The following is a 72,089-nucleotide window of genomic DNA, read 5'->3' on the forward strand; positions in this document are numbered from 1 at the left end:
AGGGAAAATGGAGCCGGGGAGAGAGAGTGGAGTTGGTTGGGAATGAGGGGGTAGTGGTGAGGGAGGGTGGTGAGAGAGGGTTAAGGACTGGGGAGAGAGGAGAGAGGGGACTGTGTTGGGGCGAGAGTGGGGAGAGCGTGGGGAAAGAGGGGATAGTGGGTGGAATGAGAGGGCAGAGTGGGAGAGGGTAAGAGAAAGGAAGAGGTGGGAGGAGCGCACTGATAGGGTGGATGGGAGGGCGAGGGGATGGAGAGAGGGGAAAGAGAGAGCGGAGAGAAGAGAGAGAGGACGGGGAAGGAGTTGAAAGAAGGGGAGACGGATGCAATGGGGAAAGGAGAGAGGGGGTGAGAGGTGCGAGCAGAGCGGGGTGGAGGGTGAGGAGAGTGGGAGAGAGGCTAGAGGGAGGAGAGGGTGGGGAGGGTGGAGAGAGAGGAAGCGAGAGGGAGAGAGCGAGAGTAGGGAGTGAGTGGAAGGTGAAGGAGAGAGGGGAGATAGGAGAGAGGGAAGAGGAGAGGGTGTGAGAGGGAGTGAGTGTGTATAAGAGGGGAGCAGAGTGAAAGAGAGAAGGAGAGGAGAGGAGACCAATGGGAGAGATGGGAGAGAGCAGAGAATGAAGGGAGAATGAGGGGAGAGAGGTGAGAATGAGGGGAGAATGAGGGGAGAATTAAGGGAGAATGAGGGGAGAGAAGGGAGAATGAGGGAAGAACGAGGGGAGAGTAAGGGAGGTAAGGGGAGCGACGGGAGAGAGGGATAGAGAGGGGACAGAGGGCATAGGAGAGAGAAGGGGAGGGAGGGAAAGCGAGGTTTCGAAGCAAAAGAGTGGGGAAAGAGGGAGGGAGAGAAATGGATAGGTACAGAGTGTGAGGAGCCTCACCTCACCCTGATTTGATAATGGATGCTGCTTTTCCTCCTGTAAAGGCAGAGGTTGATAGATTGCTGATTGGTCCGGCATGAAGGGATACGGGGAGAAAGCAGCAAAATGTGGCTACGGAAAAATGGATCAACCAGAATAAAATAGTGGAGCATGCTCGATGGATCAAATGGCCTAATTTTTGATCCTATATCTTATGGTCTGATGGTCTGAAAGGAACCTTTCATTCACTGGTAGCAAGAACAATGAACTGATTATTGACTTTGGAGGAGGAATCTGGTGGTTCATGAGGCAATCCTCATCGTGGCTCAAATTTGAAGATGGTCCGCAAATTTAAATTCCCCAATGTTATCATTTCAGAGGATCTGTCCAGGTCCCGGGATGTCAGTGCAATTACAAGAAAACAGGAACTGTCTCTCCTTGCTCAGAAACGTTCATGGATTCAGAATGACATCTCTAATCTTGACAAACATCGACAGATGTGTGGTGGGGAGCATGTCCAGTGGTTGCATCATGGCCTGGTATGGAAATACCAAAGCCCTTGAAAGGAAACTCCTACTAGATATAATTGATACGGCCCGGTACATCACGGGTAAAACTCTCCTCACAACTGAGCACATCTCGATGGAGTGCTGTCGCAGGAAAGCAGCATCCATTATCAAGGACCCCCACCACCCAGGCCATGATCTCTTCTCAATGCTGCCATCAGGAAGAAGGTACCTGAGCCTCAGGAGCCTCAACACCAGGTTCAGGAACAGTTATTACTCCTCAACCAACAGGGCCCTCAACAAGAGGGGATAAATTTACTCAGATTAACTTGCCCCATCACTGAACTGTTCCCACAACAAATGGACAGCATCAACAACTCTTCATTTCATGTTCTTTATATTTATTTCTTGTTTTTTTTTAATTTTTTTTTGTATTTGAACTTCGTTGTCTTTTGCACATAGTTGTTTGTTTGACCTGTTGGGTGCTATCTTTCATTTCTCTTATTATGGTGCTTCGATTTGCTGGGTATGGCCACAAAATAATCAGATCTCAGGATTATACATGGTGACATGAGTATACTTTGATAATAAATTTACTTTACACATTTTAAATTCTACATTTAATTTGTAAGTATCCCTCTCAAACACAGGAGCGGGTTGTGAGCTCACTCTGCTGATAATTATTTGGTTCTGATCTGAATGGTCGTCCAACACTGTGACCCCGCGTTCGAGGCACCCCAGTTACTGGAAACATTCCTGAATTGAACTGGTAAGCCTCTAATACTCTGTCTCTCTGCACACACACACACACACACACACACACACGCACGCGATTCAAAACGGCGACAATCATTTCAGTGCCCAAAAAGACCAGGGTGACCTGCCTCAACGACTCATCGACCAGTGACGCTCACTACTGTGATGAAGTGTTTTGAGGGGTTGGTCATGGCTGGAATCAACTCCTGCCTGTGCATGGACTCACTGCAATTTGCCAATCGCCACAATCTGTCAACAACAGATGTAATCTCACTGGCTCTCCCATCGGCCTTAGATCACCAGATTAAAAGCAATACACAGTTAGGCTGTTAATTGCAGCTGAGCGTTCAACACAATTATACCCTCGATAGTAATCAACAAGCTCCAGAGAGTGTGTGGGCCTCTGTACCTCCTTCTGCAACTGGATCCTCACCAGGAGACCACAGTCTGTGTAGATCAGAAATAACATCTCCTCCTTGCTGACAATCAACACTGACACACCTCAACGATGCGTGCTCAGCCCACTGCTCTGCTCTCTCTACACCCACGTCTGTGTGGCCAGGCTCATCTATAAACTTGCCGATGACACAACTATTGTTGGTGGAATTTCAGATGGTGACGAGGAGGAGGACAGGAGTGAGATCGATCAGCAAGTTGAGTGGTGTCGCAGTAACAACCTTGCACTCAACATCATTAAGACAAAGGAATTGATTGTGGATTCAGGAAGGGGAAGTCGAGGGAACACACACCAGTCCTCATCGTGGGATCAGAAGTGAAAAGGGTGAGCAGTTTCCATTTCCTGCCTGTCAACATCTCTGAGGAACTATCCTGGGCCCAACATATTGATGCAGTTACAATGAAGGCACAACATCGGTTATATTTCATTCAGAGATTGAGGGGAATCGGTCTGTCACTAAAGACATTTGCACATTTCTACAGATGTACTGTGGAGAGCATTCTAACTGGTTGCATCACTGTCTGGTGTGGAGAGGCCACTGCACAGGATCGGAAAATGCAGCAGAAAGTTGTAAACTCAGCCAGCTCCTTCATGGACACTGGACTCCACAGCATCCAGGACACAGTCAATAGATGATGCCACAAAAAGGTGGCATCCATCATTAAGGACCCCATCACCCAGGACAGGCCGTCTTCTCATTGACAACATCAAGGAGGATGTACAGGACCCTGGAGACACACTCACCGGTTCAGGAACAGCTTCTTCCCTCCGGCATCAGATTTCTGAATGGACAATGAACTCATGAACACTTCCTCAGTAATTTCCTTCTCTTTTTACACTACATTTTAAATATAATTTTATACATACTTATTGTAATATATTGTTTTTATTACTATGTATTTCAATGTACTGTTGTCACAAATCAACAAATTTCACCACATATGCCGGTGATATTAAACCTGATTCTGATACACAAACCCACACAGCTGGGCTCAGACACACAACACTCCCACATTCCTCCCTTTGTGACTCCCTGCTTGCTCCGTGGCCCCCGGTATGAAGCTCAAACTGTTACAACACCTGCCCTTTAAATTCATGGCTGATGGTGTGTTGTATCTGTTCACTGTTTGAGATGAATATTAAATGAAGAGCATTGAATGGGAAGGAAGGTTTGAATACAAGAATAAAGATCTCCTCTGAAGGTATATGGGGTCCTGGTGAGAGCGTACATGGAACATTGTGCACAGGTCTGGTCACCCTCCCAGAGTCAGCCTGTGGGATGAAGGAAATGAAGAGAAGATTCCCCAGATTGATTTGGGGGGTGAGGTAGTGTCCTCAGAGAGATTACATTGACTGGGCCTGTCTCAAAATTAGAGAAATAAAAGGTGGTCTAACTGAGAGAGACAGAGTCTCACGGATTATTGATAGGGTAGAGGCAGGAATGATGTGTCCTCTGGCTGCGCTGAGGAACCAGGGGTCACAAAATCTGAGGTCAGCTCAGCGGGACTGAGATGAGGAGAAATTTCTTCACCCAGAGTGCAGTGAATCTATGGAATTTTCCCCACGAGGTTTCTAAATTCAAAGAGCAAATTTAGGGGCCCTGCGATGCTGGGAACGTTGCAGGAAAGTGGCGCTGAGGTCAAAGGTCAGGCATGTTCTAAGTGAAAGGTAGAACAGGCGCAAGGGGCCGAATGGTCTGCTCCTGTTTCTTGTTTTCTAAACTCCGAGTTTACATTTGTGTCTCGTTCTCCTTTGGCCTTCAGCCAGTCGGATTGCACAGCGGAGCGCTGAGAGCACCGGAGATCCATCGGCAGCCGCTGCGGGGCAGCTCCCGTCTCCCAGCAGCAGGGGTCGGGTCCGGGAGGCAGCTCCGGACAACAGGCCCCGATCCACGGCGGGAACGGCCGGGCACCCTCTGTGTGGCTGAAACATCTCACTGAATCCCCGCCAGTCTCTTCACCTCTGCCATCGGAAGGGTTCAAGGCCCCGGCCGGTGTTGCAGCCTTTACCCGAGGTGCAGCTCCCAATCTCCGGCCTCTCCCCAGTCCGCTCCGAGCGCTCACTGTCCCGCCCACTGACTCTCCTCAGCCAATAGGAGCAACAGTCTCCCAGCGCTGCTCGCTGATTGACTGTGAGTGTGTCTGAGGGCGGGCTGCTGCTGGGAGACGGAGATGTCAGTCACAGTTTGTTCTCAGAATCAGTGGAAGTTCCCCGAAGCTCAAAGTTAAAAGTAAATTTAATTATCAGAGTACATATAAATCACCACATATAACCCCGAGATTCACTTCCTGCGGACATACTCAGAAAATCTATACAATAGTAACTATAACAGGATCAGTGAAAGATCAACCAGAGTGCAGAAGACAACAAACTGTGCAAATGCAAATATAAATCAATAGCAATAAATAACGAGACATGAAATAACCGCAGCGGCTGCTGATGGATCTCTGGAGCTCTCACCGCTCCCCTGTGCAATCCGACAGGCAGAAGGCCAAGGGACAACAAGGCACAAAGGTAAACTCGTGTTTTAGAAAATAAGAAATAGAAGCATTCGTGGCTATTCGGCCCTTTGCGACTGTTCTGCCTTTCACTGAGAACATGCCTGACATCTGACCTCAGCGCCACTTTCGTACAACGTTCCCATCACCGCTGACCCCCTAAATATGTCTAATCAATTTAGAAACCTTGTGGAGAAAATTCCAAAGATTCACTGCACTCTGGATGGCGAAATTTCTCCCCATCTCAGTCCTGCTGAGGTGAGCTCGGATTTTGAGTCTGTGACCCCTGGTTCCACACCCCAGCTGGATGAAACATCATTCCTGCCACCACCCTGTCGATATCCTGTGAGACTGTGGGTGTCTCTTATCCCTCTCATTCTGAGACAGGCCCAATGCGATCTGTCTCAGACAAACCACCTCTAATGTCACTAATTTTGATCCAAGCCCAGTACGATGATTGGTTGCGGGAGCATCCCAATGAACGGCAAGTGAGTGTTGTTCAAGAGCCTGATGGTTGTGGAATAGGAACTGTTTCCTGAAGCTGGTGGTGAGAGTCCTGAGGCTCTTGTACCTTCTACCTGATTTCAGCAGCGAGAAAAGAGCCTGGTCTGGGTGGTGAGCATCTCTGATGATGGATGCTGCTCTACTCCGACAGTGTTTCATGCAGATGTGCTCAATGGCTGGGAGGGATTTACCGTGATGTACCGGGCCGAATCCTTGTGTAGGCTCATCAGGAGGGCGATAAACTCGTTTGATCATCGTGCCAAATCTTACCTAGATGGCGGTGAGATGAGCTCTCCCACTCTGATCCTTGCTGCATGCCCGGAGATCACTCCCACAGCGCGCTACCCCGAGATTACTGCAGTGCAGACGAGACGGTCACTCACCTCTTTGTGGACTGTGGGCTGGCGAAGATATGTGGAGAAAGATGCAAGGGCCTGTGCCACAGCAGCTGCGTGACAGAAGGGTCACAGATCTTCGGGCTGTTCCCTGGGCGCACAGGAAAACGGACAGCAAGTGCTGCAGGAAGATCATGAACTTGGAGAAAGACGCCCGAAACTTGTTGGTCTGCCATGACATCGAGATGTCCGGAGAGCAGGGGTCCACAGCCTGGGGGTCCAAGGTTAATGGAATTGGTCTTTGGCATAAAAGAGTTGGGGAATCTCTGTCGTAGAGGAATGCTGCCGACTGGCATATTCCAGGCTGCAGGGACACCATTGAAACTATAGAGATCCTCTAGTACCGGACCGGGAGGGGCCGGGTTGGCTGAGGAAGCCTCTCAGTTATTGTCGGAGTGACCCCCCGGCGTTGCAGCCTTTACCGGAGGTAACTCCCGATCTCTGGCCTCTCAGCGGATCAACTCGCTCTCGGTTCCAAACTTCGGTCCGCTCCGAACGCACAGCGTCCCGCCCACTGACACCCCTCAGCCAATGGGAGCAACATTCTCCCAGCGGTACTCGCTGATTGGCTGTGAGTGTGTCTGAGGACGAGCTGCTGCAGTGAGCTGTAGCTGTCAGTCTCAATTTGTACTCAGAATCAAAGGAAGCTCCCCGAAATACAAAGTTCAAAGTACATTTTATTATCAGAGTACATATAAGTCACCCCATACAACCCCGAGTAGCATTTTCCTGCCGACATACTCAGAAAATCTATACAATAGTAACTAGACCAGGATCAGTGAAAGATCAACTAGAGTGCAGAGGTCAACAAACTGCAAATGCAAATATAACTCAATAACAATAAATAAAGAGAACATGAAATAACCTGATTGATTTCTGGAGCTCTCACCGCTCTCACATGGAATCCGAAGGGCTTAAGGCAAACGGAAACAGGGAGCAAAGGTAAACTCGTGTTTTAGAAAATAATGAATAGGAGCAGGCGTGGCTATTCGGCCCCTTGCGCTTGTTTTGCCATTCACTCGGAAAATGCCTGCTCTTTCACCTCGGCACCACTTTCCGTCAACGTTCCCATCACCGCTGAGCCCTCAGATATGTCTAATCAATTTAGAAACCTTGTGGAGAAAATTCAAAAGATTCATTGCACTCTGGGTGAGGAAATTTCTCCCCATCTCAGTCCTGCTGAGGTGAACTCGGATTTTGAATCTGTGACCCCTGGTTCCACACCCCAGCGGGATGAAACATCAGTACTGCCACCACTCTGTCGATATCCTGTGAGATTGTATCTGTCTCTTGTCCCTCTAATTCTGAGACAGGCCCAATGCGATCTGTCTCAGACAAACCACCTCTAATGTCACTAATTTTGATCCAAGCCCAGTACGATGATTGGTTGGGGGAGCATCCCAATGAACGGTATTTGAGTACGGTTATCCTGTGTTGTTCAACAGTCTGATGGTTGATGGATCGGAACTGTTTCCTGAACATAGTGGTGTGAGTCCTGAGGCTCTTGTACCTTCTCCTGATTTCAGCAGCAAGAAAAGAGCCTGGTCTGGGTGGTGAGCATCTCTGATGATGGATTCTGCTCTACTCCGAAAGCGTTTCATGTAGATGTGCTCAATGGCTGGGAGGGCTTTACCGTGATGTTCCGGGCCTTATCCAATACCTTCTGTAGGCTCATCAGGAGGGCGATAAAAATATTTTATCATCGTGACAAATCATACCTGGAAGGCGGTGAGAGGGCCTTCCCAACCTGTTCCTTGCTGCATGGCCGGAGATCACTCCCACGGCGCGCTGCCCCGAGATTACTGCAGTGCAGATGAGACGGTCACTCACCTCTTTGTGGACTGTGGGATGGCGAAGGTATGTGGAGAAAGATGCAAGGGCCTGTGCCACAGCAGCTGTGTGACAGAAGGGTCACTGATCTTCGGGTAAAGGGAATGCACGGTTTATCCTTGTGTATATTTTATGGTGAATAAAGTTTATTTCGATCAATTTCTGGGCTCTGTTCAGATGTGTGGAAACTTGCCTTCCATTGGAGTCGGGACAAAAATGGGTAAAGTCAGGAATTTTCTTCAGGGCTTCACAAAACAAAATAACGTGGAATGTCCAGTCTTGTGCTTTATTTCTGCAAGGTACTTCCAGGGGAAAGGACTTCCAATCGCAGGGTTGAGGCCTTTGGAGATTCACTTGACGTTTCTGTCGCTCTGGGATTTTACAGGATGAGGTTGCTAGTGCCCCATAACCAGCCATCCTCCTTTTGCAGCCGGGCTTGGGTAGTCCACTGCCGAGTTTGTTTGTTTTTTTTGTTTGTTTTTTGTTTTACTTCCGACCTGCTTAACGTGTTTCCGATCCACACAGGTGTGGAAGTCACCACGATTATTGCCCACTGACACAGTCAGCGACATGATGTTCATCCCCCGAGTCTGCAGCGCGTGTAGTGGACAATCGTGGTACTGCAGGGGATCAGCAGCTCCCCGAAAGTGAAAGCATTCTGAAACAGGAAGTGCCGGGAATTAAGATGGCTTCGGAAGGACCGGCCGAGAGTTTAACCGAGGAGGTAATTTGTGCCATCTGCCTGGATTTCTTCACAGATCCGGTGTCACTGGAGTGTGGACACAACTTCTGTCGCTCTTGTATCGCACGGTGTTGGGAAAGGGAGGAGAGAAACGCCTGCCCAGAATGTAGAGAGGAGATTGCTGACCGCACTCTTAGGGTCAGTCGGGCCTTAGCAAATCTGACTGAAAAAATTCGAAATCTAAACCTGAATCCGAAAGGGAAGGAAAGTAAACTTCACTGCGAGGAGCATGAGGAAGAACTGAAGCTGTTTTGTGAAACCGACAAGACACTGATCTGTCTGATCTGTGCAGTTGCGCAGGAACACAGAGAGCACCGCTTCCTGCCGATTAAAGAAGCTGTTAAAATCTACAAGGTAAAACTAACCCGGATTTTATATTCACCCCATCCTTCCTTGTCCTGTCCTACTTAGCACACGAGCCTCCGTCACTAACATATTATTCTCCGCAACTTTCGCCATCTCCGGCAGGATTCTACCAGCAAGCACAGCTTCCCCCCCCCCCCACAGCCCATCCCACCCACTCCCCACAGCTCCCCGCTCTCTGTGGGGATCGCTCTCTACGTAACTCATTATCCACTCGCTCCTCCCCACGGATCTATCCCCTGGCTTTGACTCCTGAAAGCGGGACAAGTGCTACACCTGACTCCTACACCTCCTCCCTCGTCACCATTCTGGACTCCAAACACCCCCAATTCCTCCCGTTTCTTCTATGTTCGATTGTCCTGTAGTATCAGATTCCTTCTTCTTCAGCTCTTTACCTGCTCCACATGTTCCCTCTCAGCTCCTTACTTCATCACCTTCCCCACGTTCCCCCTCACGTTGTCTCACCCGTCACCTGTCAGCTGGTTCTCATCCCCAACCTTTTTATTCCGGCTTCTGCCCCACTCCTTCCCAGTCCCAATGAAAAGTCTGATCCCGAAACACCGACTGTTTATTTCCCCTGCATAGATGCTGCCCGACTCACTGAGTTTCTCCGGCATTTTGTGCGAGAATCGGGATTGATCACCTGTTTCTTTTGATCCATCTTTGTTTCTATTTCCTCCGCTCTCTGACTTCCAGGATCAGCTGAAATCTTCCTTAGACTCTCTCACAAAAAAGAAATCAGACTTCCAGGAAAAGGAACAGCAACAGAAAGAGAAGATTTCCGGAGTTCGGGTGAGGCTTCCTGAGCGGAATTTCTGATATTACAGTATAGTTTTGCTCCCTGTAATGCGGAACAGCAGAGTATTGCAGCTCCAGTGGCCTGGGTTCGATCCTGACCTCTGGTGCTTCTGTGTGGAGTTTGCATGCTCTCCCTGTGACCAGGACAGTTTCAGACACAACCCAATGACATGCTGGTTGAATGGTTAAATACAGTTAACCCTCTGAAGGTGGGGTATGCTGTATGTGAATCAGGTGGGAGTTGATGAGTCAATGAGGGAGAATAGGTTTCAGGAAAATGTGAGTGACTTGGGTTGACGGGAATGCTCTGAGAACTATCAAGGACGTTAATGGACCGAATGGTCTCCTTAATGTCATCAGGAAATACAGACAGCAATACAGTAAATTAATCTTCAGCTTTCATTCGACAGGAACAGTCACACAGCGTTCAGACCCACATCACATCCCAATTTGCTGAACTGCGTCAGATTATCACTGAGAAAGAGCAGAGTTTACTCAGGGATCTCAGGGAGGAAGAGGCGAGGATTCTAAATCCAATGGAGAAAAATCTTTGAGAGATACAAGAGAATATCAGGCTTATTCATGAGGAGATCACTAAGTTAAAAGAACAGGTGGATCAAAAAGACAGTGTGATATTTCTCAAGGTGAGGGATTATATTTCAATTTGTTTCTGCCAAAGGGCACTAAATGAACAGTGGTATATTTGAAACAAACACAGCACCATGGCTGATTCTAGCAAACCAATTGCCGCTGCTGGCGACCTCGCACAGATTGATATTCTTGTATGACGCTCCCTCCAATCACTCCAATAATGACGTTCCAAAATTTCGAAGATATGTATTCGATCCTTTAGCAGTAACAGACAATCTTGAAGCGATGAAACTTCAGCGTAATTAATCATAAATTAAGCTTCAGCAAACCGGTCAACAAAAGATATGACATACATCTGTCCCCAGCTCAAAACTGTCGCAGAACAAAACACAAATACGTAACTTATTCCCTTTCCTTTTACCATGTCCCCACCCATGTGACTAGTCACCATAATAAACACGCAACACAGAATACAATGCAGACAGGAAACAGATTTGTTGCTCCTGGACACACCATTTACAAATGGCTGTAAAGTGTTTCTCAACAGATAACTGATGCAACTATTCAGGGTTCTTGTTGTCCCAAAACTGAACTTCCACAACTTCTGTACATCCCAGAACAGAATGCAATCCTCTCTGAAATAACTTACTATGAGTTGCTGTCTATGTCCTTAATCACCTGATAAATATCCTCTAAAACTCACATCAACACCCAGTTCCAGTCACAGGCTGTTGGTGTGTCTGGTGCGGTGGGTGTGAGGGTCTCTCTGTCAATCACTGAGATCAAAGAATTTGACCCACACATCAGATTTATCCTCAATATCCGGTTTCCATCAGATTAGGGAAACTTTCACTGTTTCTTTACTTTCTCAGATAAATTTCACACGGCATTATACCCCATTCTTCATCATAAACAGGCTATTTGGTCCATCTTCTCCTAACAATTTCCCTGCTTCACAATCCTCCTCCCACCCACTCACCACACCCAGCAACAGCGCCCGAACTCCATGGTCCCTCACGTGTTTATCCAGTTTTCCCATTGCATTCAATCTCTGCCGTTCCGCTTCAATCATTCCTGTGGCAGTGAGTTCCACATCCTCCTCACTAAATTTCTTCTGAGAATTATTAAAATCCATCTGGAATTTCATTTCCCCATAAATAGAGGTACTTTCCCTACCTGCACACAACCAAATCCATCACTGATCTTAAATTCTTCCATTTTTATCATTCTGACGTCTTATCCAGATGAAAATGCACAACCTGTCCTGTCTTTCTTGTAAGTTTCATCCTCTCAGTAATGATCTAATTTTCAGAAACATTCTTTGTAATTTACCCTCTGGTTCTGTATTGTTTTTCTGAGGTAGTGACTGTGGGAGTGGGGATTTTCAACACCTTGTTATGATTTGTATGAAATTCAGTTAGTGAACAGTAAGTCCAAGTCTAAACAGATTTGTGGTTTTATTTATTTCAGAAGGAAGCTCGATGGAACAGGAGGTAAGACCTGCTCTTCACTGAAACACTGGATGGATTTGTAAAATAGCTCAGAATAGCAGTTTATAACCATGTGTTTAATATTTACAGGATCAATGACAATATTCAGGTATTGTCAGTGACAGATGAGACCCTACCGTTTGAAAAATTCGTTCACCCCTATTTGTTGAACACAGTGCTGAGAGAAGTACTTGATGCCATTAATCAAGGTAAAACTTACAAAAAATTATTTCTCCTTGTTTATGAAACATAATTAAGTTATAATTTGAGGCAGAGATTGTTGATAATAATGGGCTGAAGGGGAGCTGTAGTTTATTCCACATCAACTCCACCGACTGGGAGGGGTCACTGTCACATGGTCAGCTGGAGATGTCAGACCCCTGAACACACCAGCACAGGGTCACAATACACCAATACACGGGACTGGCAGATGAACGACTGCGTCTTAATCCCAGGCCACTAACACGCCAAGGCATGAGTTTGAATCCGACCACAGGAGCTGGGAAATTAATACTGACTTAAGGATATTCTAGGAAATAAAAGCGGTTGTTAGTGTGGTCAGCGGGCTTGTCAGAAAAATACACAAGTTCTTCATGTGCCTGTGAGTGCAGACTCTGACTGACGCAGGTCTTCCCCCTTCTCAATCAGCAACTCTTACTGTTGTTCGAGGCAGAAGAGGGGTGTGGTAGTAATTGGGGACTCAATCGTCAGGGGAGCAGACAGGAGAATCCGTGGACATGACCGAGACACCCAAATGGTATGCTGCCTCCTAGATGCCAGGGTCAGGGATACCTCGGATTGTGTCTGCAAGATTTTAGAGAGGGAGGGAAAAGAGCCAGGTATCTTGGTATATTTTGGGACCAATGACATTGGAAGTAAAAGCAAAGTGGTCCTGAAAATAGAGTTTGGAGAGCTTGGTAGAAAGCTCAGAAGCAGTACCTCCAGGATTATGATTTCTGGACTGATGCCTGTGCCATGTGCTGGTGAGGGTAAAATCAGGATAATTTGGCAGATTAAAGATGGCTGAGAAGATGGTGCAAGGGACAGGGCTTCAGGTTTTTGGATCATTGGGATCTCTTCTGGTAGAGGTATGATCTGTTCAAAAGAGATGGGTTGCACCTGGACTCGAGGGAGAACAATATTCTCACAGAGAGGTTTGACGGAACTGTTGGAGAGGCTTTAAGGTAATTTGTTGGTGGTGGTGGTTGGGGGGGTGTTGGGGACTGGAGTGAAGGGATAGGACTGATGGTAAAAATGCAACGATAGCGTGCAGTTAGACTGTCAGAAAGGCCGGACAGCTGAGAGGACAAAACTACAGCCAGCGGGGTCAGTATCAGTGCATTAGGGATGCAGAATTAAAAAGGGTAGCAGATACAGTACACGAAGTGTTAAATCTCAGTGTATACTTTACAAGAAATAAGGTGGATGATCTTGTTGCTCGATTACACATTGTCAGGTATGATGATGTGGCCATCACGGAATCATAGCTGAAGGATGGTTGTAGTTGGGAGATGAATTTTCAAGGTTGCACATTGTATCGGTGGTATAGGGAGGTAGGCAGAGGGGGTGTCGGGGCTCAGCTGCTAAATCAGTAGAAAGATGTGACATCGGATTGGAAGATGTTGAATCCTTGTGGGTTGGGTTAAGGAGATTCAAGAGTAAAAGTGATGGCAGTCATATACGGGATCCCAACAGTAGCTGGAAAGTGAGCCACAGATTACAACTGAAATTTGAAAAGGACAATGTTATAATAGTCATGGGAGATTTCAACATGCGGGTCAATTGGGAAAATCAGGTTGGTATTGGATCTCAAGCGAGTGAATTTATTGAATGCCAAGTAATGGCTTTTCAGAGCAGTTTGTCGTTGAGCCTAACAGGGGAACAGCTCTACTGGATTGGATGTTATGTATTGAACCGGAGGTGATTAGGTAAAAGAACCCTGAGGAGTCAGTGCTCACAACATGACTGAGTTCAACCTGAAATTTAATAAGGAGAAAGTAAAGTTTGACGTTGTAGTATTTCAGTAGAGTAAAGGAAATTACACTGGTCTGAAAGAGTAGTTGGCCAAAGTAAATTAGAAGAGGATTCTGGCAGGGATGAGAGCAGAACAGACATTGTGACAGTTTCACAGAAGATGAGGAAGGTGAAGGATAGATGTATTCCAAAAATAAATAAATACTCAAATGGCAAAATAGTAGAACCGTGGCTGACAAGGGAATACAAGCTAACCTTCAGAGAGCAACTAAAAGAATGATTGGGAGGGGAAAAAAGTAATAAGAAAATGAATTTAATTGACTTTATTAATTACATCCTTCATATTCATGAGGATTAAACATCTTTATGTTAAGTCTCTGTCTAAATGTGCAACGTGCAATTTACAGTAATTTATGATAAATAATATGTACAACATGCTGGTCAATATAACATAGAAATACAGTTGTCTCAGCACGAGTTAAGCAGTCTGATAGTCTGGTGGAAGAAGCTGTCCCGGAGCCTGTTGGTCCTGGCTTTTATGCTGTGATACCATTTCCCGGATGGTAGCAACTGGTACAGTTTGTGGTTGGGGTGACGCGCATCTCCAATGATCCTTTTTGTACACCTGTCTTTGATAAACAAGCTAGCAAACCAAATCAAATTGGTTTTTCAAGTATTATTAAAAAAATAGAGATGAGAGTGGATTTAGGACCTCTAGAAAATGAGGCTGGATAGATAATAATGGGGGATAAAGAGATGGCAGTTGAAATAAATGAGTATTTTGCATCAGTCTTCACTGTGGAAGACACCAGCAGTGTGCCAGATGTTGAAGGGTGTGAGGGAAGAGAAGTGAGTGCAGTTAATATTACAAGGGAGAAGATACCTCAAAAAGCTGAAATACCAAAAGGTACACTAGTCACCCTGGCCAGATGAACTGCACCCTGCTGTTCTGAAAGAGGTAGCGGTAGACATTTGAGCGGTGGAGGCATTTGAAATGACCTTTCAAAAATCACTGGACGTTGGCATGGTGCCAGAGGACTGGATAATTGCAAATGTCACTAAACTCTTTAAGTAAGGAGGAAGGCAGCAGAAAGGAAATTATCGACCAGTTAGCCTCACCTCTGTGGTCGAGTAGAAGTTTGTGTCAATTGTTAAGTATGAGGTTTTGGACTACTTGGTGACACTGGATAAGATTGGACAAGTTAGCATGGCTTCCTTAACAGAATATCGTGCCTGACAAACCTGTTGGAATTCTTTGAGGAGATTATAAGTAGGTTATATAAAGGGGATGCAGTGGATGTTATATATTTGGAATTTTAGAAGGCCTTTGATGTTATTGGTATGATTAGAGCATTGGCTGGTTGGTAGGAAGCAGCGAATGGGAATACAATGACCCTTTTTTTGGTCCGCTGTCAGTGACTAGTGGTGTTCCATAGGGATCAGTGTCAGGACCACTTCTTTTTATGCTACATATACCTCAATGATTTAGCTGATGGACTAGATGGCTTTATTGCAGATGATATGCAGATTGGTGGAGGGGTAGGTACTGTTGAGAAAGCAGGTAGGGTGCACAAGGACTCAGGTGAGGAGAATGGGCAAGACATTGGTAAATTCAATATTGGAGAATGCATGGTCATGCACTTTGGTAATAGAAATAATGTGCAGATTATTTTTTAAACGGGGAGAAAATCCAAACAGCTGAGATGAAAATGGACTTAGGAGTCCTTGAGAAGAACACCCTAAAGGTTAACTTGCAGGTAGAGTCTGTGGTGAGGAAGCGAAAGGCAGTGTTAGTATTCAATTCAAGAGGTCGAGAATACAAGAGGAGGGATGTGATGCTGAGGCTTTGTGAAGCATTGGGGAGGCCTCACCTTGAGTATTGTGAACAGTTTTGGGCTCCTCATTTAAGAAAAGATGTGCTGGCGATGCAGAAGGTTCATTTCATAAGGATGATTCCAGGAATGGAAGGGTTATCATACGAGGACATTTGATAGCTCTGTGTCTGTACTCCTCGAATTTTGAAAGATGAGGGGGGATCTCATTGAAACCTTTCAAATGTTGAAAGGCCAAGAGAGAGTAGATTTGGAAAGGATGTTTCCATGGTGGGTGAGTCTAGGACAACAGGGCACAGCTTCACAATAGAGAGGCGTCGATTTAAAAGAGAGATGCGGAGAAATTTCTTGAGCCAGAGGGTGGTGAATTTGTGGAACTTGTCACCACAGGCAGCTGAGAAGGCTGTCGTTGGGTGTATTTAAGGCAGAGCTTGATAGGTTCTAAATTGAACACAGCATCAAAGGTTACGGGGAAAAGGCCAGAGGGTGGGTCTGAGGAGGGGAAAAAAGGATCACGCATGATTGAATGGCGGAGCAGACTTGATGTGCCTAATGGCCTAAATCTGCTCCTACCTCTTAAGGTCTTATGGCTATCAGACATTATGGTTAGCATTGAATCATTGTGACAATGAGCCCAGACACACCACCCAGCATCGACATCTTTCAAGATTTCATCTCAGGAGAATCACACACAGCATAACCGGCCTGGAAAAACAACTCCACGCACATACACAGGAAGGACAGGCAGATTGTAGTCAGTAGTACATTGTTATTTCCCTCAGTAACCTGGAAACTAATCTCCTCAGACACAGTGATTTATTTATTTAAACAGTTCATACACGACACATATTGTCAGCACACACCAGACATGTGATGACACACTGTGACATACGAATCTTTCAATGTGCACACTCTCCTTCAATGTGTACACACAAACACACTGATATTCACCACAATCAACACACACACACACACTCAGATATACATTCAGAGTGTGACACGCGGCTGAAGAAACAAGCACAAATCCCCTCCCGCTCCCACTTTCAAATCTCTTACTAACTCTTCCTTCAGTTAGTCCTGACGAAGGGTCTCGGCCTGAAACGTCGACTGTACCTCTTCCTAGAGATGCTGCCTGGCCTGCTGCGTTCACCAGCAACTTTGATGTGTGTAGTTCGTATTTAGGAATTAGATTTGCCGTCCTTCCCCAGTCTGTCTGTTCTGTGCACTGAGCTGCCCTCTGACGTGACGTCACATCAACAGTTCACAGACAGACTCCAGGGTGAGATTCCTCAGGAGGATGATCTGGGAGGGTTTGACGGATGTTGAACCCACGGCCCACTTCATCCATCAGCAAGACTAAGATGTCTTCCTGAGCATGTCCCATTTGTGTGTGTTTGTCCCAGATCCCTCTAACCATTTCCTATCTATGTACCTGTCCAAATGTATTTTAAAATATATTAATTTTACCTCTTTCTACAGCATCCGACAGCAAATTCCAACTGCCCACCTCCCTCTCTGTAAGAATGTTACCCCATAGGTCCCTCATAAAAAATTCCCCTCTCATTTTCAATCTGAGCCCTCTGGTTCTGTACTTCCATTTCTCAGAAAAAGACTCACTTTATCTCAGCCCGTTGTGAATGTATTTACCTCGATAAGGGGTCATCCCTCAACATCCTACACTACAGCTAAATAGCCCACGCTTATCCACTCTCCACTTTTAATCCAAACCCCCCAGTCCTGGTAACATCCTCCTGAAGCTTCCTGTCCAGTGTAATGACATCCTCCCCATGTTGGAGTTTTGGGTTCCTCATATCGGAAAAGATGTGCTGGCATTGGAAAGGGTCCAGGAGGTTCACAAGAATGATTTTGGGAATGAAAGACTTAACATATGAGGTGTCTTTGATGGTTCTGGGCCTGTACTCACGGGAGTTTAAAAGAATGGCTGATTTATTATCTGTCTCAACCCTATTCTCCTACCTCCTCCCCATGACTTTTGACGCCCTGACTAAAGAAGGAAGTTTACCAATCAACTTCTGCTTTAAATATCTAACACGAGAAAATCTGCAGATGTCGGTAATCCAAGCAACACAGGTCCTGATGAAGGGTCTCGGCTTGATCTCCTTAAACTTATCTGGAGAGAGTTGATGTTGGTAGGATGTTTCCTATAGTAGGTGGGTCGGAACAGAAGGCACTGCATCCGACTACAGGGATGTCCATTTAGGATAGAGATAAGGAGGATTTCCTTTATCCACAGGTAGTGAATCTGCCACAGGCAGCTGTGAGGGCAATTAATTGAGTATATTTAAAGTGGAGCAACACACACACAATGCTGGAGGAACTCAGCAGGCCAGGAAGCATCTATGGAAAAGAGTAAACAGTTGACAGTTCAGACTGAAACACTTCATCAGGACCCGTGTTTCTTCAGGGTCACTGCAACTTCTCCCCCTGTCCCAATGAGGGGCTGCAGGTGATGGGGTTGTGGGAAAGGGGACAAGGGGATCCCCATCTCCATCTTTGTCCCCCTCCAGCTTCTCGTTACGTCTACACACACAGTTCACCCACAGGCTTTCCACCCCTCCCACACCTGGTTCTGGTTCAATCTGCCGTTTATCTCTCGCCTGCTGGTTCCCATTATCACCTCCTTTACTGTCTCGAACCTTCACACTCCCCCACTTCACACTTCACACTCACAAATGAATGTTAACATTGAATGAAGGGCCTGTTCCTGTGCTGTACTGTTCTACGTTCTCTGTTCCCTGTTCAGAAGAATGAGAGGAGATCTCAGGGAAACACAACATTATTTCAGGGCTCAACAGGCAGGATACAGGGAGGATGTTTCCCCATCTGTGGAGTCAAGGGTCAGAGGTCACTGCCTGTTTGGAATTCTCAGCACCCGTAGGGAGAGGGGGGTTTGGGGATTCTTATCCATTCAGTTCACAGAGGCATCGCAGTACAGCATAGAAATGTGCCCTTCGACCCATCACCTCTGTGCTGACCTATTTACCCATCTACATTCATCCCTTTGGCCAGCATTAGGTCAGTCTCCTTCTGTGCCTTGCCTGTTGAAGCGTCTGTCCAAGTGCCTCTTAAACACAGAGGACTGGAGGCCTGTGACCTGCACATGTCGGTGCTGGGACCGGGGTTGTTTTACATTCATATTAATGATTTGGATGATAATGTCGCTGACATAGTTAGTAGGTTTGTTAATGACACTAAAATTCATGGTACAGTGGACAGGGAAGAGGGTTATCTCTGTTTACACCGGGCCCTTGATCAACTGTAGAGATGGGTACAGGGAGAATGTTTTAAAATACATCTTGGCAGGGCCGTGGATAAGAAAAGGTGAAAGGAATAATGGGCAAATGGGACTAGCTCACTAGAGCAAGTTGGTCAGCAGAAACAAGCTGGGCCGATGGGCCTCCGTGACCTCCAGTATAAATCTATTCACTCACCCTTTTCCCATCTTAATCCACCCCTTTCCTGCACTTGTTTCTGCTGTCTATTTATTTCTGTTCTCGAGGGAAGATGTCGACCTGAAACGCAGACTGTCCATCTCTCTCCACACCTCCTGCCTGACCCGCTCGGTTCCTCCAGCATTTTGTGTCTGTTTGATCGGGAAATCTCTGCTCTCCGTCCAGCGGAAACCCCTGGGGAGACATTAGTTGTCCATCCGCTTTCGTTGGGTCAAACCACGGGAAATGTTCGTGTCGGCCACCAGACCACGCCTGAGGCCTAGCGGCCTTTCCCCCGATCCCCGGGGCTGCACTGCCCGAGTCTCCCCCGATCCCCGGGGACTCTCTAATTCTCTGCTTCTCCCCCCAGTCTCTGTCACCCTGGATGTGGAAACGGCGAGTCCGTATCTCGAGGTGTCTGAGGATCGGAAGAGTGTGAGATGGACCGGGACCCGGAGGAATCTCCCGGACACCGGGAAGAGATTCACAAACCGGGCTTGTGTGCTGGGATCGGAGGGATTCACATCGGGGAGACATTACTGGGAGGTGGAGGTGACGGGGAATCGGGGCTGGTGTCTGGGAGTCGCCGCAGAGTCTGTGGAGAGGAAGAGACGGGTCAAACTGAGACCGGAGACCGGATTCTGGGTCATCAGGCGGGATGGTGACGTGTTACATCGGGATTATGACGTGTTCCCCTCCCCCGAGTCCCGTCTCCCTGCCGGTCCCATCCCCGGGAGGGTGGGAGTTTATCTCAGTTACCAGTCCGGGACAGTTTCATTTTACAACGCGGAGACCAAGTCCCATCTCCACACCTTCACTGGGAATAAATTCACGGGGAAACTTTATCCTTTCTTCTGGCCTTGGGATGGAAACCAGTGGCTGAGAATCTGCTCCGGTTCCGCTCCGGATCTGTAAACGGGTCGGGTCCCGGGACCGGCGTCAGGAGTAAAGTCCCTGTAAATATAAATGTGCGGAGAGTGAAACAAACACGAGATGAGAATTATCGATCCGTTAATTTTAACTCGTTCATCGCATCCGACAACAGAACAGAAACAACGCGGATTCAGCAGCAGCCGCGGGCGGCGGGTCCTGAGCTCCCCCGGGTCCTAAAGTCCACCCGCACTGAGAGAGGTTAAATGGGACAAATGGGGGCGGTGCTGACTGGGAAAGACAGTGAAGATTGATGCAAAGTGTTCATTAAGTTCATCTGACATTTCTTTGTCCCCCATCACTACCTCACCAGCATCATTTTCCAGTGCTCCAATATCAACTCTCATCTCCCTTTCACTCTTCATGTAACTGAAAACTAAACTTGTAGTATCCTGCTTTATATTATTGGCTAGTTTGCCTCATATTTCATCTTTACCATTCTTATGGCTTTTTTTTGTTGCCTTTTGTTGGATTTTAAGAGCATCCCAATAATCCAACATCCCACTCACCTTTGCTACCTTATATGCCATATAACACGCAGTCCTTAACTTCCCTTGTCAGCCATAGATTCCTACCCCTGCCATCTGAGAAATTCTTTTGTGGGACATGTCTCTCCTGCGCCTTGTAAACTATTTCCAGATACATCAGCCACCTGTGTTCAGCCATCATCCCCGCACTATCCTTCTCCAATTCACCTGAGCAAATTCCTCTCTCATGCCTTTGTAATTCCCTTTATTCCATTGCGAGACTGATACATGTGACTTAGGCTTCTCCCTATGAAAATGCAGTATCAATTCAATTATATTATGATCACTGCCTCTGACGGGTTCCTTTACTTTAAGCTCCGGGATATGATCAGTTTTATTACACAACACCCAATCCAAGATGGCCTTTGTCACAAGTAGGCCCAAACACAAGCTACTTTAAGAAGCCGTCTCGTAGGCATTCAACAAATGCCCTATCGTGATCTAACAACAACCTTATTTTCCCAACCCTTTGCATATTGATGTCCCCGATATAATTGTGACGCTACCGTTATTATAGGCCTTTGCCCGTTCAATACTGCGAATTAATTTAAAGCCAGTCCCTTAACTTAATAAAGTTTTTATCTGAAAACAACCAACCCCACCAAAGATTGTACTGAAGACTGCATTTGATTTTTTTCAGCCATATCTGCTTCACACTGAAATAGTATGTGTTTACCAGTTTCATAATGACAAAATGTACACGACACAGAATGATGTTTTCCAATTAGATACAAGGCATAATTAAACATCGTGTGGGCATTTCTAAGTCGTGTCAATATCATTTCTTCCATTCTTGTTTTTAGCCCTTCTTCCATAAACCCGACTGGTTTATGTATTCTGTGAAGGTGCCTGTCCTGTATCCTACAAGTCTTGCCATAAGTCCCTAACTCTTAACACTACCAACCCCTCAGCTAAGATTTGCTAAGTGGAAGGTCTATATCCACAGTTGAACTTTTAACAGGTTGTGTTGCTAAACAGTCAACCCCATCATTTCCCTCACCAGTGCGCTGTGCAGGGCCCATAAGGTGCAGACACATAAACCAAATTTGTATATGAAATACTGCTTGACGAGGTCCCAACAGTCAATCTGACCTTCTGCTAGAATGACCTGTTTTAAGGCTCATCAAATCCTTTTCTTGCTTTTTAAATCTTTTTATTAATTATTATTGAAAATCAACAAGAGAAAAATACATCAAAATAATCAAGATAACGTATCCATAAGTAGAGTCAAAGTTAAATTATCAACCAGGCTAAACAGAAAAGCAATAATAATCAAAAAAACAAAGTATTAAAGCTTTTTTTATGGAAAAAAGGAAAGAAGGAATAAAAAGGAACCCCTACTAACTAAAACAGAGAAAACCCCTAATAACTAAAACAGAAAGGAAATAACCCATTTGGAGCACAACCCTGGAGCCATGCGCCATACAAGCTTCCATAAAAAAAAAATCAAACCACCAACCAAATTCATATAACCAAGCATCAGAAAAGGACCATCTTAATTAACTCAAGTCAAATGATAATAACGGGCAAAAGACCACACCTTTTCTCAAAGTCAAATTTAGGATCAAAAGTTCCACTTCTAATGTTTTCCAAACTGAGACATAAAATCACCTGAAAGAACCATTGTATCAAAGTGGGAGCAGAGGCATCATTCCATTTTAATAAAATAGCCCTTCCAGCCAATAATGTGACAAATGCAATTACATACTGGTCAGATATAGAAATACCGTGAATATGTTGAGGAATTATACCAAACAAAACTCTCAATTTATTAGGTTGTAAATTGATTCTTAAAGCTTTAGAGATTATAGAAAAAATGAATTTCCAAAATTGCTTCAATACAGAACACGACCAAAACATATGTGTCAATGTAGCTATCTCAGTTTTGCATCTATCATACTGATTATTTACATAAGGAAAAAAATTTAGACAATCTCTCCTTCATCAACTAATAACGATGTACAATTTTAAATTGAATTAGATAATGACTGGCACAAAATTCACAACCAATCCTCTGATATCAAGGTCATATTAAGCTCTCTTTCCCAATCTTGCTTGATGTTAAGGAAAGGATAATTGTCCTGTTGTAATAGTAAATTATAAATTTTCCCAATAAAGCCTTTCACTAAAGTGTTCATTTTTAAAATAAGGTCAGAATCTTGTATATATGGAAAATTACTTAAATATTCTTGTAAAAAATGTCTGACCTGAAGATATTGCAAAAACCATCAAACCTGAAAAGGATTCTGAACAAATTACAAGTTTGTAAGGACCAATTTCCTGCACCCACTGTAATGATGACAAAGAATTTTGCTTCATATACCCATAAATGGCTGGTAAGTGATTTCTTTATCATTACCTGCAATTCAGACACACAGAAAAAAGAAAACAGCCACACTAACATTCCCAGTTAAATTATGTTTCAATCCATCTGTAAAAATGGTTACTGTATGATAGTAACTGTCATTAATATACTCATGAACCAACAGACTCTCAGGCAGAACAGAATCCACGAGTGTAACCTAAAATTAACTACAGTCATTGAAAGAAAACACAAAATGGGGTTAAGGAGAAAGCTACAGTGGGACATATTGTATCAACCAATAGTCATAGTCATAGTCATACTTTATTGATCCCGGGGGAAATTGGATTTCGTTACAGTTGCAGCATAATTAATAAATAGTAATAAAACCATAAATAGTTAAATAGTAATATGTAAGTTATGCCAGTAAATTATAAATAAGTCCAGGACCAGCCTATTGGCTCAGGGTGTCTGACCCTCCAGGGGAGGAGTTGTAAAGTTTGATGGCCACAGGCGGGAATGACTTCCTATGACGCTCTGTGCTGCAACTCGGTGGAATGAGTCTCTGGCTGAATGTACTCCTGTGCCCACCCAGTACGTTATGTAGTGGATGGGAGACATTGTCCAAGATGGCATGCAACTTGGACAGCATCCTCTTTTCAGACACCACCGTCAGAGAGTCCAGTTCCATCCCCACAACATCACTGGCCTTACGAATGAGTTTGTTGATGCTGTTGGTGTCTGCTACCCTCAGCCTGCTGCCCCAGCACACAACAGCAAACATGATCGCACTGGCCACCACAGACTCGTACAACATCCTCAGCATCGTCCGGCAGATGTTAAAGGACCTCAGTCTCCTCAGGAAATAGAGATGGCTCTGACCCTTCTTGTAGACAGCCTCGGTGTTTCTGTGACCAGTCCAGTTTATTGTCAATTCATATCCCCGGGTATTTGTCATCCTCCACCATGTCCACACTGACCCCCTGGATGGAAACAGGGGTCACCGGTACCTTAGCTCTCCTCAGGTCTACCACCAGCTCCTTAGTCTTTTTCACATTAAGCGGCAGATAATTCTGCTCACACCGTGTGACAAAGTTTCCTACCGTGGCCCTGTATTCAGGGTTACACCTGAGTACAGTACACCCAACAATACACCCATGTTCCCAGCGTGATATGAACCCAGCCACCTAAAACTGAAAACCAAATGTCCTCTAGCACAGGATGATAATTTCTTTGCCCGCTCAAATTAATCCAATTTGTTAACATCAACTTCAACCTCTGTCGCTGGAAGGGCAATTGTCCCATTTCAACCAGTAAAGCCGAAACAAGGGACGACTTTATTGCACCACAGCAAAATCTTAAAACCTGTGCTCGTATCACACCCAAGTATTTAAAAGTTGAATATGAAACTGATCCATAAGCCACACAGCCAGAATCAAGAACAGATTGAATTACACAAATATAAATGGTCAACAAAGATTTTCATGTTGCACTCCAAGAACACCCACACAGACACCTGAGGATATTTAATGCTCCTTTACATTTATCAATTATTTTACTGATACGGTGCTTCCATGTTAGCTTATTATCCATCCACATGCCTGGAAATCTCACCACTGACATATTTTCAGGAGTTTGACCATATAATTCCAAATCAAGTGCAGGTCTATTAATCCTGTTTGTAAAACACATTAACATGTTTTAGTGACTGAAAACTTTAAATCTTCATCTATTTGCCCACTGTTTGACCTATTCATTGTAAATTTCATCCTATTTGCAGTAAAATTGAAATGCTACCTCTAATCAAAAAAGCTATATCATCTGTATAAAGGGATTAACCCAGCATACCCATCTCAGAGAAAATGCCATTAATCATAATATTAAATAATGAAGGGCTAAAATACTGCTTTATGGGGTCACATTTTCCATCTCATAGAAACACAAACATAACATGCCCACTCGTACCTGCACAGTCCGTCCAAATAAAAAACTCAGATAAATTATGCAATCTCCCCTCACTCCTAATTTCCAAAATTCAATCAAAAATCCTTCCAAACATATCATATGTATTTACAATATTAAAATACTGCTATTACAACATCTTTATTTAGCCGTGCTTTCCTATAATCATCTTCCAAACCTAAAACTGATTCCAATGTCATTCTATCCTTCCAAAATCCACTCTAATAAAACACTTTATCATCTCTCTTTCCAAAATATAACTGAAGCATTCGATTACCATACATTCCATCAGTTTACATAAATGAGACATTAACAATATAGGCCATAACTAGAAAGATCAAACTGGGATCTGCCAGGTTTCAGAAAACAGGCAATCCTGCTGCCATATTCCATTAGGGAGGGAGATGGCCCAATTTCTAAACATGATTCAAAAATGTTAATATTTTCACAAAAGAGAGTTACATACAGCTACAATTACATATATCACCCTTTCCTGGGGATGTCTGACTTGCATTAATAATAGACTTTTAAAATTTGTACAAAGAAAACTCTACGTCAATGATACTATCATTGCTACAACTGCCTTCCAACACATCAGGGTATTCACTTAGAAACATATCCCAACGCTGTTTAACTTCTTCACTTAAATTATCTTGATTAAGAATGACAACAGATGACCCAGAAAGTAACACAACTTTCCATGGTTCAGTAAAAATCATTTTGCCCTCATTAATCAATCCTGAAATACTAATACCATTTTAAATCCCCCCATTTTCTAAATCATACCCCAAACAACTCCAAGTTAAATATCCCTTCAAATATTATGTCAATATGACCTCCAGTAAATCACATCCTTCCTCACCACGACCTGCGCCCCTTTTTTGCTTAATAATGTCACTTGGAGACAGATGCATCATCACATTAAAAACTTACATTTCTCCCAATTTGCTTTACCAAAGACTCCACCTCCTACAAGTGGCATCCGATCCCCGATATAAATCCAAGCTCAAGCTCATAGAGACACAAGGCTGACTGACGTTCATATTAACTAATCACCGTGTGAGTTCTCATTTCACCGACACGCACTGCAGCCAATAAAAGCAGGGGTCAGAGGAGTGCCTGACCTACGATAGGCTGATGTAAATCGGCCTCATGTTCGGCTCCTCCTCTTCCGCTCCATCGCCATGGCGGAGTTCAGCGAGTCGCTGCGGTCGGTGGTCGCCGGTCTCGGCACCCACAGGGACGGGTGCGGTTCTCCTCCGACGCCTCGGTGAGTCCATTCCGGTGACGTCTGTGGTGGCTGAGAACAAAATGCAGGGAGTTAGCGGGAAGGAAGACATACTGACTACAACTCCCAGAAGGCCCCGCTGATGACACAAAAGTCGGGGGTGTTGTGGGTAGTCTGGAGGGTTGTCAGAGATCACAGCGGGAAATAGATAGGATGCAGAACTGGGCTGAGAAGTGGCAGATGGAGTTCAACACAGATACGTGTGATGTGGTTCATTTCGACAGGCCAATTTTGAACACAGAATATAATATTAATGGTAAGACTCTTGGCAGTGTGGAGGGTCAGAGAGATCTTGGGGTCCGTGTCCATACGACACTCAAAGCTGCTGTACAGGTTGGCAGTGTTGTTAAGAAGGCGTCTGGTGTGATGGCCTTCATCAACCGTAGAATTGAGTTCAAGAGCTGTGAGGGAATGTTGAGGCTATATAAGGCCTCAGTTACACCCCACTTGCAGTACTGTGTTCAACTCTGGTCACCTCACTACAAAAAGAATGTGGATATGAAAGAGGGTGTGAAATGACTAACAGGAGGGGACATAGTTTTAAGGTGCTTGGAAATCGGTACAAGGGGGATGTCAGGGGTATGTTTTTCACACAGAGAGTGGATGGTGTGTGGAATGCACTGCCAGTGACAGTGGTAGACGCAGATACAATAGGATATTGTAAGAGATTCTTAGATAGGTACATGGAGCTTAGGAAAATAGACGGCCGTACAATAGGGAAATCCTAGACAGTTTCTAGAGTACTTTACATAGTTGGTACAACATTGTGGGCTGAAGGGCCTGTAATGTGCTGTAGATTTCTATGTTCTATGTCAAAGGCAGGCAGAGGGATTAGTTTAAATGGACACCAGGACAGCATGGAAAGGTTGGGCCGAAGGGCCTGTGTCAGTGCCGTAAGGGAGGGGCTCTGTCCCAAACATCGACTCCATTCCTCTCAATAGATGCTGCCGGACTTGCCAAAGTTCTTGAAAAGTTGCATTCAGTTCTGCTTAGCATTCTGTACAAAGGGTGTTTTGTGCTGGAAGACTGCAGAGGAGATTCATCATGATTGAGGGGGTTTGTGTCCATAAGACCATAAAACATAGGAGCAGAAATAGGCCATTCAGCCCATCGAGTCTTCTGCCTTTCTGTCACGGCTGATCCCGGATTGCACCCAGCCCCGTACACCTAACATGGATAGAAAATTAGTTAGCAGACAGGAAACAAAGAGTAGGGATTAACTGGTACCTTTCAGAATGGCAGGCAGTGACTAGTGGGGTACCACAAGGCTCGGTGCTGGGACCGCAGCTATTTACTATGTACATTAATGATTTAGATGAAGGGATTAAAAGTAAATTAGCAAATTTGCAGATGATACGATGCTGAGTGGCAGTGTGAAATGTGAGGAGGATGTTATGAAAATGCAGGGTGACTTGAACAGGCTGGGTGAGTGGGCAAATTCATGGCAGATACAGTTTAATGTGGATAAATGTGAGGTTATCCACTTTGGTGGCAAGAACAGGAAGGCAGATTACGCTCTGAATGGTGTCAAGTTAGGAAAAGCAGAAGTACAACAAGATCTGGGTGTTCTTCTACATCAGTCACTGAAAGTAAGCATGCAGGACAGCAGGCAGTGAAGAAAGCTAATGGCACGTCGGCCTTCATAACAAGGGGAATTGAGTATAGGAGCAAAGACGACCTTCTGCAGTTGTACAGGGCCCTGGTGAGACCACACCTGGAATATTGTGAGCAGTTTTGGTCTCCAGATTTGAGGAAGGACATTCTTGCTATTGAAGGAGTGCAGTGCAGGTTCACAAGGTTAATTCCCGGTATGGCGGGACTGTCATATGTTGAAAGGTTGGAACGACTGGGCTTCTATACTCTTGAATTTAGAAGGATGAGAGGGGATTTGATTAAAACATATAAGATTATTAAGGGATTGCACACGCTAGAGGCAGGAAACATGTTCCCGATGTTGGGGGAGTACAGAACGGGGCCAGAGTTTAAGAATAAGGGGTAGGTCATTTAGAACGGGGTTGAGGAAAAACATTTTCACACAGAGGGTTGTGGATCTGTGGAATGCTCTGCCTCAGAAGGCAATGGAGGCCAATTCTCTGGATGCTTTCAAGAAAGAGTTAGATAGAGCTCTTAGTGATAGCGGTGTCAATGGATATGGGGAGAAGGCAGGAACGGGGTACTGATAGTGGATGATCAGCCATGATCACAGTGAATGGCAGCGCTGGCTCGAAGGGCCAAATGGCCTACTCCTGCACCTATTGTCTATTGCACCCCTCATACAGACTCTTCTCCCTCCTGCCATCTGGCAAAAGGTACTGAAGCACAGAAACATAGAAACACAGAAAATAGGTGCCGGAGTAGGCCATTCGGCCCTTCGAGCCTGCACCGCCATTTATTATCATCATGGCTGATCATCCAACTCAGAACCCCGCCCCAGCCTTCCCTCCATAGCCCCTGACCCCCGTAGCCACAAGGGCCATATCTAACTCCCTCTTAAATATAGCCAATGAACCGGCCTCAACTGTTTCCTGTGGCAGAGAATTCCACAGATTCACCACTCTCTGTGTGAAGAAGTTTTTCCTAATCTCAGTCCTAAAAGGCTTCCCCTTTATCCTCAAACTGTGACCCCTCATTCTGGACTTCCCCAACATCGGGAACAATCTTCCTTCACCTAGCCTGTCCAATCCCTTTAGAATTTTATACGTTTCAATCAGATCACCCCTCAATCTTCTAAATTCCAACGAGTACAAGCCTAGTTCATCCAGTCTTTCTTCATATGAAAGTCCTGCCATCCCAGGAATCCATCTGGAACCTTCTTTGTACTCCCCTCTATGGCATTGATGTCTTTCCTCAGATTAGGGGACCAAAACTGCACACAATACTCCAGGTGTGGTCTCACCAAGGCCTTGTACAACTGCAGTAGTACCTCCCTGCTCCTGTACTCGAATCCTCTTGCTATGAATGCCAGCATACCATTCGCCTTTTTCACCGCCTGCTGTACCTGCATGCCCACTTTCAATGACTGGTGTATAATGACACCCAGGTCTCGTTGCACCTCCCCTTTTCCTAATCGGCCACCATTCAGATAATAATCTGTTTTCCTATTTTTGCCACCAAAGTGGATAACTTCACATTTATCCACATTAAATTGCATCTGCCATGAATTTGCCCTCTCACCCAACCTATCCAAGTCACCCTGCATCCTCTTAGCATCCTCCTCACAGCTAACACTGTCACCCAGCTTCGTGTCATCCGCAAACTTGGAGATGCTGCATTTAATTCCCTCATCCAAGTCATTAATATATATTGTAAACAACTGGGGTCCCAGCACTGAGCCTTGCGGTATCCCACTTGTCACTGCCTGCCATTCTGAAAAGGTCCCGTTTATTCCCACTCTTTGCTTCCTGTCTGCTAACCAATTCTCTATCCACATCAATACCTTACCCCCAATACCGTGTGCTTTAAGTTTGCACACTGGTCTCCTGTCTGGGACCTTGTCAAAAGCCTTTTGAAAATCCAAATATACCACATCCACTGGTTCTCCCCATCCACTCTACTAGTTACATCCTCAAAAAATTCTATGAGATTCGTCAGACATGATTTTCCTTTCACAAATCCATGCTGACTTTGTCCGATGATTTCACTGCTTTAATGTGCAGATATCACATCTTTGATAACTGACTCCAGCAGTTTCCCCACCACCGACGTTAGGCTAACCGGTCTATAATTACCCGGATTCTCTATCCCTCCTTTTTTAAAAAGTGGGATTACATTAGCCACCCTCCAAACCTCAGGAACTAGTCCAGAATCTAACGAGATTTGAAAAATTATCACTAATGCATCCACTATTTCTTGGGCTACTTCCTTAAGCACTCTGGGATGCAGACCATCTGGCCCTGGGGATTTATCTGCCTTTAATCCCTTCAATTTACCTAACACCACTTCCCTACTAACATGTATTTCTCTCAGTTCCTCCATCTCACTGGACCCTCTGTCCCCTACTATTTCTGGAAGATTACTTATGTCCTCCTTAGTGAAGACAGAACCAAAGTAATTATTCAATTGGTCTGCCATGTCCTTGCTCCCCATAATCAATTCACCTGTTTCTGTCTGTAGGGGACCGACATTTGTCTTTACCAGTCTTTTCCTTTTTACATATCTATAAAAGCTTTTACAGTCAGTTTTTATGTTCCCTGCCAGTTTTCTCTCATAATCTTTTTTCCCCTTCCTAATTAAGCCATTTGTCCTCCTCTGCTGAACTCTGAATTTCTCCCAGTCCTCAGGTGAGCCACTTTTTCTGGCTAATTTGTATGCTTCTTCTTTGGAATTGATACTATCCCTAATTTCTCTTGTCAGCCAGGGGTACACTACCTTCCTTGATTTATTCTTTTGCCAAACTGGGATGAACAATTGTTGTAGTTCATCCATGCAACCTTTAAATGCTTGCGACTGCATATCCACCGTCAATCCTTTAAGTGTCATTTGCCAGTCTATCTTAGCTAATTCATGACTCATACCTTCAAAGTTACCCCTCTTTAAGTTCAGAACCTTTGTTTCTGAATTAACTATGTCACTCTCCATCTTAATGAAGAATTCCACCATATTATGGTCACTCTTACCCAAGGGGCCTCTCACGACAAGATTGCTAATTAACCCTTCCTCATTGCTCAAAACCCAGTCTAGAATAGCCTGCTCTCCAGTTGGTTCCTCGACATGTTGGTTCAAAAAACCATCCCGCATACATTCCAAGAAATCCTTTTCCTCAGCACCTTTACCAATTTGGTTCACCCAATCTACATGTAGATTGAAGTCACCCATTATAACTGCTGTTCCTTTATTGCACACATTTCTAATTTCCTGTTTAATACCATCTCCGACCTCACTACGACTGTTAGGTGGCCTGTACACAACTCCCACCAGCGTCTTCTGCCCCTTAGTGTTACGCAGCTCTACCCATATCAATTCCACATCTTCCCGGCTTATGTCCTTCCTTTCTATTGCGTTAATCTCATCTTTAACCAGCAACGCCACCCCACCTCCTTTTCTTTCATGTCTATCCCTCCTGAATATTGAATATCCCTGAACGTTGAGCTCCCATCCTTGGTCACCCTGGAGCCATGTCTCTGTGATCCCAACTATATCATAATCATTAATAACAATCTGCACTATCAATTCATCCACCTTGTTACGAATGCTCCTTGCATTGACACACAAAGCCTTCAGGCGCTCTTTTACAACTCTCTTAGCCCTTCTGGCTGTCACGACCAGACTGTGCAACAGTTTCTTCCCCCCAGCCATCAGACTGCTCAATACCCAGAGTCTAGACTGACATCTACATCATTTATTATTATATTGTAATTTGTCCTCTACTCTGCCTATTGTCTTGTTTATTAATTATTGTACTGCCTTGCACTTTATGTAGTGCTGTGCAGGGCTGTAGTCTAGTGCAGTTTTTATGTTGTTTTATGTAGTCTAGTGTAGCCTTGTGCTGCCTCACACAGTCTAGTGTAGTTTTGTGTTGTTTCATGTAGCACCAGGGTCCTGGAGGAACATTGTTTTGTTTTTACTGTGTACTGTACCAGCAGTTTATGGTCGAAATGACAATAAACTTGACTTGACTTGATGACACAAAAGTTGGGGGTGTTGTGGAGAGTCTGCAGGGTTGTCAGAGATCACAGCGGGAAATAGATACGATGCAGAAGTGGGCTGAGAAGTGGCAGATGGAGTTCAACCCAGATACGTGTGAAGTGGTTCATTTCGACAGGTCAATTTTGAACACAGAATATAATATTAATGGTAAGACTCTTGGCAGTGTGGAGGGTCAGAGAGATCTTGGGGTCAGTGTCCATATGACACTCAAAGCTGCTGTACAGGTTGGTAGTGTTGTTAAGAAGGCGTCTGGTGTGATGGATTCATCAACCGTGGGATTGAGTTGGAGCTGTGAGGGAATGTTGAAGCTATATAAGGCCTTAGTTACACCCCACTTGGAGTACTGTGTTCAATTCTGGTCGCCTCACTACAAAAAGAATGTGGAAACGAAAGAGGGAGCGAAATGACTAGCATGAGGGGACATAGTTTTAAGGTGCTTGGAAGTCGGTACAAGGGGGATGTCAGGGGTTAAGGTTTTCACACAGAGAGTGGATGGTGTGTGGAATAGAAACATAGAAAAGCATAGAAAATAGGTGCAGTAGGCCATTCGACCCTTCGAGCCTGCACCGCCATTCAGTAATCTCATGGCTGATCATCCAACTCAGAACCCTGTATCTGCCTTCTCTCCATACGCCCTGATCCCTTTAGCCACAAGGTCCTTATCTAACTCCCTCTTAAATATAGCCAATGAACTGGCCTCAACTGTTTCCTGTGGCAGAGAATTCCACAGATTCACCACACTCTGTGTGAAGAAGTTTTTCCTAATCTCGGTCCTAAAAGGCTTCCCCTTCATCCTCAAACTGTGACCCCCCCCCCCGTTCTGGACTTCCCCAACATCGGGAACAATCTTCCTGCATCTCACCTGTCCAATCCCATTAGGATTTTATATGTTTCAATAAGATCCCCCCTCAGTCTTCTAAATTCCAATGAGTACAAGCCTAGTCGATCCAGTCTTTCATCATATGAAAGTCCTGCCATCCCAGGAATCAATCTGGTGAACCTTTTTTGTACTCCCTCTATGGCAAGGATGTCTTTCCTCAGATTAGGGGACCAGAACTGCACACAATACTCCAGGTCTTGTCTCACCAAGGCCTTGTACAACTGCAGTAGTACCTCCCTGCTCCTGTACTCGAATCCTCTCGCTATAAATGCCAGCATACCATTCGGCTTTTTCACCGCCTGCTGTACCTGCATGCCCACTTTCAATGACTCGTGTACAATGACACCCAGGTCTCGTTGCACCTCCCCTTTTCCTAATCGGCCACCATTCAGATAATAATCTGTTTTCCTGTTTTTGCCACCAAAGTGGATAACTTCACATTTATCCACATTAAATTGCATCTGCCATGAATTTTCCCACTCACCCAACCTATCCAAGTCACCCTGCACTGCCAACGATGGTGGTAGACGCAGTTACAATAGGATATTGTAAGAGACTTTTAGATAGGTACATGGAGCTTAGAAAAATAGACGGCTATACGATAGGGAACTCCTAGACAGTTTCTAGAGTAGGTTACATGGTCAACACAACATTGTGGGCTGAAGGAGCTGTAATGTGATGTAGATTTCTATGTTCTGTGTCAAAGACAGGCAGAGGGATTTGTTTAAGTGTACCGCAGGACAGCATGGAAAGGTTGGGCCGAAGGGTCTGTGTCAGTGCTGTAAGAGAGAGGTTCTGTCCCAAACATCGACTCTATTCCCCCCAATAGATGGTGCCTGACTTGCCAAAGTTCTTGAAAAGTTGTATTCAGTTCTTCTTGGCTTTCCATACAAAGGATGTTTTGTGCTGGAAGACTGCAGAGGAGGTTCATCATGATTAAGGGGGCTTGTGTCCATCAGACCATAAGTAATTGGAGCCGAATTAGGCCATTCACCCCACTGAGTCTGTTGCCTTTCTGTCATGGTTTGTCTTGGATCGCAGTCAATTCCATACACCAGACCTCTTGCCACATCCTTTGATGCCCTGACCGATCAGGAAACGATCAACTTCCGCCTTAAATATACCCACAGACTTGGCCTGTACTGCAGTCTGTGCAGAGCATTCCACAGATCCAATACTCCCTGGCTAATAAAAAACTATAAACTTACCTCTGTTTGAAAAGGTGGCCCCTCATTTTTGTGGATGTGCCCTCCGGATTTTGATAGCCCCACCATCAGAAACATCCTCTCCACATCCACCGTATCTGGTCCTTTCATCATTCAACAGGTTTCAATGAGATCCCCTCTGCATTCTTCAGAATCCCAGTGAGTACATGCTCAAAGTTGCCAGATGCTCTTCATATGTTAACCACTTCATTCCCAAAATCATCCTTTTGAACCTCTTTTGGACTTTCTCCAATGACAGCACATCCTTTCTGAGATATGAGGCCCAACACTGTTGACAATACTCCAAGTGTGGTCTGACTAGAGTGTTATAAAGGCTCAGCATACCCCCTTGCGGTTATATTCATGGGGCGAGATTGGACAGTACTGATCTACTGAGGGAGCTTGGAATCCGAGTTCACAACTCCAGATACTGGTTCCAGTGTCAGGCAGTTATGGTGCATCTGGAGAATTGCATTCTAATGTAGGAATAATGCGGTGGTTTTGGATGGTGAGTGGAAGAGACTAAACAGGATGCTGCCTGGATAAAGTGAGACTGGACAATCTAGGGATCTAGTTTCTCTGGAGCGGCTGAGGCTGAGGGAGGTCTGACAGACGTTTACAGGAACGTGAGAGGCACAGACAGAGTGGACAACGGGTATTTTGATCTCTATGGAGGAAATGTCTAATACCAGAGGGCATGCACTTCAGGAGAAAGGAGAAAAACTACCTCATTGGTCCTTTTTGCACTATTTATGTATTTTGTAATTTAGTGTAATTTTGCATCTTTTCTCGGCACAGCTGCTGTTTAAAAAAAAAGTTACAAAAGATGTTAAAAACCTGACTCAGAATTGTAAGGGAGATTTGTGTTTCAAGTTCTGTTTTTTATACTCATAGTGACGGGTGTCTGGAATGAACGCCGGGGTGGTGGTGGAGGCAGATGTGATGGAGTCTATTAGATACCACATGAATGTGTGGAGAATACAGGGATGTGTTCCTTGTGTAGGCAGAGGGATTGGTTTGATAACGCATGAAATGTCCGGTTCAGTTGGTTCAGAACAACACAAGGAGCAGAAGGACCTGTTATGGACAAGTACAGCAAGCAGAGCAGGTAAACTGGATAAAGTGTTCCCAGTCAGAGCACAGACTGTGACGTCAGTGGATATGCCGGCATCACAGTTCTCCCACCAAAGGTACTTTACTGCCGGATAAAATGAAGTTTGTGATGTTTATAACCGATGTGGTGAATTGTACTGCTCAGACATCTCATCCTACTGAGTAAATTAAAATTATTGTGAAAGCTGCAGAAAGGGATCTTGGTGTAACTGGTGTTTTGTGGGAAGCCTTAAAAATGAAGTTTTGTTAGGTGGGGTATCTGTATCCCAGTCTACTTGTGAACGTACATAACAGGATTAAAATATTGCAATGAAATGTGAGAACTCTGATTTATAGTGGTCACGACTTTAAGAAGTTTACTTCTCATTTGTCAAAGTTTTCCAATGTTATATCTATTCAGGAAACCTGCACATTTTAAGTTTTTATTCCTGTATAGGATTATATTGTCGTTCGGCTTGACAGGTTAGTTGGCAGAGGGACGATGTTGCCAGTTTTATAAGGAAAAGGGCAGGGTATAGAGTTGTGAATGGGAACAAAATGTGTGAGGAACTTGTAGAAGAAATTCTTGATTCATCAGGTATGTATCAAATTTCCTTTTTTGAAAATATTAACATTTTGAATCGTATTTTGAGGTTTGGCCATCGACTTTCCTCATGGAAAATGGTCCTCCTTGTTATAGGCCAATATCAATAACATCTTCTTTATGTAAACGTGTGGAATGTATGGTAATTGAGTGTTTAAAAACATAGGAACATAGAAAACCTATAGCACAATACAGGCCTTAGTTCTCTAATTTTGAGACAGGACTAGTCAGTATACTATTTCTGAGGACACTACCTCACCTCCCTTATCAAGCTGGGAAATCTTCACTCATTCCCTTCATCCCACAGGCTGACTCTGGGAGGGAGACCAGACCTGTGCATGGTGTTCCATATACACTCTCACCAGGACCCCATATACCTTCAGAGGAGATCTTTATTCTTGTATTCAAACCTTCCTTCCCATTCAATGCTCTTCATTTAATATCGATCTCAAACAGTGAACAGATATAATACAGCCTCAGACATGAATTTAAAGGGCAGGTGTTGTAACAGTTTGAGCTTCATACCGGGGGCCACGGAGCAAGCAGGGAGTCACAACAGGAGGAATGTGTGAGTGTTGTGTGTCTGAGCCCGGCTGTGTGTGTTTGTGTATCAGAATCAGGTTTAATATCACTGGCATATGTGGTGAAATTTGTTGTTTTGTGACAGCAGTACATTGCAATATCTAATGATAAAAACTACAAATTACAATCAGTATGTATAAAATTAAATTTGAAGAGCACTGCAAAAAGCGAGGGAAAATACTGAGGAAGTGTTCTTGAGTTCATTGTCCATTTAGAAATCTGATGGCAGAGGGGAAGATGCTGTTCCTGAACCGGTGAGTGTGTCTTCGGGCCCTGTACGTCCTCCTTGATGGTAGCAATGAGAAGATGGCCTGTCCTGGGTGTTGGGTGTCCTTAGTGATGGCATCATCTTTTGACAGTGTCCTGGATGCTGTGGAGTCCAGTGTCCATGAAGGAGCTGGCTGAGTTTACAACTTTCTGCAGCATTTTCCGATCCTGTGCAGTGGCCTCTCCACACCAGGCAGTGATGCAACCAGTTAGAATGCTCTCCACAGTATATCTGTAGAAATTTGCAAGTGTCTTTAGTGACAGACCAATTCCCCTCAATCTCTGAATGAAATATAGCCGATGTTGTGCCTTCATTGTAACTGCATCAATATGTTGGGCCCAGGATAGTTCCTCAGAGATGTTGACAGGCAGGAAATGGAAACTGCTCACCCTTTTCACTTCTGATCCCACGATGAGGACTGGTGTGTGTTCCCTCGACTTCCCCTTCCTGAATCCACAATCAATTCCTCTGTCTTAATGATGTTGAGGTCAAGTTTATAGATGAGCCTGGCCACACAGACGTGGGTGTGGGGAGAGCAGAGCAGTGGGCTGAGCACGCATCGTTGAGGTGTGTCAGTGTTGATTGTCAGCAAGGAGGAGATGTTATTTCTGATCCACACAGACTGTGGTCTCCTGGTGAGGATCCAGTTGCAGAAGGAGGTACAGAGGCCCAGGGTTTGGAGCTTGTTGATTACAATTGAGGGTCTGATTGTGTTGAACGTTGAGCTGTAATCAGCAGCCTGACTTGTGTATTGCTATTGTCCTGCTGATCTAAGGCTGAGTGGAGAGACAGTGAGATTGCATCTGCTGTGGACAGATTGTGGCCATCGGCAAATTGCAGTGGGTCCAGGTCCATGCACAGGCAGGAGTTGATTCTCGTCATGACCAACCCCTCATATAACCGTATAACAAGTACAGCACGGAAACAGGCCATGTCGGCCCTTCTAGTCCGTGCCGAACTCTTACTCTCACCTAGTCCCACCGACCTGCACTCGGTCCATAACCCTCCATTCCTTTCCTGTCCATATATCTATCCAATTTAACTTTAAACGACAACATCGAACCTCCCTGAACCACTTCTGCTGGAATCCCGAGATTCGTTTTTCTGTGGACAAACACAGTAAATCAAAGAACCATAATAGAATTCATAAATAGGCATCCGTTAGTTTCGCGAGACCATGGATTTGCGCCTTGGAAGGTTTCCAGGGCGCAGGCCTGGGCAAGGTTGTATGGAAGACCGGCAGTTGCCCATGCTGCAAGTCTCCCCTCTCCATGCCACCGATGTTGTCCAAGGGAAGGGCACTAGGACCCATACAGCTTGACACCAGTGTCATCACAAAGCAATGTGTGGTTAAGTGCCTTGCTCAAGGACACAACACGCTGCCTCAGCCAAGGCTCGAACTAGCGACCTTCAGATCACTAGACGAAAGCCTTAACCACTTGGCCACGCGCCAACATAAAAAAACTGCACTCAACAGGACAGACAAAAGAAAAAGGAAATCAAATGCAAAAAAAAACAACAAACTATGCAAATACAAAAGAAAATAAATAAATATAATAATAATAATAATAATGCATATTAATAACATGAGATGAAGAGCCTTGAAGGTGATTACAAAGGTTTGAGGTTGGTGACCCTGTCCACCTTTGATCCCCGATGAGGACTGGCTCATGGACCTCCTGTTCCCTCCCTCTGGGGTTAATAATCAGCTCCTTGCTCTTGCTGACATTGAATGAGAGTTTGTTATGAGACCACAGGTTACAGGAGAATAATTAGGCCATTTGGCTCATCGAGTCTGCACCGTAATTTCAACACGGCTGATTCATTATCCCTCTCAGCTCCAGTCTCCTGCCTTCTCCCTGTATCCCTTCATGCCCTGACCAGTCAAGGATCTATCAACCTCTGCCTTAAATATTAATAATGTCGACCTCCGCCGCTGGCTGTAGCAAGGAATTTCACAGATTCACTCATCTCTGGTTTAAGAAATTCTTCCTCATCTCCATTTCAAAAGGACATTCCCACATCCTTTCCACAGGCCTTGCAACAGGGCTGGGATTCTTGTGTATTTGAGTCTGTGTGGGTGTTTGTTTCTATTGAGTGTGTGAGTGTGCATGTACTGTACACAGTATGTGTCTGTGCGAGCACGTGTGTGTATCTCGATATGTGTCTGTCTGTCTGTGTTTCGTATGAGTCTCATGGCCTGTGTGCACATTTATGTCAATGTGTGCCTCTCTGTGCGAGCACGTGTGGATCGGTGTTTGAGTGTGTGTGAGTGAGTGTGTGTGTCTGTGTGAGTGTGTGTGTCTGGGTGAGTGAGTGTGTGTGTGTGAGTGTGTGTGTCTGGCTGAGTGAGTGAGTGTGAGTGTGTGTCTGGCTGAGTGAGTGTGTGTGAGTGTGTCTGTGTGAGTGAGTGTGAGTGTGTGTGTCTGTGAGTGAGTGAGTGTGTGTGAGTGTGTTTGTGTGTGTCTGTTAGTCTGAGTGTGTGCTTGTTTGTGTGAGTGTGTTTGTGTGTGTGTGTCTGTTAGTCTGAGTGTGTGAGTGTGTGTGTGAGTATGTGAGTGTGAGTTTGTGAGTCTGTGTCTCATTCTGCCTTTGGATGGATGTCTGTGTGCTTTTGCGCCTTTCCTCAAATTTGAAATTAAACTTATTATGCAAGTACATATACATAACCATGTACAACCACGATATTCATTTTCTTACGGGCATGCACAGTAGAACAGAAAAATGTAATAAAATAAAAATAAACTACTCAGGAAGACCGACAGACTCATAATACTGAGACGATGAGTTGCAGAGGCCTGGAAAATGTGTCCATACGTGTGGGTCCTCTTTCCCCAAGGCAGCAGCGGGAAGAGAGCGTGGCCTGAGCGGGTGGGGGGTGTTATCATTGATGCTGCTTTCTTGTGGCAGCACTTCTTGTCGATGTGCTGAATTTTTCTTTGCTGTCTGGGAGATGTCCAGCACTTTCTGTAGATTTTTACCGTTCTTGGGAACTGGTTTCTGTCCCGGGCTGTGATGCAAGCAGTCAGGATACTGTCTATCATGCATTTATCGAAGTTTGTCAGAGTTTTAGACGATAAGCTGAATTTGTGAAAACTTCTAAAGCAGTAGCAGTGCTGTGCCTTCTCTGTGACAGGACGTACGTGTCAGCTCTCTGAACCGGCAGCGCCAAAGCATTTAAAGTCATCAGCCCTGTGGAAGAACATTTGAAATATGAAATCAAAAGAGCTGTGTGCTGTTAAAGCTTTGTGGCCTTGTGGATTTTTCCTGGATATAAACACAAGCTGATTTCCCTGTAACTCGGAGGGAGGAGAATGGAGAGAAGGGGAGGCGGTGGGGCAGAGAGGGTTAAAAGAGTTGTGTGCTGTTAAAGTTTGTGACTTCGTCGATAGCCTGTATTTATCCAATTCAGTTGCAAGTCTGTTAACTAAGATCATTGTGCTGACCACAACCCCTCAGCAGAGCGATAATACAGCTGTACAAATGAGATAAGTGCAGACGGTTGGGAAAGAACGTTCTGAATTAACTCCTCTGTTCTGATAAAGTCACACACACTTGTCTGCTACTGGATCCGAACTCAAGCTCAGTTCCCTCTAACTCAGAGGGTGGAGAGTGGGGGAGGGTGGAGGGAGAGTCGGGGGAGGGGGAGATGTAGTGAAAGAAGGGGAGGGAGGGGGCAGAGAGGGTTAAAAGTGTTGTGTGCTGTTAAAGCTTCATGATTTTTTCCATGGCCAGTATTTATCCAATTCAGTTGCAAGTTTGGTAACTAAGATTATTGTGCTGACCACAACCCCTCAGTAGAGCGATAATACAGCTGTACAGATGAGATAAGTGTGGACGGATGGGAAAGAACGTTTTGAATTAACTCCTCTGTTCTGAGGAGTTCATACACACTTGTCTGCTACTGGAAGCAAACACGAGCTGATTTCTCTCTCATTCAGAGGGTGCAGAGTGGCGGCAGAGATATGGAGAGAGGGTCAGGGTGGCAGACAGAGAAGGGAAGTGAGGGGGAAGAGAGGGTTAAAAGAACTGTGTGCTGTTAAAGCTTTGTGACTTGACAGCCTGTATTTATCCAATTCAGTTGCAAGTCTGCAGTACTAAGATTATTGTACTGACCACAGCCCCTCAGCAGAGCGATAATACAGCTGTACAGATGAGATAAGTGTGGACGGATGGTAAAGAACGTTCTAACTAACACGTCTGTTCTGATATGGACACAAACACTTGTCAGCTACTGGATCCAAACACAAGCTGATTTTCCTCAAACTCAGAGTTCCACAAATGTGGACTCTCTATGATCTCATGGTAAAATAAATGATTTTGCACAATGACTGTGGGCAGAGGTTAAGTCACCTGCGACATATTCACTGGAATTTAGAAGAATGAGACGAGGTCTTATGGAAACATATAAAGTTATGAAAGGGAGGGATAAGATTAAGGCAGGAAAGTTGCTTCCACTGGGAGGTGAGACTGGAACTTGCCTCAAGATTCTGAGGAGTAGATTTAGGACGGAGATGAGATGGAACCGCTTTTCCTGGAGTGGTGAATTTGTAGAATTCTCTGCAAAATGAAGCAGTAGAGGCAACCTCAGTAAATATATTTATGAAAAGGGTGGATAGATTTTGCATCGTATGGGAATTAAGGGTTATGGAGAAAAGACAGGTAGGTGAAGGTGAGTCCTTGGCCACATCAGCCATGATCTTATTGAGTGGTGCAGCAGGCTCGATGGGCCAGATGGCCGACCCCTGCTCCTAATTCTTATCTTCGTATGCTCTTATATCCCCACCTACAGAGTCTAAGACAGCCCGATTCCAGCCCGGATCCAGGATTCTGGATGGAGTTTTAATGTTAGCAGACGACAGAATCAAAGAGCTCGAACATGCAGTAGAAAGTGCTTTTGAACTCCACGGACGAAGAGAGGGAGATTGGACACGAACCATTAATGACATTAATAATGTTACCATGGAAACGTGGTTAAAGGGACTGTGTAAGGCTGCCAGTGATGGGACAGCCCGTCAGCATAGTGATTTCGTAAATGTCACCAGGTGAATACAAAAAGCGGGATACACTATAACTGACTTTATTTTCCGTTTCCAGGACACATGGGAGTCTTCTGCTGGAATAGACTTGCAGGACAGCTCTGCTGTCGAGGTACAGACAGTCTTGAACTGCCCAGCGACGCTGATTATCTACGACACCTTCTTCTGACATGTAAACCTCTGATGCATTTACATTCTACCACCCTGTATACTGAACTGTCAGCTGATTTATTATCAACTGGTCCTTACCGAACACAGAGCAGAAACTCTTTCTTTAACCGGACACACCTATTACGTACGGTCCAGAGGGTGTATCAGCAGAGATGTCATTGAGTGAAGAACAGAAAGAAGAATTTGAAATACCAAACACAACCCCTCATGTCACTATCCGTCAGATGTCAGGATGTACAACTGTTCCTGTCTCCTGTCCTCCTCAGCACGGTGTCCCCACGGCTGTGTGCTGAGCCCGTAGCTGTACACTCTGCTCACACATGAGTCCACAGTCAAACACCCGAGTGATCACATCGTCAGGGTCGCCTGTGACACCACACTTGGGGGGCTCATCGCCAACAGCTGTGAGATGGCCGACAGAGAGGAGGTGGAAGAGCGCTCAGCCTGATGCCTCTTCCTCAATGTCAGCAGGATAAAGGAGATGGTTATTGACTTTGGGAGAACTCGCACCACTCACATCGCTCTTTACATCAGTGACGTGGCAGTGGAAACGGTCAGCAGTCTCAAACTCTCATGGTGCCAGAACACATCCCACACCGTCACAGTAAACTCACCCACCCTCTGCTTTCTGAGGAGGCTGCAGAGAGCTGGGCTGTGCACTGTATATCCACACTCATTTCAATCTGCTGGTGCGCAGTGGAGAGTATCCTAACTCGTTGCATCACAGCACGGTACGGAAACTGCACCACGGCTGACAGGAAGGCTCTGAACTGCCGGTCCAAACTGCCCAAAGCATCAGTGACATCAGCCTGTCCACCATCAGGGAGATGGATACAAAAAGGTGTCTGTCCACCATCAGGGAGATGGATACAAAAAGGAGCCTGTCCACCATCAGGGAGATGGTTACAAAAAGGTGTCTGTCCACCATCAGGGAGATGGATACAAAAAGGAGCCTGTCCACCATCAGGGAGATGGATACAAAAAGGAGCCTGTCCACCATCAGGGAGATGGATACAAAAAGGAGCCTGTCCACCATCAGGGAGATGGATACAAAAAGGTGCCTGTCCACCATCAGGGAGATGGATACAAAAAGGAGCCTGTCCACCATCAGGGAGATGGTTACAAAAAGGTGTCTGTCCACCATCAGGGAGATGGATACAAAAAGGTGCCCCCACTCACCCTACTCACGGGCTGTTGCCCCAATCCCGTCATGGAGGAGGCTACACCAGAAACGCCCTAGTTACTCGCCCCAAGAAGCAAAGTTAATCAACACCTCCTCCCACTAACCCACTCCTGCACACCGGCAACCACCACTACTTCATCATTCCTGTCAGTCACCTCATGTACAGCCAGGCGTCACTTTACGGACATGCAATCAATCGTGTATAAAGCTATCTTATGTATTTATATTTATTGTATTTTTATTGTTGTTCTTTATCATTGTGTGTTTCCTTTTTTATTGCTGCTTCTGATGCGGAGTAACAATTATTTTCTTTTCCTTTACAGTTGTGTACAGAAAATGACATTAAACACAGCTGCTCTGATAAACATACCGGCAACAACATCACAGACACATGGCAAAGCCGCGCTCACAACAACAGAAACACAAATCATTCACACATTTTATGAGAAGGAACACAAATAGAACAAAACCATGTAGAGCGTAGTGGTCAACATATTCATAGTACAACATCGCACTCATAGTGTTCAAAACTTAGAAATACTACACCTGTCCATTCATCTCCCTTACTCTATTCATCGCCCAAAGAGATTCTCCCAGGTGAGGCAACACTTGTCCATTGTATCCGGTTCTCCTGATGCAGCTCCTCCACATCGGAGAGACCTGGCGTAAATTGGGGAAATTGCTCTGTCCAGCACTTCCTTTTCATCTGACAAAAGTGGAACTCCCCTGTGCCCAAACAATTTCATTCCTGTCTTCATTTCCATTCCAACATATCGTTCCATGACTTCCTCTTCTGCCATCATGATGCCAACCTGCGGGTGGAGGAGCAACACCTTACATTTTCTTTATATAACCTCCAACCAGATGGATGAGTATCGATTTCTCCTTCCAGTAAACTTTACCCTTCCCCTCCCCTCATCTCCCCCCGCCCCCGACTCTGGCTCTTACCTCCTTTTCTCACCTGCATATCAACTACTTTTCCCACTCCTCCTTCCGTTTCTCCCATGGCCCATCCTCTCCTCTCAAACCAGATGCCTTGCTCTCCAGCTCTTTATCTTCCCACTCAACGGACTTCACCAATCACTTTCTGTCTATCCTCTTTCTACTGCCCGCCTTACCCCTTCATTTCCCATCCTGAAAAAGGGTTTCAGCTCGAAATGTCAACTGTTGATTCATTTCCATAGACGCTGCTTCACCCGTGAGTTCCTCCAGTACATTCTGTGGGCAATTATCCCACCTAGTGGTGACCTGCCGGAATGGCAGTTCCTCTGTGGACGGGACTCTCACCTGGAGGTTTCCTGCCGCAATGGCCGGTCCCTTGTTGATAACACTGCCACCTAGTGGTGTCCTGCCGGAATGGCAGGGCCTCTGTGGACGGGACTCTCACCTGGAGGTTTCCTGCCGCAATGGCCGGTCCCTTGTTGATAACATTGCCACCTAGTGGTGTCCTGCCGGAATGGCAGGGCCTCTGTGGATGGGACTCTCACCTGGAGGTTTCCTGCCGCAATGGCCGGTCCCTTGTTGATAACACTGCCACCTAGTGGTGACCTGCCGGAATGGCAGGGCCTCTGTAACAGCATTCTCACCTGGAGATTTTCCGCCGCAATGGCCGGTCCCTTGTTGATAACACTGCCACCTGGTGGTGTCCTGCCGCATGACCGGTCCGTAATGGAAAACACGCCCACCGGGTGAGTCCTGCTACAAAGACAGTTCCGCTGTGAACAACACTCCCACCTGGCGGTGTCCAGCCGCAATGACATGTCCGCTGTGGACAACACTACAGTTAACAGACAGCCGTCAACTTTTTGTAAAATGACACTTCATCAGGACCGGAAAGGACGGGGATAGATGGTAGAATGATAAATTGAGGAAAGTGGTCGAAGTTGAAGTTGGTAGTTGGTAGATGAGGGGCAAGGTTGGTGGGAGGGGATGGAATTGAAATCGGAAGCTGGGAGATGAGAGTTGGAAAAGTTCAAGAGCTGCAGAAGAACGAATCTAATAGGAGAGTAGAGTGGAATACTGACGAAAGGAAGGATTACTAGAATCAGAGAAAGGTGATGGGCAGGCAAGAAGAGAAGGGGTGATAGGGTAACTAGTAACACACTATATTGCTGGAGGAACTCAGCAGGCTATGCAGCATCTATGAAAGGGAGTACATAAATGGGAAACCAGCGGGACTGGTGGAATAAAGATGAGAAGTCAGGCTTAGAAGCTGTGGGGATGAGGGAGATAAACACAAGGTGATATGTTCAACCGGAAGGAAGGTATAGGGTGAAGTAAAGAAGACAATAGAACAAATAAAAGAGGGTGGATCACCAGACGAAGGCGCTGCCCATCTGTCCTCTATTAGATTTCCCACTTCCAGTCCGATATCTCTTCCAGCTGTCACGTACAAGTTTGGGGGTAAGGAGATACTGTCTTACGATGATGATTAAAGCTCAGCTCAGTTCAGTTCAGTCCGTGGTATTGAGTTGAGTAGTGATGGACAGACAGAGAGAGAGAGGGATTTGAATCTTCAGGTGAGCTGACGCCGTCGATCTTCCCTTTGTCCTCCGAAATCATTTAATAGTCACCGACTGTGACTTCAACAATGGGGACCGGTTTTCTGTGGTGGAGCTATCAACCCAGGCAAGGGTGGACACATGGACAACTCCCCACCGGTCACTGCCTTTTCTTTTCACTGCAAGAGCCACTGATCGATCCTCCAAAAACCCGCTTTTTCTGTGGGCACAACAAAGCTCATTCAGTGTCCAAAACATGTATCTGAGGTCTATATGATCTGACCTTCTATTTTACCTTCCCGTGCTGAGCGCCAACTGTCTCTCAAATAACTCCACCCTTCTCTGTCTGTGGAAGAATACAAGCAGGCGATGTCCTTGAAGAAGATATAAACAACCTGTGAGCAGTCTGCGTCTCTCTGCCTCTTTCAAAAGCACATGTCAGTGTTAAATAACTCTCTCTCTCTTTCAAAAGCACAGTTCATAGGGGTAAACAAGCACAATTTATAGGGTAATTTAGGACCCCGTCACACCCCTTTCTTCAGAGAGAGAGAAAAAAAATGACAAAGGCAATTTTTTTCCGTCCAAATGTAGATTACAGACTTTGAAACAATACATGTTGATCATCAGATGACAGAGCAAAAATCTGTACAGTTTCCAACTTAACATCTGGATAAACAATCAGCTATAATATTGTCAGTACCTTCACATGTTTGTATTTTAAGTCACATTCTTGCAATATCAGACTCCAATTTAACAACCTTCTATTCTTATCCTTCATCTTAGTTCAAACACCAACGGATTATAGTCCATGTAAACCACAAGCGGTCTCTGGGCAACAGGCAGATTTTGAGGTCTCTGAACATCGACCTTAAAATGTTGTAAAGCCAGAATAAGTGCTAACAATTCCTTTTCAACAGTTGAATAATTTCTCTGAGAATTTCTTTGAGAAATAAGCTACTGGATGTTCAATGTCATCCACACCCTTCTGTAACAGTACCGCCCCAACAGCTTCGTAACTAGCATCGGTTGCTATCGCGAATGGTTTCAAAAAATCAGCTGCTTTGAGCAGAGGATGACAACACAGGATGGTTTTCAGATGTTCAAATGCCTCCTGGCAAAAGTCATTCCAGACAAATCTTTCACTCTTCCCTGGGAATTTTGTTAGGGGGAGGGCGATGTCAGCAAATTTCTTACAAAACTTACGACAATACCCAACCATTCCTAAAAACCTTCTTAAAGCTTTCTTGCCGGTCAGAACAGGAACCTCAGCAACAGCTTGAACCTTGGCGTGAACAGGAGCCAGTTGGCCCTGGCCTACTACATAGTCAAGATAAATAACAGTAGCATGATCAATTTCACTCTTATAAAAGTTCACGGTAAGATTGGCCTTCGAAAGTCTGTCATAAAGTTTTTCTACTGCTGCAGTATGCTCTTCCCATGTGTCATTCCAGGCCTGTCAATCATTGATATAAGCCACTGTGTTTTCTAAACCTCTAATCACAGAATTGATCATTCTTTGAAATGTCCCTGGTGCATTTTTCATCCCGAAGGGTAAAACATTATCTTCATACGGTCCAGATGGTGTCCCAAATGCTGATATCTCTTTAGCCCTCTCTGTTAAAGGAACACCCCAGCATCCTTTTAACAGGTCAATCTTTGTAAGGTATTTAGCCTGTCCCACTCTATCAATACAGTCATCCATTCTCCTTCCTTGTTCTTTCTAGTTTCTAATTTCTTGCTCAACCATTTTACTTTTCTCAAGGTTCACTCTGTAAAGATGCTGTTTCATGGGCTGGACTGAATTTATAATGACGTGACGCACTGCATATGTGCACCATTTCAAAGTGTCACAAAATACATTTCCATGCTTGTCGATTAGCTCCTTCACTTGTTTCTTGCGGTCTAGGGTCCAACTGATGGACCTTATCAGTAATATTTTTCAAAACAATGGAATTGGAACATCTTGGTGAGACTAAGTTCAGTGGGGAAACAGGATTTTGCATTTCATTATCAGATGCCATGACTCCGTTTTGTTCCATAACAATTCTCCCACGTGCCATTCCAGCGAACAAATATTTTATTTAAATCCTGGATACTGTTGGCGGGGACGACCGACCAGGTGTGAGCTACGGTGGCAGGGCCTCCGGCACTGAGTCTGACCCGGTGGTGCAGAAGGATGGGACGGAGAAGAGGAGAGCTGTCGTCATTGGAGATTCTATAGTCAGGGGAGCAGACAGGAAATTTTGTGGACGTGAGAAGGACACCCGCATGGTTTGTTGCCTCCCGGGTGCCAGGGTCCGGGATGTCTCTGACCGGGTGCACGACATCCTGGTACGAGAGGGAAAACAACCAGAAGTCGTGATACATGTTAGGACCAACGACATAGGCAGGAAGAGGGATGAGGTCCTGAAGTGTGAGTTTCGGGAACTATGCAGAAGGCTGAAGAACAGGACCTCAAGGGTGGCGTTCTCAGGATTGCTGCCAGTGCTACGTGACAGTGATGGTAAGAATTGGAGGAGATGGCAGTTGAATGCGTGGCTGAGGAGTTAGTGCAGGGAACACAGTTTTAGATTTTTAGATCATTGGGATCACTTCTGGTGAAGGTGGGACTTGTACAGATTGGATGGTTTGCACCTGAACTCGAGCGGGAGCAATATCCTGGCAGGTAGGTTTGCTAGCATGGTTCGGGAGGGTTTTAACTAATTTGCGAGGGGGATGGGACCCAGAGCGATAGAGCAGTGAAAGAAGTGCATGGAGTAAAGCTAGATCTAACATACAGAGAGGCTTTGAGGAAAGAGAAGCAGAATAAGCAGTGTAAAGACAGTAAGGTAGAAGGGCTGAAATGTGTGTACCTCAATTCAAGAAGCATCAGGAACAAAGGTGATGAACTGAGAGCTTCGATACATACATGGAATTATGATGTAGTGGCCATTACAGAGACTTGGCTGGCACCAGGGCAGGAATGGATTCTCAATATTTCTGGATTTCAGTGCTTTAAAAGTGATAGAGAGGGCGGAAAAAGGGGAGTAGGGGTGGCATTACTGGTCAGGAATACTATTACAGCTACAGAAAGGGTGGGTAATGTAGCAGGATCCTCTTTTGAGTCAATATGGGTGGAAGTCGGGAACAAGAAGGGAGCAGTTACTCTGTTGGGGGTATTCTATAGGCCCCCTAATAACAGCAGAGATTACAGAGGAGCAGATTGGGAGGCATATTTTGGCAAGGTACAACAATAACAGGGTTGTTATCATGGGTGACTTTAACTTGCCGAATATTGATTGGCACCTGATTAGTTCCAAGGGTTTAGATGGGACAGAATTTGTTAAGTGTGTCGAGGACGGATTGCTGTCACAGTATGTAGACAGGCCGACCAGAGGGAATGCCAAACTAGATCTAGCACTAGGTAATGAACTGGGTCAGGTCACAGATCTCTCAGTGGGTGAGCATCTGGGGGACAGTGACCACCGCTCCCTGGCCTTTAACATTACCATGGAAAAGGAGAGAATCAGAGAGGACAGGATTTTTTTAAATTGCTGAAAAGCAAATTATGAGGCTATAAGATGTTTTTGCAGGGAAATGTACTATGGACATGTGGTTTATGTCTAGAGATCTCTTGCGGGATGTTAAGGATAAATTTGTCCCGGTGAGGAAGATAAAGAATCGTAGGGTAAAGGAACCATGGGTGACAAGTGAGGTGGAAAATCTAGTCAGGTGGAAGACGGCAGCATACATGAGGTTTAGGAAGCAAGGATCAGATGGGTCTATTGAGGAATATAGGGAAGCAAGAGAGGAGCTTAAGAAGGGGCTGAGAAGAGCAAGAAGGGGGCATGAGAAGGCCTTGGCGAGTAGGGTAAAGGAAAACCCCAAGGCATTCTTCAATTATGTTAAGAAAAAAAGGATGACAGGAGTGAAGTTAGGACCGATTAGAGATAAAGGTGGGAAGATGTGCCTGGAGGCTGTGGAAGTGAGCGAGGTCCTCAACGAATACTTCTCTTCGGTATTCACCAATAAGAGGGAACTTGATGATCGTGAGGAAAATATGAGTGAGGTTGATGTTCTGGAGCATGTTGATATTAAGGAAGAGGAGGTGTTGGAATTGTTAAAATACAGTAGGATAGATAAAGCCCCAGGGCCTGACGGAATATTCCCCAGGCTGCTCCACGAGGCGAGGGAAGAGATTGCTGAGCCTCTGGCTAGGATCTTTATGTCCTCCTTGTCCACGGGAATGGTACCGGAGGATTGGAGGGAGGCGAATGTTGTCCCCTTGTTCAAAAAAGTTGGTAGGGATAGTCCGGGTAATTATAGACCAGTGAGCCTTACGTCTGTGGTGGGAAAGCTGTTAGAAAAGATTCTTAGAGATAGGATCTATAGGAATTTAGAGAATCATGGTCTGATCAGGGACAGTCAGCATGGCTTTGTGAAAGGCAGATCGTGTCTAATAAGCCTGATAGAGTTCTTTGAGGAGGTGACCAGCCATATAGATGAGGTTAGTACAGTGGATGTGATCTATATGGATTTTAGTAAGGCATTTGACAAGGTTCCACACGGTAGGCTTATTCAGAAAGTTAGAAGGCATGGTATCCAGGGAAGTTTGGCCAGGTGGATTCGGAATTGGGTTGCCTGCAGAAGGCAGAGGGTCTTGGTGGAGGGAGTACATTCAGATGGGAGGATTGTGACTAGTGGTGTCCCACAAGGATCTGTTCTGGGACCTATACTTTTCGTGATTTTTATTAACGACCTGGATGTGGGTGTAGAAGGGTGGGTTGACAAGTTTGCGACGACACAAAGGTTGGTGGTTTTGTAGATAGTGTAGAGGATTGTCGAAGATTGCAGAGAGACATTAATAGGATGCAGAAGTGGGCTGAGAAGTGGCAGGTGGAGTTCAACCCGGAGAAATGTGAGGTGGTACACTTTGGAAAGACAAACTCCAATGCAGAGTACAAAGTAAATGGCAGGATACTTGGTAGTGTGGAGGAGCAGAGGGATCTCGGGGTACATGTCCACAGATCCCTGAAAGTTGCCTCACAGGTGGATAGGGTAGTTAAGAAAGCTTATGGGGTGTTAGCTTTCATAAGTCGAGGGATAGAGTTTAAGAGCTGCGATGTAATTATGCAGCTCTTTAAAACTCTGGTTAGGCCACACTTGGAGTACTGTGTCCAGTTCTGGTCGCCTCACTGTAGGGAGGATGTGGAACCATTGGAAAAGGTAAGGAGGAGATTTACGAGGATGCTGCCTGTTTTAGAGAGTATGCATTATGATCAGAGATTAAGTGAGCTAGGGCTTTACTCTTTGGAGAGAAGGAGGATGAGAGGAGACATGATAGAGCTGTACAAGATAATAAGAGGAATAGATAGAGTGGATAGCCAGCGCCTCTTCCCCAATGTACCACTGCTGAAAACATGGCTTTAAGGTAAGGGGTGGGAGGTTCAAGGAAGATATTAGAGGAAGGGTCTTTACTCAGGGAGTGGTTGGTGCGTGGAATACACTGCCTGAGTCAATGGTGGAGGCAGATACACTCGTGAAGATTAAGAGACTACTAGACAGTTATATGGAGGAATTTAAGGTGGGGGTTATATGAGAGGCAGGGTTTGAGGGTCGGCATAACTTTGTGGACCGAAGGGCCTGTAATGTGCTGTACTGTTCTATGCATATGTAAGCCTACGCCAGACAGGGTTCCTTTCTGGGACAGCACGACCATCTCCTCCGGGAGGTCATGGAGAACCTCCGTTCCGTGTCTGCTCCCGTCACGCAGATCGGTGACCAGGTGTACCGTGTATCCACTCATCTCACTCAGCCCACTCCTGGAACGCTGTCTAACGAGCCCAGACAGCCTGTAGTGGCAACCCCCTACGTGTCAGCAACAACCCCGCCAAGACAGCCTCGCGTACCTGAACCGGAGCACTACGTGTCGGCCCTTCCTTCATCAGTGCTGCCTGGTGTTTGAACAGCAGTCGTCCACGTACTCCACAGATAAGTCAAATATTGCTTATATCATGGGATTGTTGCGGGGAAGTGCATTAGCGTGGGCCACAGCTGTTTGGGATAACCAAGTGGATATCTGCTCTTCTTTCGCCACCTTTATCGCGGAGATGTGAAAGATCTTTGACCACCCCATCCGTGGTAAACACGCCGCCAAGCGTCTACTCACTCTCCGCCAGGGCTCACGCAGTGTTGCCGAATATTCCCTGCAGTTCCGGACGTTAGCGACCGACACGGGGTGGGACGATGAGGTACTCCAACGGATATTTCAGAATGGTCTCAGTGACATGGTGAAAGGCGAGTTGGCAGCAAGAGACGACACCGACAGCCTGGATTCCCTGATCTCCCGAGCCACCAGGTTGGACAATCGCCTCCGAGAACACCATAGAGAAAGAACTGGTCGTCCACCACCTTTGCCCAACTCTTCGACACGCATTACCGCCTCCCGCCAGAACAGGCAGCTCTCCGCCTCCTGCTCCTAGAGTAGCTCCCAGCCCTGTCGTTTCCACCGCCCCGGGAGAGGAAACCATGCAGCTGGGACGGAACCGCCTTTCTCCTACAAAGTCTATTGCACCCTCGGGAGCGGAAGTTGGCGGTAATGCACCATTAAGCTGCGTTCCAACCGCGGTAAAACACGAAGAAGAAGAAGGGGAAGAAACAGGAGAAGAAGAAGTGATGATGAAGATTCCGGAGATTCAGAGCGGGTGAGTGTCTATATTGCTGCCAGTCCGGCCTCTTCGGCGCTACCTGTCCCCTTCCGCCAAAAGGGAAGGTTCACCAGCGGAAAGGGGGACTCTGGTGAGCCAGACAACACTCCCTTCCCACCCCCGACCCCCGATGCAGCTTCAAGCTACTTTGTGTTACAACCAACAGTCCCTGCCTCTGTTAGCACCAGTGGACTCCGGCAGTGAGGGATTTTTTTTTGGATGAAAACTTAGCCTTCCAAGCCGGAATTCCTCGTGAGCCATGTTCACACCCCTGGAAGCTCGGGCGCTGGGCGGTAGACTTCTGGCCCGAGTCACACACTGCACAGAACCCCTGCTTCTCCTTCTCTCCGGAAAACAGCGGGAACAGGTACGATTCAAATTAATTTCCTCCACTCAAGCCCCTATAGTTCATGGTTACCCCTGGTTAAGTCGTCATAACCCCCACATCGACTGGCCCACCGGGAAGATAGTCAGCTGGAGTTCGCTCTGCCATTCCACTTGTCTGCAATCAGCCCTTTCCCCAGTGGAGGTCAACGCGACCTCGTCCGCCTCTGACCCGCCTGACTTGTCCAGGGTTCCCGTAGAGTATCAGGATCCGGGAGAAGTGTTTAGCAAGCATCGGGCCCTTTCTCCGCCTCCACATCGCCCTTACGACTGCGCAATTGACCTTCTCCCTGGAGCTTCATCACACACCAGACGGCTGCCATGCCTCTCGGTCTCACTAATGCCCCCGCCGACTTCCAAGCCCTGGTAAACGACGTCATTGGGTACTTTATTAACCGTTTCGTTTTCGTTTGTTTGGATGACATCCTAATCTTCTCCCGCAGTCTTCAGGAGCACACCCAACATGTCCGTCAGGTTCTTCAGAGGCTTTTGGAGAACACGCTATTCGTTAAGGCAGAGAAGTGCGAGTTCCATGCCCGATCTGTCAGTTTTCTGAGGTACGTCATGGAGAGCGGGCAAGTGAGGGCGGATCCCGAAAATATCCGGGCGGTGGCGGAGTGGCAAAACCCACGACCTTAAACAACTCCAGCGATTTCTGGAGTTCGCAAACTTCTACCATCGCCTCATCAGGGATTACAGCCGGGTAGCTGCGGCCCCTTACTCAACTCATCTCTCCTGCGACCCCTTCTCACTGGACCCCCGAAGCGGACTCAACCTTCTCGGAGCTGAAGAGGCGTTTTACCTCCGCTCCCATCCTGGTCCAGCCCGACCCCTCTCGCCAATTCATTGTGAAAGTTGACTCCTCCGACTCTGGGGTGGGAGCGGTCCTCTCCCAATGCTCCGTCCCAGACCAGAAGCTCCATCCCTGCGCCTTCTTCTCTCACCGTCTATCCCCCGCCGAAAGTAACCACAACGTTGGGAACCGGTAGTTGCTGGTCGTCAAACTCGCCTTGCAGGAGCGGAGGCACTGGCTGGGGGAGCTGAACATCCATTCATCGTCTGGACGGACCCCAAGCACCTGCCATACATCCAGAACGCTAAACGCCTTAATTCCCGCCAAGCCTGTTGGGATTATGTTTTGGCCGTTTCAAATTCACCCTCACCTGTCGTCCTGGTTCCAGGAACGTGAAGCCAGATGCTCTCTCTCGTCAATAGGTCTTCGAGGAGGGCCTTCCCAAACTCGATACCGTCCTTCAACCATCCTGTGTTGTGGCTGCCCTCTCCTGGGAGACCGAATCCATCGTCAAAGAGGCCCAACGGACGCAACCTGACCCAGGCAATGGGCCCCCCAATCGCCTATTCTTGCCTGACTCTGTCCGGTCTCAGGTTCTCCAGTGGGGGCATATTTCCCGGTTCGCCTGCCATCCCGGAATCGATCGAACTCTGTCCCTTCTGAAGCGACATTTCTGGTGGTCCCCCATGGATGCTGACACTCGCTCCTTCGTCTCTGCCTGTTCTGTGTGTGCCCGCGGAAAAGCCTCCCATCGGCCCCCTTGATGGGTTGCTTCGACCCCTACCTGTCCCTAGCCGCCCTTGGTCCGACATTGCTTTGGATTTCGTCACTGGACTAACCTCTTCACATGGTAACACTGCCTTACTTACCGTGGTGGACCGTTTCTCCAAAGCCGTGCACTTCACATCCCTTCCCAAACTCCCTACAGCCCGCGAAACAGCCGACCTCCTTGTTCAACACGTCTTCCGCCTTCATGGAATTCCCTCTGACATTGTTTCTGACCGGGATGCCCAATTCATCTCTTAAGTCTGGAGGTCCTTCTGTTAAGGCCTTGGACCCTCGGTAAGTCTGCCTTCCGGTTTCTATCCACAGACTAACGGTCAAACGGAGCGAGCAAACCACGATTTGGAAGCAGCACTGCGCTGCATATCCGCCAACAACCCGACATCCTGGAGCACCCATCTCACTTGGGTGGAGTACGCCCACAACTCCCTGGTCAACAGCACCACCGGAATGTCTCCCTTCGAATGCTTCCTCGGTTATCAACCCCTCTGTTTCCTGCCCATGCAGACGATATTGCTGTGTCTTCAGTTCAGGCCCGTCTCCGCCGGAGCCGCAGGGACTGGAAGGATGTACGCGCGGCCCTGCTCCGTTCAGCTGACCACAAATGGAAGATTGCCGATCGCTATCGAATTCCTGGACCCAACTATCGGCCTGGTCAGAAGGTTTGGTTTTCTTCAAAATACATCCCCCTCAACAATGAATCCAAGAATCTCGCCCCTCTTTACCTCCGACCATTCGAAATTGTGAGCATCACCAAGCCCTCGGTGGTCAAACTCAAACTGTCTAGAGCCATGCAGATTCATCCCACGTTCCACGTCTCCTAATTGAAACCTGTGTCTGTCAGCCCTTTGTACCCTCCTGATGAAGCTCCTCCACCCGCTTGGCTTACACCGTCTGGCGAATCCCGGATGTGCGTCACCGAGCCAGGGGTCTGTTTCACTTGGTTGATTGGGAAGGCTACGGTCCTGAGGAGCGCACCTGGATTCCCCGCTTGGACCCTTCCCTCATCCGAAATTTCCATCGAGACAATCTGGACGAACCTTGTGGTTTGCTTGGAGGCTCCTGCTTGTGGGGTGGGGTGGGGACGGCTGGCCTGATGCTTTCACGTTCCCGACCGTTAATTCCCCATTTTCTTCTAATTCCCTTTGATTGTACCACGGTTCCGACCATTAATTCCCTATTTTCCCCTAATTTCCTTTGATGGCGGCACACCTGGTTTTCATCAAGACCTGCAGCAAAAGAACCTCGGCTTTGCAGCCACTAGCTGCCAGATCGTTGGTTTTGCCAGTGTAGTATTTAACGTTTCCCGGCCGCTCAGGATTGTGTGTTCTAAGTTTTCCTTCAGTACCGAGATTTACCTGTGAAACTCGCTCTCTCCGCGTCAGGATAAGTTTTCCATGTTCCACTTCAGTTCCGAGGGTAACCTGTGAAACTCCGTCTCTCCCTGTCAAGATAAGGATTCTAAGTTTTACTTCAGCACCGAGGTTTACCTGCATAATTCCGTCTATCCGTGTTAAGAAAAGTTTTGTCTGCCGCTTTCCTTTCTAGACTGCGTGTCAAGATCTGCCTGCCTTCTGTTTTCCTTCACACCCACCTGTTTGCCGTTCAACGCTCACACCCTTGTCAGCTTCCTAACTCAATCTCCGGGCCTATGTCCTGTCTTTGGATTCACCTCGTTCCTTGCAACACAACGACTATTTTGCGCGCATCCTCAAATCCACATGAGCCACCAGAAGCCGTGTGCATTTTATGACAAACCTCTAAAGGTATTCAATCCCCAAATCAGTGCGCACCTTCATGTGCGAAAACACAGCCCTAAATCAGTGCGTATCCCCAATTCATGTTCACCCCCAAACCCGTGGGCTCCCCAATACTGCGTTCTCTGCAATTTGGTGCGCACCCCAAACCCGCTGACACACCCGCAGGCACCACAGCAACAATCAGTTCAAACCGTTCAGGAAATTGTTGCCTTGGGAAAAAATAAATATATCATGCAACCGAAGATTCTTTGCAAATCTTGGTGTAACTTCAAACCTGTGTGCACTCCCATATTAGAATAGATTAGATTAGATTAGATTATGAGGACACTCAGTCCGCTTTTGTTGTCATTTAGAAATGCATGTATTAAAAATGATACAATGTTCCTCCAGAAAGATATCACAGAAACAGAGGACAAACCAAGACTAAAACTAACAAATCGCATAATTATAAAATCTAGTTACAACAGTGCAAAGGAACACAGTAATTTGATAAAGAGCAGCCCATGAGCACATTAAAAAAAGTCTCAAGTCCCGATAGCCCCATCATCTCACGCAGACGGTAGAAGGGAGAAACTCTCCCTGCCATGAACCCCTAAGCGCCACAAACTTGCCGATGCATTGGAAGCACCAGACCGCAGCGGACTCTGAGTCCGTCCGAATACTTCGAGCCTCCGACCAGCCCTCCGACACCGAGGACCGAGCACCATCCACTGCCGAGCGGTTCGACCGCAACCCGGCCGCCGAGCAACAAGCAAAGCCGAGGACTCGGGACCTTCCCCTCCGGAGATTCTGGATCACAAAGTTTCACCAGATCTTCCTCCGTGCTCTCACGTCGGTCTCCATCAAATCAGGATTGTGCACGGCACCCCACTTGACAGAGAACAGATATCATTCACTGACTGAGTGCTCATCCCCATCTCAGTCGACACAGCCACAAATCTGCAAAATCCCCAAATCAGTGCTTTCCCGCATATTCGAGAATACATCCAGGACCATCCCGAAATCCATCTCAAATCCAATACGTTGTAGACGACGCTATTCGCCGACAATCTGCGCAATCCCCAGTTCACTGCGCAACTCAAGCACATTAGTATCCCAGTCTAAGAATTATTTCAAACAGTTCACACAGTAGCTGCCTCCACCATGAAATAACAAGAGAAGTGCACTTATGAATGTATTTATAATTAGAAAAAAAAACTTGAGAAATGTCACAACTCCAGATCCGCGGACACCACAACACTGTGAGAAACCCGAAATCTGTAAACATCCCCACATTAAATCACATAATTAAATATGTTTGCATCCCCAAACCACTGTGAATCCTTATATTTGCCTACACCGCTCGAAATCGGCACGATCCCTAAATCAGTGCATACGCACCCCCATATTCGACAAGACATGACTGAATCTCCAAGCATCACCAAATCCATGTGCACACACCCATCAATTCCACATTTTTTCTGCACTCATTGTTTGACGCCACAGCCCTAAATGTACGCAATCCACAAAGCAGTGAGCACCAACATTTTCTAGAATACACCGCTAAATCCGTGCATTCCCAATATCAATGGGCACCCCTAAATCTGCATAATAGAATATCTTTGATCAGGACTCATTTCAAACAATTCATAAGATGGCTGTCTCGGCATTGAAGACCCCCACGCACCCCAAAATTCGTTTGTAACACCAGATCGGCCGACACGCCCGAATCTGGATGGAACACCAAATGAGTGTGTGCACACGTACTTGCACCAAATCTCTACAGTGCTCAATCTCTAAGTCGGTGAACACCGCCATTTTCGAGAACACATCCCGAAATCCATGTGCACCACCAAAACCGTGTGCACACTCATATTAGCCGTTCAAATTTCAGTTCTCTATCCCAAATTCTTTGCGCACACCAAAAGCACACGCACATTGGGTTATCTTAGAGCAAGTATTGTGTCAAACAGTTGAGAATATGGCTGCCTCGATATTAAAAAAAAACGAGGCCCAAATTTCGTGTGCAAATCTTGAGTTACAACCTCAAACTTAAAAACACAGTAGAATAGATTTGAAAAACGAAAGTACATTGATTAATAAAGTCCCTATAAATGAAACAAACTTCAGATTCATCACGATTTTAAATCCACAAAACCTGCTCACACCTGAGTATGCACATTTGAGTACGCCAAGGAAAGAATCATTTCAAACACTTCACGAAAAATCGGTCTTCACAATTTTACAGTGCAGTTCAATGTTTAACTTTAAAGTTCAAAGTTTAAAGTTCAATTGTATTAAAGCCTTTATAAATTAAACAACTTTGTGGCTCGTCAAAATCCCATAGCGACCGACAGCCACAATTTCATATGCGCCGACACACACCTAAAGCTGCGTACATCTCCAAATCCGTTTGCACCCAATATCGGTGTGCACGCTCAAAGCCACACGGACTCCTAGATCCCTGTATATACATGTCTGCCGATACACTCCTAAATCTATGCACACCACCAAATCTGTGTGAAAACCCAAATCCGCTTACACCCCACATGCATATTAGATTAGGCCACAGCAAGAATCATTTTAAACTGCTCACAAAACAGCTGGCTCATAGCTAAATAATAGGAAGAACAACATTCAACTTCCGACGTGCATTTATTAATCAGGTTTCTATAAATAAGAAACCCTCACAATTGTCACACAGCCCCTCCCCACCTCGCAACAACCACCGGCAGCCCAATCCATGTTCACCCCTGAAATCCGTGAAGATTTCCAAATCGGCACGTGCCCCCAGATCCTTGCGCAACCTCAAGTCCATGTGTGCCACTAATCCGCGAGCCTCTGCAAACCCGTTAACAGATTATACTTCAGCAAAAATATTTTCAAACTGCTCACAAAACAGGTTTAACGAATTGTTATGCCCTGGTAATGGGTTCACTGCTAACAGTATTCGCATTTTGTTAGAGATATGGGCGGCTTCGGAATGTGGGGCCGCCCGCTCCGGAGGGAAGGCTGTGAAAGCAGATGATTCTTGTGCCTGACACCGGTGGGAGTCTTTGTTTTCGTTCGGCGGAGGATGAAAAGCGAAGACGCTGGAGACAACTGGCTGTAGGATTCAAGCGAGAAGTGACCTTGATTTGATGGAGTCAAGGTGCGATCGCCAACTGTGGATCGGTGAATATGAGGAAGATTTAAGCCCCAACCTCTGCTTATACTTACAATGGGCCTCGTTACTTTTTTCCCCTTTTCGTTTCTCTACTGACCCTTCAGTTAAATTACCATTCATAAATATAGTTCCTTTAAGTGTATGCCGTGTACGATCTTTTATTTCTCGCGGCGAGCTTGCAACACTCTCCCCGGGGTTTTCCGTCGTTCAAAGGCCCACCTGAAGTGTCCCTCTTCTCCACAGTTACAACAGACAATACCAGCCGCTCCCCTTCTTGCGGGACCCCGGCTGCTAGTAACCCTTTTGCATTGTCTCACCCCTCAGAGGATCCGTCTCTCGATCAACTCCATCTGTGGGCCGCAGCCACTCATAACAACCGGGACATCTCAGTTCTCACATCTGCCGCAGTCTCCTCTTACCGCTCCCCTCGGCATGCAGTCCGTGGTCAGTTCAACGAAGGGCATCACTAGCGAGGACTGTACCCTGCCGACGGAGGCGTCCCGGGCCTCCTCCGCATTCTCCTCCTCCAGTACGTCTCTGATCAGCTCGACAGCCGGTGGTGTGTCGCGCCTCTTACGCGACAGTCGGAGACCCCCAAGCGATCAGGTTCTGGGACTGGGCGCATTTCGCTATTTGGTCCATTCTCAACTGATCCAACTCAACCGTCTGAATGGTTCCTCTGTGCCGCAAGCAATTTAGCTGCCTCTCCAGTCGAAAGAAAAATGTAGGCCGAGACTTCTCTCCCTCCTCCTGACACACGCTCCGAAACCCCGTGATGAGCTGCACTGGGCTTTCCGTCGCAACAAACACCTTTTCCGGTGCTTGCATTTAGGCCGCAGAATGTCAGTGAGATTCTGAGCTTCACGGCTCTCAGTCGGTCAGCAGCCCGCCCGCTCAAACTTCCAGCCAATCGCTGTCGCTTTACGTTATCAGAGCAACGCCACTCGTCTAACAACTGAGAGGTCTGCCTCGCCCAAGTCTCATACTCCTCCTCCCCTTTAGCGCTGGGCTTCGTTCCTGAGAACAGACGGAGTCTACCATAGCTGGGACCTTGAACCTGGGCATTTTTCTGGGCATTGGGTAGTTAACCCAATGCACTGCTCGCTGGGAAGCTAATTAGACTTTCCAAATCAGACCATCCCTTCGCTTTGCTACGCAGAAACACGAGAACCATGTCTTTGAACTCTCCACCCCCGGCTGCGGGAGACTCGACTTACGATCCGGCCCGCTCTCTTACACTCTCCATTTCCCGGAAGGTGTGGCCTCCCCCTCCTGTGGTCTCAATATAACCAGGCAGTTCCACTGTCAGCGCTGGTCTGAACTAAAACGAATTCTGTGTCCATTATTTTATCAAATCTCCACCCCACAATGTTAACTTTCCCTACAGTTTAACTGTACTTAAAATTCGAATGAACAGTTCATCAGCAATACGAATATCGATCCCACGCAATACGTACGCGTTCAATGCCAGTAACCCCGTGTATTCACACCACCGCTCAAACCCGGCAGCATCCATGCCCACGTATCATAATCACTTTACTTCACAATAGTTTAGCACAGGAAAAAACACACGTCCCACTGGTTCAGTGCAGCATCACACTGTATCCAACGAAATCCATCCCGGACGAGCCCCCACAATGGTAACTACTCAGTTCTGTTGGCCTTATTAGTCAAGGGAAGACAATCTCTGGCCCTGACAAGCGGGTGAGATTGAGATGGGAGTCCACCCCGAACATCCCTGTTTGTGCGGGCGCTGCGTGATTTGTTACCCTGTAACAAATCAGGACCACGAAATGTCAGACAGTTCAGCGCATACAATTAAACGACTTAGCTTTATAATTCTTAATTTAACTACAGGGTTAATTAGGAGAAAGCAAAAAAAGACAAGGGCCCATTTTAATGAAACAGTCTAATGTGCACAAGTTGGAGATCACGGTTTCCCCTTTGCTGATTCTCCTTCGATCTCCACGGCCTTCGTCTTGTCATGGCTCCGTTTCGGCGTCGTCTCTTTTCATCTCTCGCCGAACAAAAGGCCCAGATCACCATGGTGTCAGGCAGACTGCATGAAAACACCATCACATCTTGGACGTCTCATATTCCAAAGCAGCCGTTATCTCTAACCATAACCCACTGCTCCTGCAGAAAGACCATTACATGAGCCGCGAGACCTTTCCCAGGATGTTACACTAATTTATTGCTGTTCACTCATATTTACGCTTAGGTTCTAGGGACAGTGTAATTTGGCTGACAGCGAGTTCCACTTTTAATTGCTCTATCGCACTTCGTTGAAAACCGCCGCGGGAACGATACTGCACCAACAGACCAACCACTGGGGTTATAATGATTATGTCGTTCGCTCTATCAACAACCCTATTTAGTAGCTTCTATCATCCAGCAGAAACCAAACAACAGCTCGCTTATATGTCGCAAATGTTTAGTTTGTGGACCAATACGTGTATCTTTGGATTAATGTAGTCTCATTCAGAGAAGAGCTGAAGAGTGGATGAATCATGTGTTTACATTCATTCGTCTGCTGTGCAGATAACTCGCGACTCCTTTTGCACGTTGGAGAAATTGGAAACAAATGTTGGGAAATGCTAGTGTGTTTGGAATGTCTGCCATTTGTTAATGATTTAAACAATCATGCGTTTATAGAGATTGAAATAAACACTTTCGCAGAACGGGTCTTTTTTGGCCAAGAGTCCTATCTACGCTCATCCAGTGGCTTGCTAGCCACTTCCAGTTAACTCTATGTAACATAGAAACATAGAAAATAGGTGCAGGAGTAGGCCATTCGGCCCTTCGAGCCTGCACCGCCATTTATTATGATCATGGCTGATCATCCAACTCAGAACCCTGCACCAGCCTTCCCTCCATACTCCCTTCTCCCCGTAGCCACAAGGGTCATATCTAACTCCCTCTTAAATATAGCCAATGAACTGGCCTCAACAGTTTCCTGCGGCAGAGAATTCCACAGATTCACCACTCTCTGTGTGAAGAAGTTTTTCCTAATCTCGGTCCTAAAAGGCTTCCCCTTTATCCTCAAACTGTCCAAACGCGTGCAAGTCATTTAACTTGTGCTTATCTCTACCTGTTCTGTCAGTTCGTTCCAAACATTATCGAACATTTGTGTGAAATTCCTTTCCATGTTAACATGTTAAATCGTAGGGCATCACCGTAATCTAAATGGACCATATATCCTGTCCCTTTCCAAGGTAAGTATATTAATTCTGAAAGGCATTTCCTTGACCATTGGGATCATCTTACATCCACTGAATGTTGTACATTCGTTTAGTTAGGAAACTGGGGTGTACTACAAAGTGTAGGGGATATTATTGGCAGAAATTTATGACGGGGAGGATTTTATTATTATTATTTAAATGGCAATGCATTGCAGCATGCTGCTGTGCATAGGTACTTGGGAGTGCTTGTGTATGAATCGCAAAAGGTTGGCTTGCATGTGCAGAAGGCTATGAAAAATTGTATGCTTCAACTGTACAGGGTATTGATGGGGCCATTTCAGGATTACTGCGTGCAGTTCTGGTCTCCTTACTGTCTTTGGAGGCGGTGCAGAGGAGGTTCATCAGATTTTTTTCCAGAGATGAGAGGGTTAAACTATGAGGAAAGATTGAGCTGCCTGAAGAATCAGAGGAGTTACGATAGAAGCAAATGAAATTATGAAACGGATAGATAATATAGGGACAGGAAAGTTGTTTCCACTGATAGGTGAGACTAAAATTAGGGCATGTAGTCTCAAGATTCGGAGAATAAATTTAGGACGAAGATGAGGAGGAATGCTTTTCCCAATCTGCTGAATCTGTGGATTGTGCTGCACAATGAAGCAGTGGAGGCTACCTCAGTAGGTATATTTAAGACGAAGTTGAATAGACTTTTGAATAGAAGGGAAGTTACCGGTTATGGGGAAAAGGCAAACTTTTTCAGCCCAATCACCCCATAAAACACCGCCAGATTTGCAAAGGCTCTGAACCACCTTCATGTTTGCCAGGGCCCATTTAGACGCAATATACATTCCGGCGCCCCTTTAGTGTAAAAACATGTCGACCGCATCCCAAAATGTGAAAAAAAATTCTGCTCATTTTTTTTCTTTGCCTTTAAACCTAGCTTAAAACAGTCTTAAGTATATCAGTGTTTATTTTTTATTACAATTTAAAATATCTGGTTCAAATTCTGACAAAAAATGCCTTAAATGTTCGAGCGCTATGACTTTTTGTGAGTTTGTGGTTAACTGTGCAAACGCCTCTTTCAACTAGGTCGGAAGATGGAAATGCAGTGAAAGGCCAACTGGGTCATTTCTGCTTGTTCATCATTCCGAATATGGATCATTTCTTTTTACAAGCTCTCTTCGTGTTCTACCATTTGCAAAAAAAAAAGGTTAGTTACGTATTCTGGAATTTTCATATTTTTCAGATCCTTGAACTAAATCTGAAAAATCTTTCTTCGGTGACTGCTTGTGTAAGCAGCACCCTTGTAAATCACCATCTATGAAAGAGATTTTCACACTTTCTATGACACTCTCACAGGGCAACTGCGAAAACATCCTTCTCCAAAAGTCTTGCTTACATTTCTCCAATTTTCCGATAAAATGGACAAGCCACCTTTCTCCTGGATTAAATTGAATTTCCCACCTACAGATTCATATTTAGAATGTTGATTTTGTCATATGGATCGGTTAGGTATGCAACATCTCGACGTACAAGTTCAATTTTCTTTCCCACGCTCCTGCCGAACTTGAGCAAACATTCAATCACAGTGTCAAAAAGGTGACATAGATGTTTTAAGCAGCAGCCTTTGGACAGCCAACACACTCTAGTGTGAAGACGCAAGCGTGCAAACTCTTCATCGTTATCTTGGCATATCTGGCGAAATATTCTACTATTTAATTCATGAACTTTAATTTTGTTGATAGCAGATATTATAAAACGCATGCTTGAGAAATTCGTTGGCTGGAGCTTTTGGTTGCAATATGTTAGAGATGAGTTACACAGTGGATTTCAAATAAGCTTGGAATTTCTTATTACACAAATGCAACGAAACCATCATAAGTGGAACAGAGGCCAATGATGGCCTCCCGTCTTCATCGTCATCTGAGGTCGATGGCATAGTTGGAGTTCATCAACGCTTGTGCAATCCATTGCATCCAGTGTTCAGGGGATTGGCCTATACAGCTTCCCCAGAGCCCATTTGGACGGAATTCCGCGTCCCTACCAGAAGCTAGAAACATTAAAAATCAGCGTAACGGTAACTAAAAGTTCACGAAAGTAGCTGCCATGCTGCTGTTGTAAAGTCTCTTGTTTTGTCCAGATGAAGACTCCAACACAGCACACTATATGCTGGTTATCCTTCTTTCATTGGACAACAGGACTAGCTGTACAATGTTTCAGAAACGGTATGAAAGCGTGAGACTTCCCAAACACAACTGTTTTTTTGGGAACAGATTTTGGAATAAAATAACGTGGGATTGGAGATATCAAAAACTGATCTGATATAATTTATTCGCTATAATGAAGCCATGGGACGACACACACAAACACACACACACACACACACACACACACACACACACACACACAGAGTGCGGGTAGCAGTCATTATCATTTCAGGCCGCTTTGTTTACGCGATTATTATGGAGTTGCCTTACACACTAGGTAAGTTAAATCCAAGAAGGAAAATATGGCAACCAGCCTTACCTCGTGATAAATATCGGCTATTTGCCGTAACGTGCCTTCAGACTTGAAAAAAACATCTAATAGTTTCCGGGTCTTGCAAAATTTACAAAAAAAAAATGAAAAGATGCAGTGAACAACGGATGAAAATAATACAACATGCATGAAATGGCGCAAAATGTCAGCGGTGAGAAGGGAAGTGGCTGGTATTTCAGTGGGTGAAATCCGAGTGCATTTCTATGCTGGGAAATTCTGCATTTGTTTCAAGAAACCAACTCCTTACATTAATTACAAATGACCCTCATGTCAGTTTGAATGTGGTGATGTCTTTCGAGTGATATAACTATACCGATCTTTTTCTAAGTTATTTCTCATCCCCATTGTCCACTATCGTGGCACCAAAGGAATCAGAAAACAAAGAGGCGTGAACATTCCCCTTCCAGGAAAAGGTTCTCGCATTTAACAGCCAAACCACATGCCTTTCCATAACTTAAAAAAAAATACTCAACATGTTGCGCCTACTGTTAATTATTTGAGGTGATAGTGCATGTTGGTAAAAAAAAAATGTAGACATAGAATAATCTCATTTGAAACGTGCAAGTTCGGTGTCAGAAGAATGTCCGATGGAAGTCGACAGTATATATGCTTTCGGTATAGACTGGATGGGTCATCGCCCTGGAGCGGAGGGCATACCCTCGCTGTTATGTCAAAATGGTCGTTGTGACGCTAGCAGTGTGGGAGTTTAGTCGGTAGTCCTTGTCGCTCTCATTTTAAGCCTCAAACTATCTAGCAGTTTTGGGAAAAGGAGAGAGGAATGTGTAACTCACTCTCTGCCAGTACATAGCCTCTCCAGCAGTCTCCACGCTGACGACACACGGAAACTGAACTACTTTCGGACTCAGGCTGAACTACAGAGGACGGGGAGGAGGTCTGACCGCTGCACACGTGGCACGCAGGCCCATCGGTGTGTGGGCACGCCCTTGTGCTCGTGAACCAGGTCCCCAGCTGTGGGTAAATAGCCCCACTGCCCTGTGGGCAGTGACACCACTGAAATCATTTGTTTAGCTGGTGCTTGTTCCGTGGACTGTCTCTAATGCGACTAAATAGGTGTCTTAGTCTTTGATGGAAATCTAACTAAATACCTTGTCTATTAAGGGTTAACTTATTCAAATAGAGCTGTGAAATTGAGTAGCCGACAGAATGTGGCGAAGATTTCCAACAAGCATATTTTCTCTGCTGCCGTGTAATCCGTAGATGAAAAAAAATCGATGAGAAAAATCACAGCTTCTCCCGCTCCCAAACTGAAAACATTAATTATTGATGCGTGATTATAATAGGAAACATTGCCTTCTATGCCGGAGTTGCATTTATAATATCATCCCTCTCAGTAAGACAGCTAAACATTTGCATTAACCATATTCCGAAGTACTTGGTCAACAAGAATAACAGATAATGATAACGAAAAAAATCGTAATTTAACGTCTGGAAGTGAGTTGAGAGGTCTGCTCTCATCCTGGAATTAAAGACATGGGAGAATGTATGTTCGTCTGAATTAGCTGAACATATACGAATGCTAAGTATAAGTTATATAGACATAGACATAGAATAGTACAGCACAGTATGGGCCCTTCGGCCCACAATGTTGTGCCGACCCGCAAACCCTGCCTCCCATATAATCCCCCAACTTAAATTCCTCCATATACCTGTCTAGTAGTTTCTTAAACTTCACCAGTGTATCTGCCTCCACCACTGACTCAGGCAGTGCATTCGACGCACCAACCACTCTCTGAGTAAAAACCCTTCCTCTAATATCCCCCTTGAACTTCCCACCCCTTACCTTAAAGCCATGTCCTCTTGTATTGAGCAGTGGTGCCCTGGGGAAGAGGCGCTGGCTATCCACTCTATCTAATCGTCTTATTATCTTGTACACCACTATCATGTCTCCTTTCATCCTCCTTCTCTCCAAAGAGTAAAGCCCTAGCTCCCTTAATCTCTGATCATAATGCATACTTTCTAAACCAGGCAGCATCCTGGTAAATCCCCTCTGTTCCCTTTCCAATGCTTCCACATCCTTCCTATAGTAAGGTGACCAGAACTGGACACAATACTCCAAGTGTGGCCTAACCAGAGTTTTATAGAGCTGCATCATTACATCGCGACTCTTAAACTCTATCCCTCGACTTATGAAAGCTAACACCCCATAAGCTTTCTTAACTATCCTATCCACCTGTGAGGCAACTTTCAGGTATATGTGGACATGTACCCCAAGATCCCTCTGCTCCTCCACACTACCAAATATCCTACCATTTACTTTGTACTCTGCCTTGGAGTTTGTCCTCCCAAAGTGCACCACCTCACACTTCACTGGGTTGAACTCCATCTGCCACTTCTCAGCCCACTTCTGCATCCTATCAATGTCTCTCTGCAATCTTTGACAATCCTCTACACTATCTACAACATCACCAACCTTTGTGTCGTCTGCAAACTTGCCAACCCACCCTTCTACCCCCACATCCAGGTCGTTAATAAAACTCACAAAAAGTAGAGGTCCCAGAACAGATCCTTGAGGGACACCACTAATCACAATCCTCCAATCTGAATGTACTCCCTCCGCCACCACCCTCTGCCTTCTGCAGGCAAGCCAATTCTGAATCCACCTGGCCAAACTTCCCTGGATCCCATGCCTTCTAACTTTTTGAATAAGCTTACCGTGTAGAACCTTGTCAAATACCTTCCTAAAATCCATATAGATCACATCCACTGCACTACCCTCATCTATATGCCTGGTCACCTCCTCAAAGAACTCTATCAGGCTTCTTAGACACGATCTGCCCCTCACAAAGCCATGCTGACTGTCCCTTATCAGACCATGATTATCTAAATGTCTATAGATCCTATCTCTAAGAATCCTTTCCAGCAGATTTCCCACCACAGACGTAAGGCTCACTGGTCTATAATTACCCAGACTATCCCTACTACCTTTTCTGAACAAGGGAACAGCATTCGCCTCCCTCCAATCCTCCGGTACCATTCCTGTGGACAACGAGGACATAAAGATCCCAGCCAGAGGCTCAGCAATCTCTTCCCTCGCCTCGTGGAGCAGCCTGGGGAATATTCTGTCAGGCCCCTTGAAGATGTGGCCAATGGGAGAACGTAGTATTCAGTCTACAATCTGTCATCTGCAATACTCGTGTAACATCTCCGATCTTACCAACGACAAAACGAGGCGAGGTACATTGAACGGGGGAACAGGGTGTTGTGTATCTGAATGATGAGTAAGACGAAATCAAACTCTAACTTGATTAGGAGAAGACGTTGTGTGGGTAAGTCAGAGTTTATGCAATCCAACCTCGAAAAAATGCGAAGTTAGTCATTTTGGTTCCAGAAGCGAAACTCATTCTGAAGTGAGATTTGATAAACTGGGAAAGCTGCAGCGATCCGGAGTGAACGTGCACACCAGTCGCTGAAAGAAGCATTCGGCAGCATAATTACCCTTCGACTGTCTCTGGGAGAGTATTTGTGTACAGAGTCAGAATGGCCTGCGCGTCTGAAGTCCAATGTGTCCCGAACTGGAAAAGAGCGGATGAATTGTCACCTCGGTCATGAGGAAGTGGAACTTGATTTAGTATAGATAGATAGATACATAGATAGATAGATATACTTTATTAATCCCAAGGGAAAATTGGTTTCGTTACAGCCGCACCAACCAAGAATAGAGCAATATAGCAAATAAATAGTGTAAATATAGCAATACAAAAAAAAAACAGCAATCAAACAACAAAATGCAAACTATGCCAGATGGAAAACAACTCCAGGACCAGTCTATTGGCTCAGGGTGTCTGACCCTCCACGGGAGGAGCTGCACGTTCGATGGTCACAGGCAGGAACGACCTCCCGTGCCGCCAAGTGCTGTATCACGGTGGAATGTGGCCGAAGTCCAACAGTAAAAAGTTCAATATCCAGTCTGCAAACACGTTCTTCGATCGTAATATACCTGGGACTGCACCATCCGTTGTTAACCAGATCAGTAAGCACCCCACTCCTTCACGCCGCTTACCGCTCTCGGTGCACTTCCGGTCAGCCGGAACGGTATTACCCACCGGACTCCTCTTCTCCAAAGGTCTCTGTTGTCTCGACCCGATCCTCTTTCCTCGGCTTTGTGATCCCCGTCTGCATCCTCTGTGTGTTTTCCTCCGGATTTCAGCAGGGGTGTCTGCCGCTCTGTTCGCTGAACCGGCCGGTATTTGCTGGTCCGTGAAATACACAATGCGACCTTGCTTCTGTCCCGCGTGTCGGGATGTAACCATTTCCAGCGCTAAAGAAAACCGAAATAAAACTCTCTCTACCAGCAAATTAGAGAGGGTGCAGCTTCGACGTGTTACCGTGCGAAAACAAATACAGAAATAACGTGAATTATAAAGTAAGAAGAAAAAAGTGAAAGAATAGATCGGAACTGCTGTACCAGGCTGCATGCACAACCGGCGCACGTGCACTAATTCCTAGAATGATAGAGGAATTTTCTGAGAAAAGACGAGATTGGTTAATAACAGATGAATGTGAGGCGATCTCAGACAGTTCAGCTCTTGTATTATCTTGAGCAATTCCATGATCAGATAATTCGATCGTGTTTATTATGGTTGATATCAAAAGTGATGCTACTCTCATGAATAGGAAGCTGTTGTGATGTGAAATGAGGCTGTTTGTTTTACGCGAATAGACAATGGATGATGAATTAAATAAAAATGCAGCCGCTCCCCACCATGACGCTCTCTGAATTTACCGAATATTCATACTGATTCCCTGGATCTGCTCTGTGTGCCTGACAATTCAGAATGGGTCGAAGGATCTGATCGGTTCTTTGTGATTTCTGCTCAGTTGCCCCACAGATAGAAAGTATTTACAGACGTGTCTCGACAGCGGATGTGGGTGTCACCTCTCTGTGAGACGCGAAATACTCGAACTACAGAACGTGGGGCTGTCACGGACATCTTTCTCAGTAGCCGAAATGTAATTTGTCCCAATTCATCCCGAACACCCATTTTAATCTCGTACCTTATTCTCTTTTTTTTTCAAAGATATCAGGGCGGAATCAAGGTTGGAGTAATTCATGAGGTTTCAGAGAAAAAAAAACAGATTAAAAAGAGCTCATATTCTGCGGCTGGAATCTGATTGTCTTTTCTTCTGATTAATTACAAGTTAAAAGTCTAAACAGACCTGCACAACTGATGGCTGCAATTAAATTTTATGCATTTCATTATTTTATTATAACTAAGCGTCTATGCAATTATTCAACATACTTAAACAAATTGATGACGCAAATATCGTCTGCTCATTAGCATTTTACAAGACGAAGACTGCTTACATAAACCAATTTTCAATATCTAATCGAAATTCAAAATCAGTGCATTGGAAACTTGTGCATCACAGTTTAACTTTCTATATAAATGCAATATGAGAAGCCTAGTTTTCAGATTGCTCAGGATATACCTATCCATCTCCGAAAATACCACATCTAAATTCCCTATTTAAATGAACACTGATAATTAATTCCCCCACTGGTCAATCCTCTTTGAATTTGGTAAACTCGCATCTAAAGTATAAATCCTCACATTTCTAACACGTCATCATTAATTCCACCTGGGCCAATGAAACTAAAATCCTAGATTTAAAAGTAATGCGGGAAAGACAACACAAACGCTCCTATTTTCCTTCATTCAGAAACTCCGTAAACAGCTGAAAAACCCTAAATTATTGCAGCACGGTACCGGATCACTGCTGTCCGTAGACACACATTTTGCTAACATCTATTTGCATGTCGAGAGTTTGATAAATGCCTCGGAAGCATCTAGCTCTATCACCGACCCGAGCAGGGTGTTCCACGCTCCCACCACTCTGTATAAACTGCATTCATCTGACAACCACCCTTATACTTACTTTCAAAGACCATAAAATAATGCCCTCTTATATTGGCCATTTCCGCAATGGGAAAATATACCGGGGTATACATTCTACCAATGCCTCTCATCATCTAGTATAACGCTATCAATTTACACCTCTTCCTCCTTTGCTCCAAAGAGAAAAAATCCTTCCCTTCATAGGGCATTAACGCAAGTCCAGGCTGTGTCCTGGTATTTCCGCCTTCACCTTCACTAAAGCTGCCAAATCCTTCCTTTAATAAACTTCCAGCAGTGCAGTAACAATATTGCCAATGCTTTGATGTTTGCCCCCACTTTCCCATCCTAACTAAACTAAAGAAGCAACCTTCGGCGGATGTAAGAAAATCCAATGGCCAGCAGATGCATTAATATATTTACCCGGGAAAGGGACAGAACATATGGTGCTTTGAGCTTACAGCGATGCCCTGAAATAGGTCAACACTACGATTTAACATGTTAACAAGGAAAGAATTTCCAAAGAAACCTTGGTGAAATTATGAAATGAACTGACAGACAGTTGGAGATGATTAAAACTGAAATCATTACCAGACATTTGTAAAGTTACATGGACGGAATAGGTGTATCTGGATATGACTGACAAGCAGGCATGATATTAGCGTAGCTAGGGGTCTTGACTATAAAGACCAGTCGGGCGGATGTACTTATTTCAATCTCTCTAATCTCATGATTCTACAATTCAATGAATAAATGGCAGATCTGCCGAACGTACTCATGTTTCGCAAAATGATGAAACCGTGGAGAAGACTCGATGGGCCAAATGACATAATTCTACTCCTATATCTTGTGGCCTGATGTTCTTAAAATTGAAACTGGTGACAGGACACCAGAGGCAACACTACTGTTGATATTGAAGGGACATTTCGACCGATATAAAACACGAGTTAGTTCCCATTTGCTGAAAGGAGGTTGAAAGAACCGTTTGTCCAAAATCACCTGGAAAGTTCACCGAAAGAACTGCCGGTTTGTTTATGTTATAGAGACTCATTTTTTTCTAAAGATACAAGTTGAAACATAGACACTATAAACAGTAATCCTTCTTTCATTGGACAACGTGACTTGTCGTACAGTGTTTCATGTAGATATAATCAAGTCGTGGAAGTTCCCAAACAAAATATATATCAGAAACAGATTCTATAATAAAATAACCTGGGACTGGAGACAACAAAAACTATTCCGAAATGATTTATCAGAGGTGTAATGAAGGCATGGGACTTCCCAAACACAGGGACAGCGCGAGTATGTTATTGTTATTTTACGTGGCGGATATAAATTCATTCGTCTTTAATGCAATCTGTCTTGTATCCAGTAAGGAAATTTGCCTTCCCATATTGGACACACTGAGTCTTTTAAAATTTGCAAAACAATAATAGAAAAAAATGTGCTGAACAATATATGAAAATAACACACCTGCAAGAAATGGCAACAAAATGTCTATGAAGAGAGGGGAAATGGATCAGTATGTTAGTGGGAGAAATACAAGTACTTTGTGTTAAACACTGCAGTTCCATTGAATCTATTTATTTTTGCAGATAGTTTTATGAAACCGATTTCTTACATTAATCACAGATGACACCTCTACCCCCATATCAGTCTAGAGCTGCAGGTGACCTTCGAGATACATAACTAATCTAATAAATATCGAAGTTGTTTCTCATCCAGATTGACCACTATTGTGG

At 45.5% G+C, this 72,089-nt stretch overlaps 1 pseudogene; it reads left to right on the forward strand.

Annotated features, from left to right (window-relative positions):
• Positions 1-4,752: 4,752 nt before the first annotated feature.
• On the forward strand, positions 4,753-19,956 carry LOC134340974 (E3 ubiquitin-protein ligase TRIM39-like; annotated as a pseudogene).
• The last annotated feature ends 52,133 nt before the right edge of the window (positions 19,957-72,089 follow it).

This window comes from Mobula hypostoma, chromosome X2 (genome assembly GCF_963921235.1).
Source record: "Mobula hypostoma chromosome X2, sMobHyp1.1, whole genome shotgun sequence".
Taxonomy (NCBI): domain Eukaryota; kingdom Metazoa; phylum Chordata; class Chondrichthyes; order Myliobatiformes; family Myliobatidae; genus Mobula; species Mobula hypostoma.